Source organism: Cibotium barometz, chromosome 48 (genome assembly GCF_041138505.1).
Source record: "Cibotium barometz isolate CiBa-2024 chromosome 48, ASM4113850v1, whole genome shotgun sequence".
Taxonomy (NCBI): domain Eukaryota; kingdom Viridiplantae; phylum Streptophyta; class Polypodiopsida; order Cyatheales; family Cibotiaceae; genus Cibotium; species Cibotium barometz.
The window spans coordinates 19,778,117-19,850,205 of NC_141093.1; the positions used below are offsets into that span (position 1 = coordinate 19,778,117).

A 72,089-nucleotide genomic window follows, 5' to 3' on the forward strand; every position below is an offset into this window, starting at 1 on the left:
AATCATATTGATTAGGAGACTGAACATTATCTACAATCGTAAGGCTTACTTCTCATCATAATTGTGTCTAATATTAAACTTTTCATATTTCTTTGATTCTATCTATGTGAGAGGAGGAGGCAATCCTATATGAGGCTCTTGCAAGAGCCCTTAGGTAAGATAGTGCATAAAAGCTATTTTGCAAGAGCACTGATTAAAGAGAATGCATAAGAGCTCTTATGTGTCCTATGCAATCAAGGCCTTTTAAGAAAAGTTTCAAGGAATTACTTAGTGTCTGGCCAATTTTAGATAAGAGAGATGCTTTTGTTTTTTGTTTTTTTGCACATTGTTGGACTAAAAAAATAAAAAAAGTAACTATAGCTAGCCTTTTATGAATTAATGAAAATAAGAACTATAGATAATATATTAAAATGCAAAGGCTGACAATAAAACAAGGGAGTGATTAGACTATACGGTACCACCTTCTGTCGAAGAAATGGTAGTTTTTTCGTGGCAAAGGAAATTACCATAGAACCAGCCAACGTCCTTGCAAACCTTGCGAACAAGAAGCTCGCTGGACAGCGCATGCGTTGTAGAATATGGCAACCTTGATGCAACGAGCTTGACAGAAAGACAAGACAGAGGGTTGTGTGCGGATTGTGTGTTCGTGAATATGCTCAGCCCAGGCTTGAAGAGAGAAAAAGAGAGCGCGCCATAACCAAGGTACTGTTTGAAGCCACGCTAAAAGGAAGCTTCACATAAAGGGAAACCCAGCTAAAACCTTCGCTGTTTTTGCTGCCTTTTCCTCAGTTTTTAATTAAAACATGGCTATACCGCCCATACCAGTGGTTCTCTTCCTCCTGTCTTGCAGTCGCTGCAGCCAACTCCTATGCATGAATTGGATTGCTGAATTCAAGCATTTTTGTACAGTTTTTCTTCAGTTTTTGTGTCTTGGTTCTCAGTGAACATGGGTCTTGCACCCATACGAGTGGTTGTTCTGGGCACTTTTGCATTCTTGGTGTTCTGGGTTCTTGCAGTTTTCCCATCTTTCAAGCTTCTGCCTGTTGGGCGGACTGCCGGTGCCCTAGCAGGGGCTGTTCTCACCGTTGTGTTCAAGGTGGAATCTCCCACTGACGCATATAAGGCTGTGAATCTCTCCATTCTGTGCCTCCTATTTGCCACCATGGTTGTAAGTACCTATTTGGAGAAAGCTGACATGTTTAGTTACTTAGGCAATATTCTTTCATGGAAGAGCAGAGGTGGCAAGGACCTCCTATGTAGAGCTTGCATGCTCAGTGCCATAACCAGTGCCCTTTTCACCAATGATGCATGCTGCTTAGTTTTGACGAAGTTTGTTCTGAAGCTTTGCAGGCAGAAAAATCTGCCCCCCAAGCCTTTCCTCATTGCACTTGCAACCAGTGCCAACATCGGCTCTGTGGCGACCCCCATTGGAAACCCACAGAACCTCATCATTGCAGTCGAGAGCGGTATTTCTTTTGGAAGATTTCTCCTGGGCTTGCTGCCCTCCATGGTCTTGGGGGTCTTTGTGAACACCATTCTTTTGCTTTTGGTGTACTGGAAGCAGCTCTCCTCAGTGGAAAATCTGGGCCAGGCTGGACTGGCGACCTTGGGCAGTAGGGGAATCAAGAGAGAGCAGCTAACTGCTTCACCTTGGAGACCCATCCATCCCGGGTGTCTCCAAAGCTCACGAGAGATTTTCTATGGAAGTGCATCTGAAAAGCTCAATGGCCTTGGCTTTCCACCAGAAGAAGAAGCAAGCAAAGCCCCCAAAAAAGAACCAGAAGTGAAAATTATAGATGTTTCCGGGTTGAACTCATCACAAGTTTCTGATGCTGTAAACATAGAGACACTACCACATCTTGGTGAAGGAGACTACACCATAAGAGAGTCTCCGTCACTGCCCAAAGTCAGGTCAAAGTCACCAATCAGAGAACAGCAAATCAACTCATGGCCCCCATCAAGGATCCAGTCTCCTTGCTCTCTCTCAACAGCAAAAATGAATGGGAGTCAGAAGCGGAAGAAGAGGGTGTGGAAGTCTGCTGTGTACTTTGTGACAGCTGCAATGCTGGCAGCACTTCTTCATGGACTAGATTTGTCATGGACAGTACTCATAGCTGCTGTTACTTTGATGGCTCTCGACTTCCGTGACGCCGGACCCAACCTTGAGAAGGTACACACAGACTACCCATCCCAATTCCAGTGACCTGGGTTATTTATTCTAAAGTTCATTAAGGGTTAAGGGTAACAGGTTGCTTTAGTAGGATCAGACTGATCGATTGTCTCACTGTCTGGCATTGTGCTTGGTCTTCCTGATAAAGGAAATCTTGTCTAAATTACATCCCTTTAGGTGGTTGTGAAGTTGCATTGAAGGAGGTCACTAGAGAGCACATTTTAATGGTAGCATCTGCTGATATTTTGGGGTTCCTGGCTTATCTCTTTCCTGCTGTCGTCTATATTTGTGGGCTGAATGATCTTACACATTACACATTATGGCATGGTGCTTATCTCTCTGGCTCTCATCATCCCCGTCCTTCATTGTTCAGTTAAAGGACAGAAGGCCAAGGTGCCACAAGGAAAGCTAACAGATCCTAGCCAAAGAGGCAACCACACACATTTAGATATAGACACTTGTAAAACCTTATGGAACTCCTTACCAGTCTCACACCAAGTGGTGTTAGATACGAACTAAAATTCAAACCTAGATACCTTCGAGAGCAGTTTAGGGTCCCTAGCGCTCGGAGGATTAGGGTTAATGTGGGGTGGAAATTTTGTTAGGGTTAACTCAGTACTTTATGACATGGATGATGATTAGAGAAAAGAGTGTTTTGACAAGTATAGCTCTCCCCAGTACAAAGTAAGGGAAGCATTACCTCAGGGCCAAGGTCTGGTGGTATTCGCTTTGCTGAATCATCATTAAGCAAGCTATTGTTACTTGTTGGACCCAGGAATTAGTCACATAATCCCATAGCACTCCAACCCTAACAAAACCATGCAGTCTACAATAGTAGCCAGTTGTATCTTCCGTACAGGGCAGGAGCGGGCTGCGCAGTCCAGGCTGCACCTGAGTGCATGTAGTACTGCACAGGTGTGGGGCACACATTATTACACATGAGTGCGCTAGCAACTATAGATTGCGTGTGTAAGCAGACATAGAGTGCTTGTGTCAAGGCACATCGTCATGCCGTATGCATGGGTGTAGTGTCTGGTTGCATGTCTCTACAACAAGAGCGAGCATGGATGGGGTTACTAGATTCAAACCATGTGGAAGTTGGGGAAACGTGGGAATTCATGAGGATCAGTGGTGAGGAGTTAGCAAGGTGGAAAGGTACGTAGGGTATGGTACGAATAAGGTACACATATAGGTACGGGTTGAGATTTTGAGGTACGTTAAATACGTAAGGTACGCAAAAACATAAAAAATATACTATATAGTGTATATATACACAGAAAAATGAATGAAAAACTGCAAACTTTAAATTTGAAAAACAATCATTTTGGTAATTGTGTTATTGTTCAGAAATAATTGGTAAACAAAAGCATAAATAGGTCTTACGAAATGGAATCACTCAGTCGTTCAGTACCCATGACTCAAAATTCAAATGCCATGGGTTACATACTATAAGAAATCAATCAAAATTTAAAAGTTAAAGACAGTTTACTATCTAGAGAAGCCAAAAAATAATAGTTCTAGTCATCACTAGTGTCACTATCACTGCACATTGCAAAGAGCTCAATGATCAATCCACTTCATCACCACATGAGATGATGAAGAAGATGAAGATTCAAGATCTCCATCTGTCAACATGTTTCCTTCGCTATCATACTCTGGCTCTGCAATGGCGGTGACTGTAGGGGCTGGCACTGCATCATCATCTTCTCTCGATGATGCTAAGTTGTTAGTACCAAAAGTATGTGTGTATCGTGCAATAAAACACACACATAAGTTAAACAAGAAAGTGCATGCATCCTCACCTGCTTGGGTGAGACGGCTAAAATTTGCGACGGCGGCCGACCTAGGTTTTTTTTTTTTTCGACCCAAAATGTTTTTAAAAACTGCCAGGTACGGCCAATGAGGTGATAGCTCAAGTGGTGAGTGTCTTTGCCTAGGACCAAGAGGTCTTGGTTTCAAAACCCCCCTTTGTGCTTCCTCGGTAGCATCGCCTATGGGTGGATAAATAAGCACCTATGGGCGGCATCGCTTACGGGTGGATAAATAAACGCCTACGGCAGTGAAAAACTATGGAAGGATCTTGAGCCAAAGGCCAGTTGGGGGGGGGGGGGGAGTGGGGGGGATTGCTATGTACGGATCCGTACCATACGGTACAGTACCGTACCGTACACTAAAATGTACCTTACCATAAGGTACATACGTACGGATGCAACCTTGGGAGTTAGTTGTGCAAGTGTGTAGGTTTTATAAGCAGTTGTGGTGTGCCTATCATGTATTCACCAACCCGAGCAAGAGATAGCCTCTTCATTCAAAATAATGGAAATAGTTCTCACCCTAGAGAAATTTTCTTTTGCTTGATCATAGAGACGCACACACCTTACCTTTTAACTTCTTGTATGCTTTTGCACTTTGCTTTTGCCTGATTGAGCTTAAGTTGCTTGTGCATCGAACATGGTCAGAGACCCGATGATTGGATTGTTAATACAGAGCAAGAAGCTCTGAAAACCACCTAATGAAAGCACAAGAGAGCCAGCTTCCAGTAAAAGACATAGAAACAAAGAACAAGGAGATTGCTACAGATTGGATATCTCACTTGGAAGGATGAATTTCAACTCTTGGAAAAACGAAGAAGTGGGAAGTAAAAAAAACTGATTTTTTGACAGGTGCTAGTCCCATTGCTTTGGGAGAGGCTTATCTAATTTCGGAGGAGTTCTTAGTTCAAGGTGAAAATATTCTTCTACATGATGTTTTCACCCTTTCTCATCCATTGAAAAGAAAAGAGGAAGCAAATGGAGAGCCATCACCTAAATGACTTGTGGAGACAAAGTCAAAGACAAAGGTACAACGATGGATTCAGGACATGGCTTCTCCGACTTGTGGAGACAAAGTCGAAGACAAGGCGACAACAATGTATTCAGGACATGGCTTCTTCTAAGTATGGAATCCATCATTAGGAGAGAATCTTGACAGAGAGCACTGGAGTTAACCTCTACACATATTTCTGGGAGTATATGGGTTTGGAGCATCATCTCCAAGCAATTATGAGGAGAAGGCCTTAGAGTCCTACTGAAGATTGAAAGCAATGGAAAGGCAGCATTGAAAGCTCAAAGTAAGAGTGATAGTTTAGAGCCTTGACAAGTGTCATGTGCATCCGTTTATCCTAATGCTCATAGACATGTATATTCTCATTATCAAATATATATCTCTAGCCCAATCTGAAAATGACCATCCAAGAAGAGTGCACCCTTGGCCATAGAAGATGCCAAAGTCCAAAGTACCACGCAAGCACCGAAGAACCCTGAGAGCACACCGCCAATGTTGTTGACGGGGTTTGGATGTGAAAGAACTCAATAAGCTGACTGTGAAACAAATGTCCAATCGGGAGTAGGTCAACCATACCAAACAACCGACGAGAACCCGATACTGTCCCTGATCAATCCTTGGAGAAGTATCAAAAAGAGAAAGCTTCTCCCTAGTATCCATAGGAGAAGATACTGGTCTACCAGTTATCTGAAACCTATCAAGAATCTCCCGTGTGTACTTCTGCTGAGAGAAGAAAATACCTTGAGGGGTCTGCCAAATCTCAAAGCCAAGAAAATAATGCAGAAGGCCAAGATCCATCATCTCAAACTCTGTCTCCAAAGCATCCATGACTGAAAGGATCCTCCATAGACCACAATAAAAACAACTAACCCCCTCTCAAGGAGGATATAAAGGTTCGAATCTGCATGAGAACGACGTAGGCCAAGCTTCTAAAAGAACTCATCAATCCGCTGGTACCAAACAAAGCTTTCTTTAGTCGATACACCTAGTCCCATCTACTTGGAACCTCGAAGAGTGGCGGTTGATCAACAAACACTTTCTGTGTAAGCTCTCCATTTAGGAAAGCCGACTTGACGTCCATTTGGAATACGGGCCATCTGTGATGTCGTGGAAGAGAAAGAACGATTTGAATGGTAGTCATCCGAGCCGTCGGAGCGAAGGTCTCATCGAAGTCGACTCCAGAGCGCTGAGCATAGCCCTTGGCAACCAACCTCGCCTTGTGCTTGTCCAAGCTGTTATCAGCTCGTACTTCGTTTTGAAGATCCACTACACACCAATCACCTTACGCTGTTGTGGCCTAGGCACCAAAATCCAAGTGCCATTCCGTTCAATAGCATCCAGCTCTGCCTGCATAGCACGACGCCAAGGCTCATGTGAAAGAGCCTCGTCCACAGAAGTGGGATCAGAAGGACCATGAATAATCGAGGACATAAGAGCATAGTTAACAAACATGTTGCCCTCATGAATTTGTTTCCCTATAACTCTGGAAGTTTGCCTGAGAGAACCAGGCAGAGGAGCAGAAGGAAGCTCTTGTAACCCAGAATCACGAACTGTTTGAAAATACCATCCAGGCACCGGTCTGCTCGAGCTTGTTGGAGGAGGAGCAGAGTCATCTGATTGAGAATCTACTGTTGGAGGTGTAATAGAAGCAGGGGGAGGAGGCGGCGGCGGCGGAGGATTCAGGAAGAAGTAGCTCACCACCTCCCTCAGAAGATGCAGGAGTCTCGTCGAACACCACATCACGGCTCACAACTTTGCTAGCCTATTGATCATACAGACGATATGCCTTGGACGTAGAGCTATATCCGAGGAAAGTCATGCGTTGAGACTTCAAGTCCAACTTGGAGGGATGCTCCTTAGGCACATGTACGTACGCCGAACAACGAAATACCCACAAATGAACAATAGAGGGCTTCTCACCATGGAAAGCCTCATATGGAGTTTTATCTGGAAAAGCAGCAGTAGGAGACTTGTTCTGAATATAGACAACAGTAGAAGCCGCCTTAGCCCAAAAACGTCGAGGTAAAGAGAAGTGCTCAAGCATAGCACGGGCCATCTCCATGATAGTCCTATTCTTCCTCTCTGCAACTCCATTTTGTGATCGAGTATATGCTGTAGTAAGCTGTCTCCGAATGCCGTGATCCTTGCAATATTGCTGAAATTCCTGGGATGTGAACTCACCCCCTCTGTTAGTCGTGAGAATTTTGACCGAAGAACCAGTCTCTTTTTCCACCTCAACTCTCCAATCACAAAAGTGTTGAAAAGCCTCATCCTTGGACTTCAAAAAGAAAACCCAAGTAAATCTGGAGAAGTCATCCACTATCACGAGCATGTTGAACGCCTTACTCAAAGACGCGATACTCATAGGACCACATAAGTTTGCATGAACAAGAGCAAGTAATGTCGAGGATCTGTGTATCGCCTCCTTCGGAAAAGCGGCTTGGTGTTGCTTCCCTTGTAAACAAGAGGAACAAAAAGAAGTTGCAGCCTTGATGGTCGGTAAACCCTCATCCTTTGAAGCTTGCTGAAGAAGCTGATAGCTCAAATGGCCAAACCGAGTATGCCAAAGAGCTGAAGAAGAACGAGTAGAGAGCAAAGTGGTCAACTTGTACAAGCCACTATCCTGGACTCCTTGAGCTAAGATGCTACCAGTCTCCTTATCACGAATAGTAATATCGTGATGAGATAAGATCACGTTCGCATCCTGAACAGTAAGAGCACTCACTGACAAAAGGTTAAAAGGCAAATTTGGAATATATAGAATGTTAGAGAAGTACCTCTTGTCCTCGGAGGAGCGGAAGATGGGGATGGTGTTGCGTCCGTGAACTAGCATGGAAGAAGAATCACCCAAAGTGATATTGTCTATCGTGGTGGCAATAAAGTCCTTGAACCAATCCCTATGAGGTGTCATGTGAGCAATAGCACGGCTATCCACAATCCAAGACCGTGACTGAGAAGTCACAAGAGCCAGTACATGACGAGCACCAACTAATAAAAGAATATCATCATCCTTCTTGGTCTAGGACACCGTTGTAGAGGTAGAGTTCTTTGCTTCTTCATCACGCTTCTTCTTGTAACATTGGGGCTGTTTATGACCCTTCTTGCCACAGTAGTGACACTCCACGTCCTTGTTTTTAGAAAATTTAATTGTCTTTGTCTTTATCTTTGTCGTTGTCCTTGGAGTTCTTGTCAAAACCCCCTTTCCCTTTCTTCTGTCGATTCTTCCCTTTATCTCGAGCAGCCAAATCTCCATTAAAACCACTAGAGGTGCCAGTTCGCTCTTCAAAGAGAGACTCAATCTGCATAATGGAGGGGAGAACTTCCTCCCAAGTGACTGGAACACGACGAGGAGAAGAAACAAGAGACTGAAAGAAATCATCAAATCTCTTTGGAAGCTTGGAGAGAAGCCAAATAGTCATATCCTGTGTAGAGATATCCTTGCCACATACAGCAAGCTCGTCCCGGAGATCTTTCATCTTCGTGATGAAAGCAGATAAAGGTGGAGAGGTAGAAACTTAAAGATTCATAAGCTGCTTTTCCAAAGCCAATATCCGACCCGGAGACTTAATCTCATAAAGATCTGCAAATGCCTTCCAAACCTCATGTGCAGCATTTGCTGTACGCACATGAGAGAACAGAATCTTGACAATTCAACATGAGAAAGGAGAAAACACTACGATCATTCGCCTGCCAAACATCAATCTGTGCTTGAGTCACACCAATGGTAGAAAGGGTGGGAGGGGTGGCATTGGTAGCTGTAACAAGCCAGTCCCAGAGATCCACTCCATGCAAGGCAGATTTCACCTTTACCTTCCATAAAGTATAGTTGGAGTCATCCAACTTTGCAGACTCAAAGAACATATGAAGAGTAGTCGGGGCAGCCATCACTAAAACTCGGGATCAATCTCACAAGAAAAAACGCACACCTCAGAAGAGAGAAGTGTACACCACAGGTACCAAGGTTGCCACCAGAGCCAGAATCACCACTAGACCCCCTCTGCAATAGATAGTGTCCACTGGAGAAGAAAACGCAGCCAAACAGGGGGCTGCAGACCTGAAAATACAGGCCGACCAGTTCCACACTTCTGTAGAGAAAAACGCTGATGAGAATATACCTGTAGGCTGAAAGCGATGAAGCCTAGAAGAAGGTAGAGCAATCAGCAGAAATCGTCCAGAAAACGCATCAATCCAGAGGGCTGTGATTCTGAAAAAACGCAGAGGTGAAGGGGCTGTAGATAGGGCAAAAAACTGGGGCAGCAGAGAAAACTCTGAACCTAGAGCGATGGTACCATGAAAGAGTGCATAGAGCGGAAGCAAGATGAGCACTACAGTGTGCTGATCTGAGAAGTGCAAGAGAGAGAGAGAGAGAGAGAGAGAGAGAGAGAGAGAGAGATATGAAGCTAATAAGCTGAATATACTGCAATGAAAGAAATCCTGAGCAAGAGACATAATAGTCTCATAAGTGAAGGATACAAAAGGTGAGTGTGTCAACACACGAACTACACCTCAAGCAATGAATGAATGAAAAGGGGAGAGGCCAGCCCACCTATATATAGGTCATATGGGGCTGGCCGACTGGAGCAATAGACCTGGCTGACTGACAAAATAAGCTGGCCGACTGGAAAAGCATCACCCGACATGGGCAGAATATGGCTGACTGACAAAATAAGCTGGCCGACTGGAAAAGCATCACCCGACATGGGCAGAATATGGGGATGAATATGCTAACATGGCCGAGATGTCTCCCTCAGCTACGTCACGTGGAAAGGTAGCTCGATGGCGGTGGAGCATGTCTTGGTCTGGAGCTGATGAGGGGATTGTGGCCGACGTCTGGGGGGGGCCAGGGGCGTCGGGCACCCTGGAATGCGTAGGCCTGTTATGAGGTAACTCCTCCCGGGCGAGGTGGGTCTGGAGCAACTCGAGGTGGGTCCACAAGATCCACTGTATCGGTGTCCTCCACCTCCTGGGTCCAAAAGAAACTGGTGATGGTTGGTTGGCGAGGGAGGGGGCGGGGTGGCTGGGGCCGAAGCTCTTTCAAGAAGGTGTCCCTATGTATGCAGAGCTCAAGCAGGAAGAGTGGACCAAATTCCTAGGCAACGTTGGTCCGGGATGTCAGTGATCCTGGAGAGTGGACCAAATCCCTCTCGAAACAGACAATGAAACCTCTCGCGGATCTCATAGTATACTAGGCAGCGGCATATGTAATGCTCCTCCGTCTCAACCTCTGTGTGGCATAATCGGCAGATCCTCTCCTCTGTGGGTCTCCGCATGAGCTTCCCGGCTCTGAAGACACGCTCAACTCTACGTGTCTCAACTCTGAGGCGGTGGAATGAAACCCGTATCTGGCCAATCGCAATCCACATGGCATGGGACATGTGAACACTCTTGTAGTCCAACTGCTGGATGAATCCATCCTCAGTGAGTGTGAGGAAGTGATATCTGTAGAAGTGCATCTTCATTGGAAGCTTAGGAGGTGTGATCCATGTGCAATGTGTGTAGAGGCTGAGAAGATATAACCAGATAACCCAGTTGATATCCTCATGAGAGAGCCGGAGAAAAGGGGAGTCTTAACTGTACTGAAGGGGTGGTAGGTGGTCCATGCGGAGCCCATATACTGAGAACCAAGTGGAAACTAAGGCATACCATACTCCAGAGTGGCCCTACCATACTCCAGAGAGAGAGAGAGAGAGAGATAGAGAGAGAGATTGTTAAATTAACATCGTTGAGACCAAGAAGGTTTAATGTGTAATATGTATACAGTCTGCAATAGCAGATGCATGCTTGTATACAATCTGTAATAGGAGATGCATGGAGCATTTCTAAAGCTATTACACCAAAGAAATAGAAGAGAACTGGGTAGTTCATTGATGCCAAATTAGTTCTGTGAAGACCTGGTGGGATCTGGTCATGTCTGGTTTTGCTAGGGATGGGGGCTCACTTCCTGTCAAAGAAATCCAGTAAAAAGGCAGCTTAGAAGCTCACCTTTCAAGGTCCATGGAACCTGTCCACAATTCCTAATGAGGTAGTGGATTTGGTTCAACAAATTGTTGGTCTATAGGAGGATGTGGGCCCTCCTTGATGTCCTGAGACAAGTCCGCGGGTTTCTAGATGCAGCTGACTGGTTGGAGGTCATGATGATAATTCCCTGGGAGCAGAGTTCTCCTTTGGGAATGTTCTGCCTCCGCTGCCTCATCCATTTCTAGATGCAGCTGACTGGTTGGACGTCATGATGATAATTCCCTGGGAGCAGAGTTCTCTTTGGGAATGCTCTGTCTGGGTGTCATTGTGCCGCCGCCTCATCATCCATTTCTCTAGCTTGGCATGGCTAATTGAATAATGTGGGGCTACAAGTTTCCATCCTAGCTTGATCTATGACTTTAATGAAGCACATTGTTTTCTTTGAAACTCTAGTTAGTATCTGGGAATTTTTTCATACATTGTAAGTGTTGAATTAACAGACACCATTCATCATCATATGTCATTCGATATGTTTTTTTTTTTTTTTTTTGGTTTATGTCAAATGCATATTTGAAATTTTGAGATAAGAGGGGAAGCTCATGAATTGTTGCAGGTGTCATACCCACTTCTAGTATTCTTTGCGGGAATGTTTATTACCGTCGACGGCTTCAATACAACAGGCCTCCCTAGTACATTCTGGGAGAATGTGGAGCCGCATGCACGCATCAATAATATGAGTGGTGTAGTAGTTCTCACACTTGTTGTGATTGTTTTGTCGAATGTTGCCTCGAATGTGCCAACTGGTAAGTCATCAAAACATATAATTCGGAACACAAACCTTCTGTCTTTAACCGAACACTATACTTTTGCCTCCTTTTTCAGTCAGCCATAGGCCTGAGAGCCTAGTAACGTGGATACAAGCTTGGAGCGCTAGCCATAATAGACTAAAATATCTGCCATCCAACATTGAGTCTTGACCAAGGATGAGATGCATATCAAGATCTTCCAATGCCCTTCCATGATGTATACACAGCAACATGTGACCTAAAGAGGTCTGTTGACATCTGCTGATGAAGTGTAACCTTAACTTAGAATGACCGTTTTCATTTTTACTGAATATCAATTAACGAGTCAGTGTGCAATGATACTCAAAAGTTGTCAAAAAAAAATCTTCCTGAAAAAAATTATTTCCATCAGTAAAGCAATTGTACATCTGAGAAAAAATGGATAAAATCATGTCGCTAAAGTCTAGGTCTATAAAAAAGATTGAAACAAGGACACCCTCCCTCCGCTGGTAAGGCAAGTGTAAATCCAATGCTATGTCGTCCTCATATTGGGGAGCAGGGCTTGCTTAGGTAGCTACTCCCCATGTGATGAAATGTGGTCCTGAGTGGAGGCGCAAGATCCTCCTCCAAACCTGTTGTGCCCCAGGTCTAATTCCAAAGAATCTTGTGCTGCTTTACAGTAAGGACAGCTGATCATAGTCACATGGAATGTGGAACGGGAATGGGAACGGGAACGAGGCGACTTCGGAACGGGGAACGGGGACATTTTTACTCGGAACGAGAATGGGAACAACACGTCATCATGAGATAGAGTTTAGATAGAAATGAGACATTAATTATGTTGCAAACAAGTTACAAGATAGACAAATAGAGTAAAGAATGCAATAAATTTACAGCGTACAAACTGGGAAAAATTTCAAAGAGAACAATTTTCAAAAGTAGCAATAGCTAGCCATGTGCATAGATTTCTCATGAAGAAAACAAGGGTACAACTGAGGGCTTGGATGACTAAGGAAATGAATACAAAGAGCTATTAAGGCACTCTAAAAAGGAGAATGTCAAATAGAGCTTACAATATCATCCAAACTCTCATTCGTAGCTACATCATGAGCTAGTGAAGTTGGAAGCTCATCAGAATCTGAATCTGAATCTCCCTTCATGGATATGAAGCTCTCATTGTCAAGATTACCACTTGCAACTTGAGCCAAAAGGCGCAAGTTGGCTGCCACATACAACAAGTCATTTGTTCTAGTTGTTAACAGGCGGTTTCTCTTCTTTGAGGCAACATGGCTGAAGACACTCCATAGTTGCTCAATAGGAGAAGAACTTGCATTCTGACTAAGAATGTGGATGGCAAGACGTTGAAGATTTGGAGTTGTTGCTCCATAATCCTCCCACCAAAGAGGCCCTCCCACATGTGTCCTGTCCGCTTGTGCATATGCAGAACCAAACTTTCCAGCTTTGCTCCTATACAAGGAGAGCTAGCTTCTAATTGCTCTACGTACCACAGCATTTGGAACCAGTCTTGCCAAGAACAAGATCCCAACCTTCACAGTCTTCATTATCCCTCTCTTGCCCATTGCCCTAGAACTCTGGATCCACAATTCGGAGCATGTAGATGATAGGCTTGGTGTGGTGATGTCGACAACATGCTTCACTTCACCCCATGAGCTGTCATCCATGATATGGTTGTAGCATGCTCTTCCCTGTGCTGTGCGAGAGGTTGGCTAATTGTTCCACTCATCGCTCACCACCATTTGCTTGAGAACATTTTGCACCTCAGTCAACCTCTCCAACATGAGAAAATTGTAGGCGAAGCAGGTTTCAAAATATTTGAGCAGGTCCTTGTTTGGAGACCTTCTCCTGAACTCGGATAGAATGAGTTGGTGCTGCGTAATTAAGCTAACAATCTCTTTACCTTGTGCTATGCACGGAGAAACCCAAGGAAGGGCATCAATGTCCTTCAAGAGATTATTCAATCCATGTGCAATGCATGGAGTGAATGTGATGTGTGGATACCTTGTCAAAAGCTTTTTACCTGCTGCTCAATTTGAGTTCTCTCCATCGTCGATGACCTGGATGACGTCCGCAGCATCAACTTGCTCGATTGCTTCTTCCCACTCCTCCACAATGACATTTGAAGGTTTGTTTGTTGGAGAGGCATCATGGGAAGACAAAAAGAACGCATTGCCCCGAGAGTAGTCCATAATGCCATGGATAGAACGAGAACGAGAACAGCTATCGCTCCATCCATCACTGATGACAGAGACGCCATTCTTTTGCCAACCTTCTTTGACATTTTGCATGGCAAGATCAATGGCTTCTTTCTCTTTTAGCAGAAGGGTGGTCCTGAGCTGCTCCGAGGAGGGGAGAGTATAGGTAGGCCCAAACTCAGCAAATGAGGCGAACCATTGCTACATTGACTGCAATATGGTCATGGTAAAAAAACCTCGCAACAGCTGCATCCAATGTTTCTCTTTTGCATGGATCCCAAGAGGTAGCAAGAGTGCGTTGGGTGCCTCTTGGGGGTGGTTGATGCACAAAAGAGGAGCCAATCAATGCAGAGAAGTTCATGGGTTGAGAGGGATCAGAAGGAGCTATACAGAGTGAAGGGTTTATAGCCATAGACCTTGGAGGGGGAGCATGAAAAAGGATAACATTTTGCTTGGCTTCAAGCTCTCATTTTTTCTCGGTAGGGATGGCTCCACAAGGCTGTAGTTCTTGGCCAGCTTCATGAAGAAGATGTCCTCGTACCCGGTTGGTTCCTGCGAATTCGGTAATGTTGCAATAGCGACATTTCCATCTCGTAGCTCCCCCTCCAACACCCTGTTCAAGGACATCCACTTCATCCCACCATGACACCTTAGCTCTTTTGGTACCCTTGGGATGCATTATGAGAGAGCTCGGAGAGAATGGAAATTATATATATATATATATATATATATATATATATATATATATACATACCTAGAGATATGATATGATATATTAACGTCTCTAAGAGGCCATAGTGGCCTATGAGACCAAAACTGAGAGTACATCTGAAGTTGGTGTCTCATCAAAGAGAACAACTAAATGAGACTAAAAAGTACAATAAACTGATTGTCCTACAGTTATAAGAACAGAACTGTAAGACTCCAAGATGATATTGAGTAGAAAATACTGGAAAATGTATATCAGGTAGATCCATGTATGGTGATCAGTTAAGTGTTGCCCTCTCCTTAGATCAAGTATCTCCGCCATGGGGCTGTCTAGAATGGAGAGGTCGTAGAAGCGAGGTAGGCGCCTCCGATGCCGAGCAATAATGGCTCTGATCTGGCGATGCTGAGGATGCCGTGGTTGGGATCCTGGTGGGCATGGCCGACGAGCACGACATAAGATAACTGCTCTATCAGTGGTGACTCCCTGGGAGCGTGGTCGGTGCCGTGATGGCCCAATGGAGGAGGTGCCAGTTTCGTGCCCAAGGGCTCAAGGGGGCTAGACTCTAAACTCTAAACAGTAGAGTGAGTTAGTAGAGAGAGAGAGATTGCAAGATAGAAAATGTGGACATTCTATAACTTCATACTCATAGCTATAGGAATGAGCATTGAGAGAAGGCTTCAAATTCTAGACTTGCCTTATGCACTGCACAAGGCAAGGTTAAATAGAGAGAAAGAAGAAAGAAAGTTGTATTAACGTCTTCAAGAGGCCAAAATGACCTATGAGACCAAAAGGTTACATCATATCCATGAGAGAGAGAGAGAAGTCGTTATGCGAGGTGGCAAGATGTTTTTTTTTCTTTTTTCTTTTTTTTAATTAAAAAAAATCCTAGATGCAGACCTTCGCTTCTTTTTTTTGTGGTACAAGCCTTCACTTCTTCGACAAGTTGGCAACATGCTTCTAAGTTCTTCTCCACTTGCAAACGGTGGCTAGCAGCCAGCCACACATTCGACGCACGCCTCACGCTAGTCGTTGAGGGACTCTGTCATATTTGAAACGACTTCTGTCAACCAACTTGGAGAAGAACTTAGAAGCGCGTTGCCAACCTGTCGAAGTGAAGGCTTGCACCACAGAAAAAAGAAGCGAAGGCTTGCACCACAGAAAAAAGAAGCGAAGGCTTGCACCACAGAAAAAAGAAGCGAAGGCTTGCACTTGGGATTTTTTTTAATAAAAAAAAGAACAAAGAAAGAAAACATCTTGCCACCTTGCATAACTACTTCTCTCTCTCTCTCTCTCTCTCGATTTAACCTTGCCTTGTGCAGTGCATAAGGCAAGTCTAGAATTTGAAGCCTTCTCTCAAGGCTCATTCCTATAGCTATGAGTATGAAATTTCAGAATGTCCACATTTTCTATCTTGTAATCTCTCTCTCTCTCTACTAACTCACCCTACTGTTTAGAGTTTAGAGTCTAGACTTTCTCTCTCTCTCTCTCTCTCTCTCTCCATCAATCAAATTTCCATTCTCTCTTTGAGCTCTCTCTCATAATGCCTCCCAAGGGTACCAAAAGAGCTAAGAAGGTGAACTCTTGGTCATGGTGGGATGAAGTGGATGTCCTTAAAAAGGGTGTTGGAGGGGGAGCTAGGAGATGGAAATGTTGCTATTGCAACATTACCAAATTCGCGGGAGCCAACCGAGTACGAGGACATCTTCTTCATGAAGTTGGCCAAGAAATACAGCCTTGTGGAGCCATCCTTGCCGAGAAAAAAGGGGAGCTTGAAGCCACACAAAATGCTATCCTTTTTCATGCTCCCCCTCCAAGGTCTATGGCTGTAAACCCTTCACTCTTTACAGCTCCTTCCAATCCTTGTCAACCCATGTACTTCTTTGCATCGATTGGCTCTTCTTCCGTGCATCAACCACCCCCAAGAGGCACCCAATGCACTCTTGCTATCTCTTGGGATCCACGCAAAAGAGAAGCAGTGGATGCAGCTGTTGTGAGGTTTTTTTACCATGACCATATTGCATTCAATGTAGCAATGGTTTGTCTCATTGCTGAGTTTGGGCCTACCTATACTCTCCCCTCCTCGGAGCGGCTCAAGACCACCCTTCTGCCAAAGGAGAAAGAAGCCATTGATCTTGCCATGCAAAATGTCAAAGGTTGGCAAAAGAATGGTGTCTCTGTCATCAGTGATGGATGGAGCGATAGCCGTTCTCGTTCTACCCATGGCATTATGGCCTACTCTCGGGACAATGCGTTCTTTTTGTCTTCCCATGATGCCTCTCCAACAGCAAAATCTTTAGATGTCATTGTGGAGGAGTGAGCAGAAGCAATCGAGCAAGTTGGTACTGCGGACGTCATCCAAGTCATCGGCGATGGAGAGAACTCAAATCCAGCAGCAAGTGAAAAGCTTTTGACAAGGTACCCGCACATCACATTCACTCCATGCATTGCACATGGATTGGATAATCTCTTGAAGGACATTGATGCCCTTCCTTGGGTTTCTCCGTGCATAGCACAAGGTAAAAAGATTGTTAGCTTCATTACGTGGCACCAACTCATTCTATCCGAGTTCAGGAGAAGGTCTCCAAACAAGGACCTGATCAAATACTCTGAAACCTGCTTCGCCTATAATTTTCTCACGCTGGAGAGGTTGACCGAGGTGCAAAATGTTCAGCAGATGGTCGTGAGCGATGAGTGGAACAATTGGCCAGCCTCTTGCACAGCATAGGGAAGAGCATGCTACAACCATATCATGGATGACAACTCATGGGGTGAAGTGAAGCATGTTGTCGACATCACCAAGCCTATCATCCACATGCTCCGAATTGTGGATAACAAAAAACCATGCATTGGTAAGGTGTGCGAAGGCATCGACAAGATGGTGGAGCGCATCAAGGAGCTAGAAGTAGATGAACACAAGCGAGAGCAACTTTGAAAACTATGTCAGGATAGGTGGGATCAATGTCATTTAAATATGCATGCGGCTGCATTTGTGCTAGATCTAGAGTTCTAGGGAAATGGGCAAGAGAGGGATGATGAAGTCTCTGAAGGTTGGGATCTTGTTCTTGCGAGATTGGTTCCAGATGCTGTGGTACGTAGAGCAATTAGAAGCCAACTCTCCTTGTATAGGAGCAAAGCTGGAAAGTTCGGTTCTACAGATGCACAAGCGGACATGACACATGTGGGAGGGCCTCTTTGGTGGGAGGATTATGGAGCAGCAACTCCAGATCTTCAACGTCTTGCCATCTGCATTCTTAGTCAGAATGCAAGTTCCTCTCCTATTGAGCAACTATGGAGTGTCTTCAGCCATGTTCCTCAAAGAAGAGGAACCGCCTATTAACAACTAGAACAAATGATTTGGTGTCTGTGGCAGTCAACTTGCGCCTTTTGGCTCAAGCTGCAAGTGGTAATCTTGACAATGAGAGCTTCATATCCATGAAGAGAGATTCGGATTCAGATTCCGGTGAGCTTCCAACTTCACCAGCTCACGATGCAGCTACTACGAATGAGAGTTTGGATGATATTCTAAGCTCTATTTGACATTCTCCTTTTTAGAGTGTCTTAATAGCTCTTTGTATTCATTTCCTTAGTTATCAAAGCCCTCTATTGTATCCTTGTTTTCTTCATGAGAAATCTATGAACATGGCTAGCTACTGCTACTTTTAAAAATCGTTCTCTTTGAAGTTTTTCCCAGTTTGTACGCTGTAAATTTATTGCATTCTTTACTCTGTTTGTCTATCTTGTAAACCATAGTCCACCACTCTTACAAGGTTTTATGAATTAAAACCTTAGGAATACTATCCAACTAGCTCTTCTTGATAAACTGCTATTTTTAGTCCAAATACAAATTTTTTAGTTAAACCTTAGGCAAATAGGATTAATTAATCTATGACTAGGATTGTATTCTAATGGTTCTAAGCTAATTCTATGTCTACAAGACTTAATTAGGATTATTAAATTATTGATGATCCGTTTACTTGTTAATTATATTAATAATTTTTAGACCTCCATTCGCATCTAGTTTAGTCCCGAACCTTAGCTTCTTTTTATTTTAGTTTTTATGTCTATGCTTTTAGAAGAGCAGTGACCTTTTAATAGCACCAGAAAAAGATTAGAGTTAATATGGCATAGTTTGAGGTTTATTCTAAGAGGTTGTTCATGTGCAAATTGGCTATAATCTTGCGTTGCTCTTGACTGAATCATGTAAACTTAGGTTACAAAACATAGAATTGAGAGTTTCTCTAAAATTATGATGTGAGTTCTCGAATAGGGGAAGGATCTTGACCTTCATAATCAAGGAATATGACGTCGTGTTAAGCCCACGATGCCTCTTATTTGTGAGAATTATGAAGAGGACATTTTTATTCGAGAAATTTGACTCAATTCCTACTGTAAGGTCTATTCTAGTCCAGCTATGTTGGGAAAGCTGTTGGATTGCCGAGGGAAAGATGTTGGATTGCCGAGCGATAGGATATTGATGTATGGAGGTCCCAAGTGAGTTCGCTCTATCCTTAGTTTGGTCTTCTGCTGTGATTTCTCTTTTAGTAGGGGGGGTAGGGGTCTCACAAGGAGTTTTATAATTGCCCTAAAAGTGGATGTGAGTATCTAGTGGTTATGTGTGAAAACACAATCTGTGTTCAGTCTTATTAGATGAGGATTGGACAAGGGAGATCTTGTGGTTGGAATATTGTACTGGTTATGTGTGAAAGCACAATCTCTGATCGGTCTTAGATGAGGATTGGTCAAGCAAGATCTTGTAGTTGGAATATTGCATTGGAAGTACATGGCACTAGGACTTGTTTGTGCGTTACTTGGACTAGTGCCCGCCGACAACTAATGCAGGATGCCATTTGGTATGACAATTGAGTTGTGCTGTGGGTATGTGCTAGGGTTGTTATGGTAGAGACTTGTTGCACTTTAAAGACTGTCCTATTGGATTCAACTCTTGGATGAGAGTTGGTTGACAGTAAGCAATTTGTTCTTTATAGCAGGGTCTACAAGAGGAGTCTTCCGCTGGCCTAGGTAAGAGACAACATTCTTGAGTAGATGCTATGGACAGATGGTGCAAGCATGGCCACTTTGCCCAACACCAACGCATTATCATCACTGTTCAAGGGGGCAATGAGAGGGGAAGAAAGGGGTGGTAAGGAAAAGTGGGGTATCCTTCTTCCTTTCTTTCTTTTTGGTTAGGGCAAAGGTGGGGAAGGTGGAATGGCAATGGGTGGAGAAGCACCTGATGGGAATTGGTCGGGACCAAGGTAGTACAATTTGGCGCTAGAACCATTGACCAATGGTAAGGGCCGCCCGTCCAAGGAGTGAAGTTGGACGGCACCATGAGCAGGTTCTCCTTGATGCTGCTGAAGGGGCCTTCCCATGCTGGAACCAATTTCTTTACACGTTCAAGTAACGCGCTTGGTACACCAATACCAAATCACCCACATGAAACTAGGGTTTGCACAAGTGGTGGTCATGCCAAGCTTTGAGTCTGTTTTGCTTTGCTTCTAGGTTCTCCTTGATGCTGCTGAAGGGGCCTTCCCATGCTGGAACCAATTTCTTTGCATGTTCAAGTAATGCGCTTGGTACACCAAGACCAAATCACACACATGAAACTAGGGTTTGCACAAGTGGTGGTCATGCCAAGCTTTGAGTCTATTTTGCTTTGCTTCTAGGGCTTGGTTGGCCGTGCTCGGGTCTCCTCTAGCATGATAAGCGGAGGATGGTAGCCGAGTGGGATGCCTTAGGGTGAGCTGTACGGTGGATGCTTAAACGGAAAGATCCACTATTGAATTCAAAGGTTATAACCACTTCCAAAAGCCAACTAGAAAAGATTGTGTTGGGTTGTGGCCGTGGCAGACCAAGGATGCCAAGGAGGGCTTTTTGGGATACTCATGGCACATCTTCTTGAGAAGATGAAAAAGCACTTTATTCGCGCTTTTGGACTGACCATTTGCCCAAGGGTAGTAAGCACAAGATGTCCGATACAGCCAAATGTTGCAAAAATGTGTTCGTACAAGAACTAGGCCATGTGCAGTCCTGCATTTTCCAATTGGGAGGCTAGATCCTAGAACTCCAGCAAGGTGGTAACTGGGCCTACTCTCCCGAATCTTCTGCTGAGTGGTCTGGGGCAAGGCTTGCATCACCCACTAGCGAATCATGAATTCCCCCAGATATTTCAACAGTTGGGCCATCAACATGGTAGCCCGCATCACGAGATCTGCCATGCTCTCTCCAATGCCACCCTGTAAGATACGGAGAAAGGTGTCCCAAAAAGTGAGCCAATTAGCAAAATGACCTGTTTAAACACTTAAATATGCAGACCTTCCAGGGTGGATGGGAAGAGCACCACATAGGCATCTTGTCGGTTCAGCTGTCAATTCAGACCCCAGCTCCTGCACATGGCTAGGAAGCACCGCACGTGGTCATGGATATCTTCCATAGCAGAACCTTTGAAAGTGGGCAGCTTGACGTTGACCCATCCCAACACTATGGAGAGGGTTTCGGACCCAGAGGGTTGTCTTGACCTCTTGCATTGTTGAAGGCAAATGCACGCTTATGGTAGTGCTAGTGTGAACAGAACCTAACCAATGACATGGGAGCCACATATAATTTCATTTCCATAGAGCTTGCGGAACAATTGGGTATCAAACCCGAGGAGATGGGACCGGCCTACATGCGGAACAAGTGTTTCATGTGATGCAGTGGAAGTAACGCCTATCATTGGTAAGTTGAGGATTCATGTCCAAGGTTATGTGGACTATGAGGATTTCTACATTTCACTTTTGAAGCACTCGGATGTCATCTTGGGGATGCCGTGGTTCCACAGGAAGAGTGCTATTATCTAGATTCCCAAGAGGACCATTTCTTGTAAGCGTAAGAATAAGGATATCACTATTGTAGCAAAGAAGAAGGGAGATGACATCCCTATTGTATCCCATGTATATATTTCCAAAGCAATAAAGTCTTCCATCTTTGCGTACTGATCTTTGTAAAGGATAAGAGTGAAGATTTAGTGAAAGATTTGAACTCTCTTGAGAGGGATAGACTACAGTTTCTAGAGGGATACAAGGATTGCTTCATGGATGTTATTCTAGGAGAGTTGCCTCTTGAGCGACCAGAGGATCATGTGATAGAGTTGATTCAGGGGAGTTCACCCCCGAATTGGCATCCTTATTGTGTGAGTGCAGTACAACAAGAAGAGATTATGACACAAGTACATAACTTGCTACCAAAGGGGTTGACCTAGTGCTTCACCCTTTTGTTCTCCGGTGCTTATAGTGCAGAAGAAGGATGGCTCATTCGGCATTTTGTGGATTTCAGAGCCTTGAACAAGATTACAGTCAAGAATTGGTTTCCTATACTGAGGGTTGATGATATATTGGATCGGCTGGAAGGTGCAACATTCTTTAGTCGGATTGACTTGAAGATAGATTCGGATCCAACCACAAGATATTCACAAGATTGCTTTTTGTACCACTTTTGGATTGTAAGAGTATTTGGTGATGTCTTTTGGACTCACAAATGCTCCGGCTACCTTTAACCGCATGATGGATAGGATCTTTAGACCACATCGAAAGTATGCAGGCACTTTCTTTGATGACATCGTTGTGTTTTCCAAGACCGAAGAGGAACACAAAAAGCATTTAGCTAAGGTAATTCCAGGAGTTGCGGGAGCACAAGTTGTTCATCAATGGAAAGAGGAGTGAGTTTTTCTTACAAGAGATACGTTACCTTGGACATAGAGTGTCTAAGAAAGGAGTGCGGATGGACCCAGCAAAGCTTGAGGGCATCAAGAATTGGCCAGAATTGAAATCCGTACAAGAGGTGCGCAGTTTCTTGGGGTTATGCTCCTATTATAGGAGGTTCATTAGAAACTTTGCCATTGTTGTTGTGCTCCATTGCATGATCTAACCAAGAAGAAAGTAGTGTTCGGATGGGGTGAGCATCAGAGACAAGCCTTCAACCTATTGAAGTAGAAGCTTACTACTGGACCGATATTGGTCATTCCAAACCTAGTGAAATCTTTTGTGATGCAAGTGGAGATCGTATAGGGGCAGTTTTGCAACAAGAAGGGCATGTGGTTGCCTTTGAGAGCTGAAGGTTGCAACATGCCGAAAACACTTCTAGGTTTATGAGAAAGAACTTCTAGCCATGATTCGTGCCCTTACATCATGGAAGCATCATGGTGAAAATGGATCATCAAAGTTTTTAGGACATTTTCTAACCCAAACTAAGCTTGCTGAGAAGCATATGAGATGGGAAAACTTTGGTCCATATTTCATTTCCACATTATCCATACACTTGGAAAGAAGAATGTGGTTGTAAATGCTCTATCTAGGAGACCATGGATACATTCAGTGACCATTGCCTATCATAGAGAGTTGGATTCCATGAGAGAGCACTATGTGCATGATGAGGACTTGGGTGGGATTATGCGAAAGCTAGAGGATGGTTAGGCAGTTAATCACCATTCCTTGAAAGAGGGATATTTGATGATGGATACACGGTTATGTGTAACCAAGGATTTGAGCAAAAGTGAGTGAGAAGTCACATGCACCACCTTATGCAGGGCATAGAGGTATTTCTTCTACTACGCAAGCATTGAAATGGTACTTCTAGTGGTCTAGCATGAGAAAGGATATTGACAAGTATGTATCTGAGTGCTTGACTTGTCAAAAGGTCAAGTATAATTGTCAATCAAAAGACTCCAGGACTGTTTATGCCTCTACCAGTGCCTAGAGGCCATGGGAAAGTATAGCGATGGACTTCATTTTTGACTTGCCAAAGTCTTTGGGAATGATGCTTCTGTGGTGACCCGTGATTGGTTTTCCTAGGTCTATAGCCTCATAGTGCTTAGAGGAAGGGTTGGTGGAATCGTTTGGTACCTCCGTGATGTCCACCATGTAGGAAGTCAGACCTTACACTGCCTTGAGCCAATCAAGGAGTTCTGACACATCACCATGGGGAACAAGGCCTTCTTCTTTTGTAGGCCAAGAGGTGGGCGTCTGAGAGTTGGGAGATGGAATGGGGGCTACTGTGGCACCATGGATCCCTTGGTCCAGACCTTCCTCCAATTTAAGCTCATGTGGGCCATGCTCTTGAGGAATCCACAATCAGTCGGAACCCCAATTGTGCAGAACACCTGTACTCCGAAGCCATGGACGACCAATGAGTAATGAGTAGGCCCCTCTAACTTCAGGAAGCCAGATCACTACAAAATCCAGTAGGAATGGAATCCCCTGGATAACTACAGTGACACCTTCTACTAGGCTGATAGGGGTCACCTCCCGTTGGTCGGCCATCCGAACACAGAAGTTGGCTTGTCGCGTCACCTTGAGACCTACTGCATGGAGTGAATTCTGGCATGAGGTTTACCCCAGAGCCACCGTCAACAGTTGCCCCAAAAAGTGGGGTACCATGAATCTCCATAGAGAGGCGGGGCTCCGGTAGTATGTAAGGGAGGGACTGGTACGACTGATACCCATGCAACCAGCAACACCCGAGGGGAGTGGAAACCCACCATACTGCCCACCACTAGAATTGGTTGTCGTACCATTGAGTTGCTCTAGTAGTGTACTGAGACATTGTTGGACACTGGGAATAATCCAGAGAAGATCAAAGAGGTTCACTAACATTGTATTTTCCTTGAGTAGATCCTCCACGAAGAAAGGTGTAAGCTGTGGTTTTCTTTAGGCATGGCCTTTCTTTGTGATCGGTTGACCACTATGGCGGATGGTGGATCCTCATGAGTCGGTGTTGTGGGTGTGACGAACACACCAAGGGTGGGAGAGGGAGGTTGGCAAGTGGACGGAGGATGTCCTACAAAGACTAAGTGGGTGGTTGGGGCTGGGAATGTGAATTCAGAGGAAGTGGATGCCCTTTGCTTGTGCGGCAATCCCGGGTATAATGATCTTTGGATTCGAGACAATGCCTGCAGGGCGGAGCACCTTCAGGAAGGGGGCAGCGGCTTTGGTAATGACCATATTCCCCACATCTGTAGCGGAGGATGGGGTGATCGCGGGGTTGGGAAGGGTGAGTAGGACAGTTCATGGGGGTTGTTGCCATGGTGGCTGGTGCTAGAGGATTAGGGATGAGTGGTGGAAGGTAGGTCACCTAAGGAGTGGGTTGGCAATGAGGAGCTGTAGCAGCATGGAAGGTTTGTGGAACGGCAACGGTAACTGTAGCATGATGGGCAAGGTTGGGGGTTGTCGAGGCAGGGTGAGGAGTTTGTTCCTGATGAAGTTGACAGAACCCCTTGAGGAAGTAGCAATCTTTGTCTTTATGTCCTCCTTTTTCACAAAAGAAGAAGTACCTCCTTTTTGGGCATCCTTAGACGGTGTGTCCAAGTGAATGGCATATAGTACACCACAAGCCCTTCTTGACTTCTTGCTGAGTCTTCAATTCTTTAATCTCCCTTTTGAGTTGGAGCAGGGTACTTTCCTCGCTCGGAGTTTTTTGGCTCACTTTGAGTGCCTCTAGCTCTCGCTTCAGCTGAGCCACCGGGTCATCTAGTGGTGTCCCCGTTGGATGATGTATAGAGCCCACGTTGCGCTCAAACATGAGTCGTGCATTTTCAAGTTGAGAGGCCAGCTCCTGGAATTCCAACAATGTAGTTGGTGTGGGCCGACTTTCTCGAATCTTCTGTTGGGTGGACCTAGGCAAGGCCATTGTCACCCACTGACGTACCATGAAGTCACCAAGGTAAGTCGGTAAGCGGGCCACGAGCACTATGGTCCGTGTCATGAGTTCTGACACCCTCTCCCCTGGTAGCATTTGTAGCCTCCTGAGCTCCTGGAGAATGCGGTCCTCATAGTTATCAAGACGGAAGGTGTGGAGGAACGTGTTCCTCAGAGTGGTCGAGTCTCCAAAGTGGTTGGTTGGAAATTGACTGAACCACTCGTCTGTAGAGCCTTGGAGAGTGGATGGAAAGAGCACCAAGAAGGCATCCCCCTGCTCAAGGCCCCGGCTCTTGCAGATGGAGATGAACTGTCGGATGTGGTCATCCACATCCTCAGTGGATGATCCTTTGAAGGTTGAAAGCTTGACATTGGCTCGGCCCAGCACCGTGGAAAGGGGTTCTACGCCATGAGGATTGGTTGGACTAGAAGGGTTGGCTTGGCCTCCCACATTGTTACCGAGGGTGGGATTACCAAGGTTAGATGCCATAGGAAGAGGTGAAAGATGGTCCCTAGGTGGTACGTAATTTAATCTCTTTCGACTATAGCAGCGTATTGAGAGAGGACTTTTGGATGGGCTGACGGGACTACCACGGGAGCGTGTATTGGACATGCGAAGAGGACGCAGCACAGAGAGAAGGGTGAGCTAATAGGACTCCCAGTTTCGAGAGTCCCACCGAGCGTGCCAAATTTTAGTGTACCTGTAGTTGGTAGTTGGCTGCTGGGCACACTAAGTGGTGGCTCTTCTCTGGACAGTATGTCCGGAGTCCTTGATGCTCACAGTGTGATACAGTAGACACTATGGAGCGGAACGCAACACAAACAACAAGATTGCAAGACGAACAAGAACACTTGCACTACTCCAAGAACACTGTTACATGTCCTTGACTGTACCGTGCACACTCAGCAGAGGTCACAATGAAGAGGATGACACACATCTTAAGTTGATGACAAGTGATTGCAGAACATAGGCTACAAAGTGGTATGAAGGATGAGCATGAAGGATGTCCGATGATGGGTGAGGGATGAAGGATGAAGGATAAAGGATGTCCTCCAGGATGAGTCGAGGGACCATATAAGCAGTTCGGCGAGACGGGTTGAGTCGGTGGAGTAGGTGGCCATAGTTACCGCGGAACGGGAACGTTCCGGGAACGTCGGATGCTAGAACGGGAGCGGGAACGGGAACGGGAACGGGAGCGGATCGGGAACGTCGCGGAACGCCACGTCATATGACATGTCAGCATATGACACAAAAAAATGTAACTTTTTGTATACGGATAGCCAAATATGCTTCCTAATATTTGCTCCCCCAAGACATGAACATACATTTCTGCAAGCAAAACACACCCCTCCAATTTTTATTTTTATTTTTATTTTTATTTTTTATTTTTTTTTTGCGGAACGTTCCGACGTTCCGGGAACATGCCTTCGCCCGGAACGGCGTTCCGGCGTTCCAGGAAGGCGGAACGACGTTCCGTGGTAACTATGTAGGTGGCATCTCCTATCTTTGGTGGATGCTCTAAGGTGGCAGCCTTTGGTAGAATCTCCTATCTCTAGGAGATGCCGTTGGAGTGTCGGTCGGTGCCTTCAATGCCGGTGTACGCTCTTTGTGTCCGTTGGGGTGCGCCTCCGCTTCGGATGGTCCCGAATGCTCGACGCCTTCAGGTTGACTCATTGTGGCGGTGTGACAATGTTACATTGTTACAGTGTGGCGGTGTGACACTATCACATTGTTATGGTGGTTCATCCAGTGTGGGCACCCTTGGTGGCTACACAGCCGACAGATCAGTCTAATGATGAGGCAATTGTGGATGATGCAATGGATGAGGAAAGGGCAGCCATACAGGCATCCAAGCATATGTCAAAATGGCTGGTGCAAATATTGCGAGATAGCAACTTATCTACTCCTTTGCCCAACAGGACACGTGCAGGTTCTCATCATGCATCTCATCCTTTCGTGGATCATGCTCTCATTGCAAGTATATGCAATGAAGAGTAACTTGTTTCCTTTGAGAAAGCATAAGAGAATGATCATTGGATGCAAGCCATGCATGATGAGTACGACTAAATCCTCAAAAATGACACTTGGTATAGATTTGCCTTAAGGTAAAAAGACCATTGGTACGAAGTGGGTTTATAAGCTTAAGCGTAAAGCTGATGGTAGCGTTGACTGCTACAAGGCAAGGCTTGTTGCAAAGGGTTATGCTCAGGAGAAGGGCATAGATTATGACGAGACCTTTTTCCTGACGTCTCATATGACTACAATTTGGTGTATTATTGCATTAGCAATGCATCATGGATGGAATGTACATCAGTTGGATATCAAGACTACCGTCTTTACTGGTGATTTGCATGAGGAGGTTTACGTATCTGAGCCTCGTGGTTTTGTTCAGAAGGGACAAGAGTTTAAAGTATGCAAGTTAAGAAAAGCTTTATATGGCCTTAAGCAGGTTCCGAGAGCATGGTATGAGGAGAAGATAAATGCATACTTGTTTGCAAATGGTTTTTGTTACCACCTATGTAAAGAGGAGTAAGGATTGTTCATTAGTCTCGTTTTATACATTGATGACATGCTTCTCATAGGCCCTAATGAGGAGAAGATTTCAGTCTTCAAGGTTGAATTACATCATGTGTCATTTGAGATGACAGATTTGGGCTCATTGCATTATTATTTGGGCATACAGTTTATGTAGCAACGTGATGATGGTATTGTGATGTTGCAGTCAAAATACATACAAAGACTACTTACATGGTTTGGTCTTGAAGATTGTAAGCTTGTTGCTGCACCAGTAGAGACAAGTGCTAGGCTCAATCTCTAGGAAGCAGGTGAATCATTTGATGCATCACTTTACCAGTAAGTTGTGTTGGTTGCCTCATCTATTTATGTAATACGAGGCCAGGCAAACATTTAGTTTGTTGTCTCTTAATTGAGCAGGTTTATGGACAATCCTGGAAGTTAGCATTGGCAGACTGCCACGCGAGTATTCCGATATTTATTGGATTCTATGCTAAGGGGGGCGATATTCAGTTACATGCTTTCAGTGACTCTGATTGGGCTGGATGTTATAACACGCAAGTGTCCACTACTGGCTTTTGTCTTCATTTTGGTGATTCATATAGTAAGAAGTTGCTGACAGTGGTGGCCACATTGAGTTGTGATATTGAGTACTAGGCATCTTTTACAATGATTGTGGAGTGTGTATGGCTCAGATGCCTTTTGGCAAATCTTTTTGTTAGTAGTCTCCCACCTACATCTTCATTGACAGCCAAGGTGCATTGGCCGTTGCGAGAAACCCAGTATTCCATGCTCGCACAAAGCACATTGAGGTGCATTATCATTATGTCAGGGAGAGGCTCATTGCAAGAGAGATTAGCTTGGCTTATGTCTCGACACACGACAATGTGGAAGATGTTCACGAAGGCCGTCTCACAAGAGAAGTTCGAAGCTTTTTGTTGCAAAGCTTTGGGGTTACTATCATTTGGGGATTGAGCACATCCACATGATCCCTAGACATGTTCACATCATCACAAGAAGGGGGATTTGTAGCCATTTATATGCTATTGATGTGTAGATGTATGCTAATAATGGGCCAGGGCACTTTTTCCCTCCTTATTAGGAGGTTTTTTCCCGTGAGTGTGTGTACACACTCTTATGAGTGAGTGTTAAGTGATCTTATCATGTAAAAATTTTAGACATATGCAATCAGAATGTCCGTTGCTTTTATTGTGGTCACCTGTGCGGCCATGCCTTCTTCTCAAACTGCTCCTATGCCATCAGTAGAAACTCTAAAGGGAATCATTTACAACATGCAGGTCTGGACAAAGGAAAAGCAAAAGTTGGCTCGATAGGCTCTCATGCAACGAATGTGAAGGATAAAGAAAAACTTGACTCTGATTCATGGCAGACTTCAAAAAAAACAAAAACTCATAGACGGAGGCCTCTTGTCTCTCGTAACTAGACAGAGGGAGCTTCTACATCTACTTCGACTACCTCGGTGCCTGACATTTTGGGCAATATTACAGTAGGAATGATGTGGGCGGCAGTAGTGAGAGGTGATTCATTGTTCACACATGATGTAGAAAATTCGATGTACAAAAATATGGATGATGTTCAAACTGTCGAATGTTCTTTGCATGGTGACTTGGAGCAGTTAGGTTGCCATGCAAGTTGAGGCATAGCCGCTACATTACTTGCATTGTAAATACGTCTATACCAATTAAGTGCTTTACTTACAATATACAAGGCCTTTGTGATGTAAATAAATGGAGACCGTTTGGTCATATGTAAATACTATGCATCCCCATGTGGTTTGTTTGCAAGAACATAATCAGCACTGTTTTGCTGGAAGACAAGGACTCTTATTTGGATATCAAATCTTCTATGCAGGAACTTGAGCTTTTTCAGGCACCCTCGTAGTAGTTGAGCATGAATTACAACCTATATTAGCCTACAATGATCCAAATGGTCATTGGCTTGTGGTGCAATGTATGATTGAAGAAGAGTTGTATGAATTTGCAAGTGTTTATGCTTCACAAACTTCATCATACAGAGCTGAGATGTGGTGCTCCTTGCGTGCATACCCATGGATTTCAAATGCTTTCATCACTAGGGATTTCAATAATTCACCTGACTTTCATGATAACACCTCTTAATGCTCTCATATAATGTCATCTGAAAAGCAAGATTGATCATAATGCTATTTTGCATTACTGGGCACGTTTGGATAGATGGTACCTTCTAAATGCTGCTCAATATGATGCATACACATGTAAGATCATACATTGTGCCTCCCTGATCATTCGCTGGTATGGCTTGGTATGTACTTTGGCATGACTGACAATGATTGTCCCTTACCTCATAAAAGGCTACTTATGATTAATAACAACTATTTGTCGTATGCTCTTTTCACTGATTTGTAACATACAGCTGCACGTCCTCTACTCATGCACATGCAAGAGGATATAGATTTCGCTTGGTCCAGCTTTGTGCAGCGAATGCAAGTTGTGATACAAGACATGGCAGATGGTACATGGGAGAGAATAGAAGACAAATCGAACAAGCAAAAATTGCAATACAAGAGTACATTGAAATCAGCCATTCTTAGCTAGATAACGATGAATAGTAGTTGTTAACACAAGCTGAAATTTGTCTTTGCCATAATGATGAACGTAAGGTTAATAAATGGCAAACTAGGGTGAGACAGAAGCCATTACTTGATAAAGGCTGCTCGTCAAAATCTTTTTTCAAAGGCTTGCATGCTTCTAGTTAAAAACAACGCATTGCAAGTGTCGAAAGAACAGATGGTACTTGGACATGCAGAAAAACATAGCTTGCGGATGCTTGCCATGAATACTTCTCTCGCATTTGTACTACCCCTCTCTCTCCCACTTTCTGAGACTCTTGATGCGCAAGAACTTTTCTTGCAGTAGGTTATTCCTGTCGTTACACGCCAAGAGGCGCCCAAAAAACAGCTATGTGAAGCCATATGGGATTGGCGCCCTATCTCTCTAATGCCAGTCATATATAAATTGGTCACCAAGATGCTTGTTAATAGAATAAAAGGTGTCCTACATGCAGGTTTGCATCTTGTGCAGTATGGATTTGTCCCTCGAAGACAAATCAATACATTTTTGGTGGAGAACTTTCAGCCTCATGGTATCTTGGAAAATTTGTTTGGCAGGGTTGTCCGCTTAGTGCACTTTTGTATGCCATTGCGACTCACCCAATGCTCCTTTATATGGACAAATTGACACGAGATGGACAGCTATATGATCTCTCCATGGCTGATGGTACGCAATTTGTGGGGCAGGCATATATGCTAATGACTCTCTTTTTTCCCAAGAATATAAAGGCTGATGTGAGGACTCTCATGAAAGCTGTCCCTCTATGGTTTGGCTGCAGAATTACATGTAAATTTTCAAAAATCAAAGTTGCTTCCTTTGAAAGATTATGAGTGGCATTAGCTTTTATGGCCTTGTCAGATTCTCCCACCTAAAGAGATAGTTGAGCATTTGGTTATCCCATTGGTTGGAAGTTGTCCCTGAAAGATGAGACTCGATGGGTGATGGCCAAATTGCACTCTAAAATAGAATATTGGAAATTGTCTACATGGCCTCTACTACGATTGCGTATAGTATAGTCAATAATTATCGCGTATGTCCAGTTCTATCTTCCGCTCCTACCTTGGTCGACCGAACAGATTCATAATTTCATGTTCAAAGCAATGGAATGCTTATGGAAAACCAAAGCAGATAGAAAAGGGTTACGTTTGCTAAGGCAAGTGCATGTATGTTCACCTAAAATGCATGGGGGGCTCAATGTTCTTAATAATCATTATCATATACTGGCAAGGAAGGCCACTCTCCTACTTGCATTTATAGAGCAAGCCAAGCCATGGGCACGCATGTTGGGAGCTTTGTGCACTAACATGCAAACAAATGCATATTGACATTGGATCATCAATTATGATGATATAATCTTTGGGCATTTCCATGGTTGTACTCAAGGCTCTCTATAGTGGCATTTCCTGGTACAGCAGTGCAGCCAAGGCTTCTTGATTACTCTTACCACCTCCATGGATTGAAGATCATGCAAATTGTCTCTGGCATATGTCAAAATCTCTTGCTTGGTGGAAAGTTGCATTGAAATGAATTTGGAAGAGTAGATTTCCCCTCAAGCAACGATTGGTTCTATGGAGATGTCTGGTTGGGGTATTGCTAGTGGGATCTCTTTTGGTATGAAGGCGCATTGCCACTGCTTCTTGTAGGCGGTGCTCTCATCCTACAGAGAGTGCCTCACCTTCTGTGGTATTATTTGCACTCTCGGGATTTTCTTGATAATTTGTCCGGACATCTTCAGGCTCGTTTCCGGGGAGGCGTTTCGGTCAAATGTTTTGGCTTTTTGGTTGCCTTTCTCCCCCCCTACCAGACTATACAGACTTCCTTGACTGGACTAGATTCTGGGCATTGTGGACTATCTACCATGCTCGGAATCAGTTGCTCTTCTGTGGAGATTCTGTCTGGTTGTTTGCTTATTTCCGGAGAGCCCTTTTCCAATCCCTCCGAGATTCTCATGAAATCGTGGGACTTTCCTTCTAGAAGTGTTTTCCCACTGTTTCTGAACTGGCTGCCCCAATTTGGGATAGCTATGAATGTATATTTCTTTTTCTCAATGAGACAGTGGTTTCACTAAAAAAAGTAGGTGACCTTATCATGTCACTTCACTCATACTTCATTCATTCTCATCAATTTTCTTTGAGTGTTGTGTTTCTCTGCATCTCTTCTTACTTGCTGCATTCTTTGTGTGTGTTGCTACTTTTGTCTCCATTCCAATGGGAGGGTGCTATCTGCGAAGCTGCAATGATCATGTCCAGTCGTCTGACCCGACCTTGGCGTGGTGGATTGGGCGCTGTAGGAGGCCAGCGGGAGTTTTTTTTTTGGGGGGGTCCCAGGCAGAAGGCCCCATGTGGGTGACTTGACTCACAGATTCTCCTTATGACTCTCCACACCTGGATCCTGAGAAAAATGTGAGTAACGATTGTCAGTGAGAACTACTACCTCGGGGCCATGCCAAGATCTGTGCTAGGGGACTGCTGTTCATGTCATTTGGGGCAGCAGGTAGGTCGCCAAGGCCGACCGGTGGGCTGCCACCTTGGCTCCAATGTTGGCTACTAGCGAGCCTGTTGGGGGCAGGGGGGAGCATCTCGCGTGGCAGTGGTAGGACAAAGGCAGTCTCCTGACTGGTTGCTCCTAGCCCGAGGAGCTGTCCGGAGTGGAGTTGCGCAGGGCCAGCCCTCCACACCGTTGGAATGCCAGTGCGGGCAGGCCCTGCCCCATCTAACGGCATATGAAACATTGTTTGGGGTCCACCCACTGCTGAAATTGAGAAGAGCTTGGCAGCAGGTTGTGGTACGCTCTCGGAGCCGGAAAGCAAAATCCACCTGAATGTAGCCGTTCCCCAGGAACTGGATGTCAGAGATCCGCCCCTGCTCGCTGATCAAAGTTGCTTGCAGGAGGTCCCAAATGAGCCCTTGGTCAGTCGGGAGGGCTCAGGGAGGGTAGGAGACGAAAAGGAAGGCAGAAAAGGGGGTGCAGGAAAGGAAAGCGAGGAGGGGGGGCGCATGGAAAGTCCTCACAGGACCATGCCCTTGGTCAGTCGGGAGGGCTCAGGGAGGTGGAAGACGAAAAGGAAGGCAGAAAAGGGGGTGCAAGAAAAGAAAACCGGGGGGGGGGGGGGGGGTGCGTGGGGGGTGCATGTAAAGTCCTCACAGGACCATGCCCATGGATAATCCGACATAGCACCACTATGGAACAAGATAGAGAACATACCTGAGAAACCATGGTGAGGTTTCCTGAGACCTGAGCGTCAAACATCACGATGCCCGCAGTAAACTGTGGCTAGCAACTCACCACCCAACCATAGGTTCAGTACCTCGAACCACCCCAGCCAGTCACCGCCGATGACTCCAGCCTGGCATCCCATACCACCAGACCGTAGCCACCTGCGCCGACAGCTCCATGGCCATGAGATCTTGCACGTTCTAGAATAGCCGAGGCTACCGCGTGGCTCCTTGATCTCGTGTCTAATAAGTGACCATAGGTCCCTTATTTAGTAATAACCCCGCTATAAGTGGCTTGCTTTTATTTATAAAGCTTTCTTGCTTTATTTATAAGCTTTTAGCCATTATTAGCCCTAGGCTATTAATTAGAAGTTCTTAGCCAATCTAGACCTTGTCTTGCTAACGTCCTTGGCCTACTTGTGAACCCTCCAGGTCCCCACGCCCATGGCTAAGCCTTGACCCTAATTTTGGGTTAACCCTAATCCTAATCCTGGGTTAGTCCACGTGTTCTCCGCCCTAGCCTTGGGCCGGTCGGGATGTAACACCCCGGGATGGGGGGATGTTTTGCGAAGAAGAAAGGGGTGGACAGTGGACGGGGGAAGAGTGAAGGGGAGATGGAATGGCGGGGGGGCTGCACAAACGAGGAGATGGCAGAGGGGAGGGCTGTGCCAAGGTGGAAAGGTCAAGAAGGGGGGCAGAGGGGATGCGCGAAGAGGGGGTGGGGGGCTGTGCGAGGAAGGCTAGGGCAGGAGGGAGGCTACGCGCAGAGGGAAGGGAGGCCTGGGGGGCTGTGCACAGGCAGGGGCAGAGCAAGGTGGGAGGTGATAGAGAGGGATGGAACAGGGAGGGGGTGGGGCCCTGTGCGAGGAAGGCTAGGGAGGCTACGCGTAGAGGGAAGGGAGGCCTGGGGGGCTGCTCGCAGGGAGGGCAGAGCAAGGTGGGAGGCGATAGAGGGATGGAATTGGGGGTGGGGGGCTTCTCAGAGGTGCATGCAGGAGCTCCACCTCGATGTACCCTTTTGTTCTCTCCTTTGCACGTTATCTAAAAGTGTACCAGCATCCAAATGATTGAGCTGGGCCCATGTCACTCGCCTCCTTTAGAAGCTTCTATAAGCACACCTTGATTTAATTCAGCCCTGGACAACATGCATCTGAAGGTGGATATCTTTGAATGCTGGCATAGCTGCCACCAAAAGAAATGACTTAAAGAGGTCACCCCTTGCTTTCTTTCGTGAGGAATTTTAAAGCAATGACTTGACGAGTGTTCACCTCGTTGGTGCATAAGGTGCCTTTTTCTACTAAAGGCCACCAAAGCTCCAGGAATAGTTGTTGTGAAGCAGGCTGTGGTGGTAGTGCACTCGTCAAAAATTCATCAGGGCACATAACCACAATGAAGCATTTTGCAGGGCTGCAAGCTACTGGGTTGGCAGAGTGGGGGCATCTGCCCCCCTAGTGCTACCAGAGAGTCAAGGTATTCTAAGCTACATTCGCTTAAGCATTCACCATATCATAAACATTTGGGTGGATGGCTCACATGGGAAGGCTTTTTGGGCCCTCAAAGAGACATAGCTTCATTGTCTCGAAGGCTTTTTGTAGCTGTACACCAACATATGTGAAGTATATGAGTTCCAAACTGGGACTAATGTTGTTTTTTTCAATACACATACATAGGCTTGCACATGCATAATTATATTGCTTTGGAAATTCTAACACTCGATCTCTTGTTGTAGTGTTACTGATGGGATCACAAGTTGCACAATCTGCGGCCGCCAGTGGTGCGAGTGTGGCAAAAGCATGGCTAATCCTGGCATGGGCAAGCACCATTGCGGGAAATCTAACGTTAGTTGGATCTGCAGCAAATCTCATTGTTAGTGAGCAAGCTATGAAGGCTCAATTCCTTGGCTATGAGCTCACGTTCTTCTCACATTTAGTCTTTGGTTTTCCGTCAACTTTGATTGTGGCTGCCATTGGCCTTCCTCTCATCAGGGGGTGAAGCTTCCTCTCTGTATTTTTCTGGCATCTTTCTTGTATGTAAAGTATCTTAAGCGTTGATTGTACTAATGAAAAACACTAGAAGAACAAATTTAGTCTGCAACTTAGCAGAGACTTAAGATGTAATGACTGATATCCATGGAATTGGCCATGGCCACCCTCTCCTTCATCCTCATCCTCTTCCTTTCTCTTTCTCCAGTTTACCCTGATCAGATTCTCCCAGTAAACCTCCACTCATCATCAGATTGATCAGGGGGGTTGTAGTATTTCAAGCGAAGTAATTGTTGCATTTTGCACTAGATTCTCAAAATGTGTCCCTTGATTATACAAGGGGAGGGCACTCTGCATATTGGAGTTAACTCATGAATTCAACAAAATATTGTTTTTTTCTTTCTGAAATTACAAATCATTGCATACCATTGACGCAAAAGTGTCATACTAGAAAAATATCATATAAAGAGTGATAATAAGACTAAGAGATCTATTCTAGTATTTCCAAAGGCATAAGACTCTTGCCAATGAGGTAATAGCTCAAGTGGTAGAGATGTTTGTCTAGGACCAGCAGGTCTTGAGTTCAAAACCCCACATGGTGCTTCCTTGGCGGCGTCGCCTGCAGGCGGATAAAAAGTGTCTTTGAGTGAGCACCTGCAGGCGGTGAAAAAATGGTAAGGATCTTGGGCCTAAGGCTAGTCAGAGAAAAAAACAAGGCATAAGCATCTTTTTAATGGCTCGTGGTTACTTAAAAGTGATGTACTCATCATTGCAAACTATTGATCTGTGTAAGTGTTATACTACATTAAAAGAGTAATGATAATACTAAAGAGATCTAGTTTAGTATTGACACATGCATAAGCATCTTTTAAGCATTCGGATTGGGATTCATATACAAGCATTTGGCTAGTGGTCATGGTCTATTATATGGCTATGTTTAAGTCATCGACTCAAGTCCTCTAGATATGAAGATGAGGAATGCTCAAAATATATATTGTCTCTTGAATACGTGCTTTAATTTTATAATATATTCACTAGGTGTCTAAAAGATAGGAAGCTTGGTATTGTGACACTTTTTTATTGTTGAAATTATGCATGGTTACTAACTTGTTTAAGTATGAAAATCCCTCTTATAAATAGTTAAGATTAGTTAATGTTGTGAGACTAGATTCTTTAGATGTTTGCTAACCCATGTTATGTGAGGCTGTTTTTGCAGGACTATTCCACATCCTAAAGAGAGTTTGGCTACCTAATCTTAAAGATAGTTTGGCTACCTAATCTAAATAAATAAATATTTAAGTTCATATTTGATAAAATGACTCTCTAAAGCTACGTAACTATGTGACAAGTCATGAGTGTGGGTGTCTAAATCTAATGTAATTTGTGAGGTGGATGTGAAGCATCATACATGGTATGGTTATGCCTTGTACTTTTTTGAATGGGTGATTGAATATCCATAAAAGTTTGATTCTATGTAACCATTTGAATATTAATTTGGGGGTTCCAATAGAAGTCCTTAGGTAAAAGTCTAGATTAAATATCCTTTGGGGGTTAGTGTGCTCAAGTTTTAGTTTGATGCACATAGATAGAGTTGATTTTGGTGATTCCATACAAGCTAGTGAGGTAGCTAGATCTACCAAAAAACTCGAGAGAGTGCGTTTCCTCTTTATGGTGTAACATCAATTTTGATTCATGAGAGAAGTGGAATAGATGAAGGTTGAGTTCCCACTTAGCGGAAATGTATGTGATATGTACTCAAATATCATAGCTATGCAATGCTACATGAATAAGATAACATGTTGAAACTCTTGAAATAGATTGCAGGTTTTAATCAACTCGGAGGCAGGTATTAAGGAACCATCTTTTACTAATTTTCATGAACCATATATCTACCACTAGAACTAAGCATTTCAACTAGATCCTTTTTGGGTTTCTTTATCATAACCATATATGAGTGTACCCATGTGGTTTCACTAATCCAAACTAATCAAATACCAAAGGAATCTAGTACCAACGAACTAGATAGCATGATGACATGAGCTAGGGTGCTAATTTTGGTGAACCACATGCTAGCATTGGTGAATGAGACTGCCAATTTTAATGAACCAGTATGTTAGTACTTGTGAACAAGTTCAACTACAAGTTATCCATTTTTTTAAATTATCTTTCTATATTACATGTGTGCAATGGCTTAGTGTTTTGGTTCTAGGTTGGATTTGTGAGTTTAGTATTTATATTCATTATATTATTCAATTAGTATGTTACAAAAGTGAGAGAACTCATTGTGATCCATTCTAACTTTTAATTCTTCTATCGTTAGAGTACATCAATTCATTCTACCCTTTGGTTAGCCTACAAGTTTATGACTTTGCCACACTCAATGTCAAAAGAATATGTTAGAGGCTAATAAAGAATAGGTATATGGTGCGTATACATAGACCTTAAAGGAAAAAATCCATTTCAATGCATGTTGGTAGTATCATACATTTGCTTTAAGTGATACCTAAATAACCCTAATTCCTTAAATATGGGCTTATTATGTCAATCATGAACTTTTTTTACCTTTGCATAATCATTGCTTATGTATTATTCATGGTGTTGTATTATTCATGATTTCCAAGCTACGCTACATTTTGAGTACTTTTAACCTTCAATACATATATATAATAATTTGAATGTCTCAATATGTATCAAAGGCAAAAAAAAAGGCTATGTAAATAAAATTATATCCATGGTATCTCCTACATAATCTTAGTTTGATTATTCTCTCCCCTATAACTTCTTTCCTTTTGTACTTAATTACATAATAGCAACTTACCAAATGCATGGTTTAAGTGTGGCCTTGTAACTGTGGAATATATGAGACCCTTCATCAATCTTCTAATGCTTTGGATTGGGGTCACTAAGTTCTCAAGCTAAACTTCTTCAAAAGAGCCGTTGTGATAGGAAAGCAGAGTCTTTGGTTGTCCACACTTCTTCAAAAGAGAAGATGTGATACGAAGGTGGAGTATTTGGATCTCCACACTTCTATTCCCAAGATATAAAGAAAGAGACCCAATTACTTCATTTCAAACTCTAAGTGTAAAGCTCTTTTCACTTCAGTCACAAGAGTTTTTCATTACTCCCTCTGAGTTTCAAATCATCTAGAAATAGTAGAAGAAAGGTGATATCTTCACCATCATGCTTAAAATAATCAAAGAGTGTGATCCTCCTCACTCTTTGTGAATCCCATCTTCATCAAATGTGTATTTCTCTTTGAACACTAACTCCTTGAAGCTTTCCTAAGCCCTTAAAGTCTTGTTTTTAACTTGTAAACTCTTTTAAAACCCTCAACTTGTGACATGTATACTTGCTCATCTAGGAAGCCATTCAAGAAAGCCATTTCTTGACATCCATCGATACATGTTTCAAATTGTTTAGTGACCAAAAAGAGATTAATATTATAAAGGTTGTCATCTCTTCCATAGGAGCAAAAGTCTAAAGAGATCAATCAATATTCTAAAGGTTGTCAACTTCTCAATAGGAGAAAAAGTCACCTCATAATCTATGCTACATTTTTTGTCCATATCCTTTAGCCTATCAACTGGGATTTGGACCTATCAATGCTACCATCTGAGTGGTAATTCAGCTATGCACCCATTCGCAGCAGAGACCGTCTGGAACCTTAAACAGGCCCCGCAACCCAAGAATAGTCTATCCTCAATTTTTTTTCTAGCACTCACTAATGCAGTCACATAGCTTGCACAAGCATGCATCCTAATTGGAAGAGTGCCAGGTCTATCTCCTAACCATCTGGCCACATTTGGCCAACATCCAATGTCTAAACTAGGAATTGCTAGACGTCTGGCGGCCTGAGACGCCTGGGTGCTCATCACAAAACAACTACTCCTCATATAGGGTTCCTTCTTACAGAATAGAGCACTTCCATCATTGAAGCAATAATAACACGAGGGTGGAGCATTGAGAAAATTCTTTTCCAACACCCCTCCCCTTTATGCAAAGGTGAATTTCCTCTTCAGTCCAGCACCGAGTTGATGATGAAGATGGCGCTCCAGCAAATCTCACCTAATTATTTGTTTAAAAATAATTATAGAATACCATGCTTGAGGGGCTTGTTTCAGCCTATCCAATAATGTCTCCACGGTGTCTTTGCACTTTATTCTCTAAATTGGGTATCTCAAACCTGGGTGGCTATACCACAACTCCTCCTTGGGATGGGCATAGAAATGCTGACGCTTCACATTCATTTGTAATATCGACCACTTACCATGGTCGACCAAGGGTAGTACAGTGTGGTCAATCTAGCTATGTGGGCAAATGTCTCTTGAAAATCGAACCCTTCGGCCTATGCAGAACCCTTTGCCATGAGCCTTGCCTTGTATTTATCCAATGTACCATCACACTTGTACTTGGTCTTCCAAACCCACTTGGTGTCAATAACTTCTCATTTTGCAAGACGATCCATCAGATCCCAATCTCTGGTAGAGGTCAAGTACAAGGTTGTTTGCATGCTTAGCCTCTTGTGAGGCATTATGGCTCACATGAATCTTGGAAGATCTAGGAGTAATGCATGAGTAATCAATAATGTTGCATTATGACAATAAAACATATTAGCCATTACAAAGAATCCATTAGTACATGCTTGCTACACACCAAGCATATTGGAATTTAATATCGCTTTATGCATGAGATTATCATGTCCAAGGAGGTGCAAATGTTCTAGTTCCCCACATTAAATAATTGTGTTGATATTGTTGATATGTGCACACAAAGATTGCTACACCAAGCATATTGGAATTTTAATATCACTTTATGCATGAGCTTATCATGTCTAAGGAGGTGCAAATGTTCTAGCTCCCCACAATAAAGAATTGTGTTGATATTGTTGATAAGTTCACACCGAGGCCATTGGTAGGGACCAACAAGAGCAACATCAACAATGGATGAAGCATCAAGCCTCCCATGTAGTTCATCTAGGGTGCTCACTCTTTGTAAGGCCCATATTATGAGGAGAGATGAGTAGTTTGACACATAGGTCTGGTCTAGACACCAAACATTGACCTTGTTAGTGGCTAGATGGTATTGGTAGGTCTAGCACACTACTAGATAGGCTAAAGGAGGGTGTGGACCAATAGATAAAAATTGTGATGCATTGGGGTGTGTAGAAAGTGAGAACATCCCCCCCCCCATTTCTTCCCCTTAGCTAAAGAGCATGGCAAGTGGAGGATTTCAAAGTGCCTCAATCTAGACATATAAGACAACTTAGGGTGTAGTTACTCTCTAAGAGAGAAAAAATAAAGTTAGCATGTCAACGGATGTTTTAAACATCTAATTGCCCACTTTTCCCACTAGAAAAATGTGGACACTCTGGTAAACTTTAGCTTAACAAAGATAGTGCCTAAGGTGACTTAATAAAGATGGAGACAGCAATAAGACAAGAATGCCATTATCTTGTAACACATCCTTAGTGAAGAGACACAATTGAGCTCCTTGTTAGAGCTAACACCAAATAAGATTTAACAGTATCTCAAATCACACATTAAATTAAGTAATATTGATCAATATTTATTAAAAAAATCATCAATCTAAATAAAACATGGAGAGGCAAACATCATCAGTAGTATTAGAAGAGCATCATCAATCTAAAAAAGCATGGATAGATAAACTTCATCAGTATTAGAAAAATAAATATCAAACTTATAGAGTTACATATCTATCCATTCAAAATCTTAGATCTCTTATCATTAATCATGTCTACTTCCCAACTTGTCTGTATCACTATCACAAATTATTCTTCCTCATCATTGTTATGATAATTTTCATTGTTGTCTTCTTCCTATCTTAGCCACCACCCCATTAGTAGGATCATGCAACATCATATCAATGTCCATGCTGACACACTCTCTTCAACCTCCTTGTTCTCCAAGGTTGAGAGTAATTTGTGCACGCACACACACACGCACGTACACGCACACATTTCTCTACTCAAGATTTTAACATTATGTTCCTTTATGTGCTATGAATAAGTTCATTTTCACTCTTATTTCTTTCAACACCAGAGTTGAAAGCAAGTTGTGTAAGGATTTACATAATAAATCATTGATGCAGTCATTGATGTAGTACAACGTATTGCACACACTCTCTCTTCCTCATAAGCTTGGAGTTTAGATGATGTTATAAGATGTTTTCTTATCCTTCAAAATGTGGGATGCTAGGATTTACTATATATATAATGGTTATTAAATCCAGAGAGATATCTAAGCACCAACAAGAAAAAATTCTGAGATAAGAATCAAAACATGTTTGAACACCACAAATGATTGTAGAGAAAGTTTATGAATGATTAACCAAGGTTGATACAATTGATTAATTTTTAATCATCTTATTCCTTTTTTAATCTCAATTACAATGTGTACATATACATGAAAAATTCACTCTATTAAACTACACAATAGGGCAGCTTGCAAAGGTAATATTTCACCAAGAAAGAATCATCTTTCAATGCATATATGTACTGAAGTTTTAATCTATTAAATTGCACAATAATGCAAATGTAATATCTCACCAAGCAAGAATCATATTTCAAAGAGATTTTGTTGAATGACATGTCACACTATATGCTACAGCTTTATATAGTAAAGTTTCTCTAAATTTCTCATTGACTAGCCAAAACAAGCTAATCTTTAGATAGCTCCATGAAGGCTTGGATGATTACTAGTTGATTGCCATGTGACTAAAGGATTACTTAGAATTAATCCATAAATTGTTAAGCTCACTCTAACGTGTTGTGGAAAGTTACCAATCCGCCGAGCTCGAGCAATGCTCAAGAGCTCCACCATAGCTGCTCATCTCACCGCCCTCCTCCCGCCCTCCTCCCGCACTCGTTGTCACACCGAGGCAAGTTCTCTATCCAACGAGTGGTGCAACCTCTCTCACAAAGATCGTGTGGGATCTCTGCAAAAGACGATCGCGATGGTAGCCTAATCACTCAAGCAAGAGGGAAAGAAGAAGCAAGAAAGAAATGAGAGAATAAGTGATTAGCACTAATCACTACCCTAACCCTAAGCATACCACACATGCTAGATTAGAGTTTCAAGAGAGAGGGAGAGAGAGAACACTCCACTTCACTTCTATTGTACAAATGGGAGAATCCGTTAAGATAAATTGGCTTTTATAGTTCCAAGACTTTTCCCACTAGGCCACCCGAGAGTAAGTGACCCAAGGTGCCCAAAACATAATCACAAGGCTTTTTTCTATGGTTTGGCCAACTGACCAAGATTCTCTTGTTTTTCCTTCAAAGCTCAATACTTAGGAGCATCTTTAGGGAGTTTCCCTTATCAAATTATGGGATTTACAATATAGTGTGGGCGCCCATTACATAAGTGTGCGAACATAGTTGTCGTAGGAATGTGTTAAACCAATATGTGGTTAACATACTCACCTTCCTAAACTCGATCATGTCCTTGTGATCAATAAGAGGTTGTTGAGGCACGCTGGGAAGTATCGCACATGGGTTGTTCTGCTGTCTCTCTGGAAATGAGAGGGGGTGGGGGAGTTAGTAAGATGGAAAGAAGTTAGTGGAAAGAAGTTAGTGGAGTCTAGTGGGCTCATATGAGTTTACTTTCTTGTATGTGCCCAGTAGTACTCTTTATTTTGTTTTGTTTTTCTTTTTTGTCGCCTTTATGGTGGGAGATCTCTTTAGAGGAGTCTGAGTACAAGAATGAGTAGACTAACGGAATACTTAATGACCAATATCCAAGTGGTAGGTGGTATTATTAAGGAGGGGTTAGTAGAACAATGGTTTTAGTTTGAGTCTCTTTGCGGAGGTAGACATGATGTGTGTCCCAGTCATGGATCAGTCGTGTGTTTGTCGCATGAAGGGTCTGCCTAAAATGTTGTCATATGCGGTGTTACAAAAGTCCATGACTACAAATATGAGGTTGAAGTTCATGTCACAGACTTTTACCTTGAGGTCATGTGCTAGGCCAAGGGTTGTGCAGATTTCCCGTCCGCAAGCCAGCAATGTGGTTCGTTGGTCCCAGTTTTCCTAGCACGTTCTTGTGAGGATGCTTACACCAACACCTCCATCCAAGATTCCTCTGACCACATGTCCTTTTATAGGAAATGAGCAGGGCTGCGTTTGTGTCATCACCTTCAAAGTAGCGACCCAACGCATTTACTAGAATTGTTAGTGTGCCTTTGGGTTGTGGGTTGTGGTGATAAAGTAGTTCATGATGATGGGGCTCAAATTCATCTGAGGAATCTGAGTTATCTCTCTCCTCCACGGAAGCCTGGAGTTTTCGTTCCATCCAATACCTAAGGTCATTCCATAAATGTGGATTTCCTTTTAACAAATTTCCAATGGGCATTTGGATTTGGGAAGAAAGGAAGGCTGAGAGACCGGCAAGGTTGCGTTGATGAAGAGGTTCCGCAAGTGCGAGGCCTTGATCATAAGGTGGACCAACAATGGTATATGGAAATTCAATGTGGTCCTTATTTAATGGGGGGGGTGGAGGTCAAGATTTGGGTGCCATAGGAGGGTAAAATACCTCAGCAAATTTTGTGTGGGCACCTCGTGAGTCTCTGTCAGACTTTGTGTCACTATTTGCATCATCGAGTTGTTCGATGTGAACGTGGGATTTGGGCTTGGCCGCCTGTGGAATAGGCACTGGAGGATTAGGAGGCACAAGTGGGAAAGATCTTCGTTTTTTAACGTCATGTTGTCAAACGGTTCCTCGGCCTTGAGCATAAGCAGGGACTCCTGCCTTACCTGGTGCAAAAGTTCAAGTTCTTGACCCAGACATTGAGTAGGTATGGGGGGCGGCACACACTCAGGTACTGGGTCAAAGGTCATAAAAATGGGTGGTGGCTCAAATTGAGCCTGGTAGTTCTCTACCATGCTTGGGCCTCTTCCAGAAGTTGCTTCTCGAGGATGGGATTGGGATATGCGGCTAGCCGTCTTGCTGTTTAGTGAGTTTTTGGGGGGATGCATAGGGGAGTGGCATTTCGACACAATCATCGCTCCACGAGGAGGAGGATGCGGTCTTTGTTGAGCCACTGCGGATGCTAACCCGATCATCACATTAGCCAATGTGCTTAGAGCATTGTTTTCTTTTGGATGGGGCACATTTAGTAGCTAAGGTGTTGGGCTGCTTGGGTTTATTGTCCTTCTTGAGTTTGGCCTGTTAACCATGTGATGACATTCAATGGGACAATGGATATCTTCCCATGTGGAACGCTCAACACGTTTAGGAATGGCATGCCTTCGACTGTGGAGTGAGAAACTAATTGCAAAGGGCAATCCCTGAAGTAATGGTCGATTCCACAGTCGTGACATTGTGGTGTCACTGGCAGGCTTTTCTTTTGAGGGCATTCGGCCACTCTATGGGGTCCATGGCGGCAGAGGAAACACTGAAGGGGTGGTTTCCCTCGGGTGCACCTATAATGTGTGCACAATTGGTTTAGGGTCAAAGGGAGATGATGTGTTATGGGTGCCTCAGGGGTGGCAAGCGTATGGGCTCCAGGGGTTTAGCAATGGAGTTGGTTTGTATCTTTCCATGATCAATGGGGTTTGCATGGAGAGGCAACGGTTGGAATGGAAAGATGGGCACACAAGGGCGTGGGGGTACTATGTGTGGGAGTGGTTAGTTGGGGGTGGTGCCACCAGTAATGCATGGTGCCCGAAACGAAGAGGAGGGTAATGTTACAAATGAGCTTTGGGTTGGCATTAGCGCTGACCAATTGCGTGGAATAGCTTTCTCGCATGTCGTCATTGAGAAAGATTGCCCATTTGCAGGCTTGATCAAAGGTGAAGGAGTCCTTGTTGATGACCAACATGTGGTCATGAAATCTTGGATATTGTGCAAGCCCAAGAGGAAACGGTCCATTAAGTGCTTGTCACTCAAATTTTTCCTCTCTTCGCAACCGAATTGAGGTACTTAATATGTGCGATGTAATCACGTAAGGTTTCCTTTAGTTTTTGTTCCAATTGGAATAGTTTGAAAATCATGGATTGTGTAAGCCCAAGAGGAAACGGTCCATTAAGTGCTTGTCACTCAATTTTTTCCTCTCTTCGCAATGCGAATTGAGGTACTTAATATGGGCAATGCAATCAAATTGAGGTACTTAATATGTGCGATGTAATCGCACAAGGTTTCCTCTGGTTTTTGTTCCAATTGGAACAGTTTGATGATGGGGCTCCATTTGGGCCTATAGGGTGCAAACCCAAGAATGAAGGCCTCTCTCACTGCTTTGAAAGTGCTTTTGTGCCGAGGGTCCAAGGATTGGAACCATTGCATTGCCTTGCCTTCAAGGCTGAGTCCAAGGAGATGGACTTTTGTTGCATCCGTCAAAAATTTCAAATGCTTGATAGATTTGGTTAAAGACCTCTAGGTGGAATACAGGATCTCCAACTCTGTGGAATTTCGCATAAGTTTGAAATTTTTTGCCCATATGGATTGTGTATGTGATGTTTGTAGGTGCAATTGTTATTGTGCCACTCCCCATCCTAGAGCTTGTGCTAAGCTCGGAATGTCTAATTATTGTGGCTCAAGCAGAGGTGGTACATGGGTGGGTGGTGGGAATAGATTCGTTGTTAGAGGGGGAGATTCGTGGGTGTGCTCAGGACATCTATTCACGTCGAGGTGCATGTATGGAGGGGACCCACTAGATGAGAGCTCTTCATAAATTGTTTCGCTCTTACAGCCAAACGTGTTTGGCATGGCGACCACATATGAATGTGCAATGGTGGGCGAGGTGCCACCGAATGCAATGGAGGCACTGAGCTTCAACAGTGCGCGTGCAGGCCCAAAATAGGAGTTTTGGCTCTCTTTTGCCTTGCACGCATGAACGCACCCTTAAGATAAAAAAATGGTCTTTTGAAGTGTTTTGTGCATGTAAAAACGACCCTAGTGAGTTGGGGAGGTAGACCATAAACATCACTAAAGATTTGAAAATTAAAAAAAATTCGGGAAGGTCCGCCTACACCCGTGGCCTGAGGTGTGAATGGCTATGGCAAGTTTCTTTTTTTTTAATTCAATTTTTTTGGAATGTTCGCCCAAATGCTTATGACGGTCCATCCGCCCGTGGCCTTAGGTGCGAACGGCCGTGGTAAGTTTTTTTAAATTTTGTCCGGATTTTTTTTTTTGGAACCTCCTCCCAGACGCTTATGAGCATGCCTATGGCCTTAGGTGGGAACGATCGTGGCAAGTTTTTTTTAGATTTTTTTTTTCAAGAACGTCCGCTCGGACGCTTATGAGCGTCCACCCATGGCCTTAGGTGTGAATAACCATGGTAAGTTTTTTTTTTTTTTGAGAACGTCCACTCGGACACTTAAGAGCCTACACATGTGGCCTTAGGTGCGAATGACCGTGGCAAGTTTTTTTTTTTCAATTTTTTTTGGGACGCTTGTCCAAACGCTTACGAGCGTCTACCCATGGCCTTAGGTGCGAACGGTCGTGGCAAGTTTTTTTTGGGATTCGGTTGGATGCTTATGAGCATCCGCCCGTGGCCTTAGGTGTGAACGATCGTGGCAAGTTTTTTTTATATTGTTTTTTCGAGAACGTTCGCCCATACGCTTATGAGCGTCCTGCCTGTGGCCTTAGGTACAAACAAACATGGCAAGTTTTTTTTTCGGGAACGTCCACTTGAATGCTTATGAGTATCCGCCCGTGGCCTTAGGTGCGAATGGCCATGGCAAGTTTTTTTAAATTTATTTTTTTGAGTTTTTTTTTGGGAACGTCCACCCAGACGCTTATGAGCGTCCTCCAAAAGGCCTTAGATACGAACGGCCGTGGCAAGGTTTTTTAAAATTTTATTTTTCAAGAACATCCGCCCAGACGCTTGGGAGCATACGCCCATGGCCTTATGTGTGAATGGCCGTCATGTGGCAAGTTTTTTTTTTAAATTTGAATTTGAATTTGGAGGAAAGTGATTGTTGAGTGGGGGCCAACTAAAATCTAAAGGTTAAAGTTAGAGGTTAGCTCTAAATTAGTGGGTTTTAACTAATTTAGAGGCACTCTAACTTAACAAATGATTAATCCTTCTTAATCCCACTATTAATAACCTTTTAACCCTCTTCTTTGCTCTCTAATTACTCCCTAATGGTGAGGAGTTTAGGGATGAAAATTTTATAGGTGGATTAGCAATGTTTAGGCTAACCCAATGATGTGATCATCCCTAATTAATCTCTCTAATTAGGTCTCTAATTAACCCACTCAAAAGAGAGAAAATTAGGTAAATGAGACCTAATTAGTGCTAATTCTCACTAATTGTGAGCTAATGGGAGTGGACTAAGCATGGAATTAGATTAAGGCAAGTGTTTAGAACACTAATGCCACTCCAATTACTCTAATTGCAAGCAGTTAGGCTCAATTTCTTGTTTTTTTTTCTCTCTTTAAGTTCACTAATCACACTAACCAATAGATTAGTGAAAATTAAGAGATTATTTATGAGTTTTTTTTATTTTTTGGTGGATTAGGGTTCTATCTAACATTCCTAAGCTACCTATATACACTAATCAAATACAAAACATATTTAGAAGCAAAAAATAACCAAAAAACACTATGTTTAAGCAAAACCCTCTTCTTTGAGCTCTCTAATCACGCAAATCTCTAGTTTTTTTTACCTAAACACTTTTACTAATCCAACTCCCAACCATAAGCTACGCACGAAATCAAAATAGAAAAAATCAACAAAACAAATCCAACAACTAAAAACCAAATGCCATAGCTACTTACTTGGTACCGGCGGGCTATGGACACTCCGTCGGATTTGAATCAAAGAAGGCTTTGACAAGTAGTGGATTGGCGCTCCCTGGCAACGGCGCCAAAGATATTAAGCTCACTCTAACATGTCATGGGAAGTTGCTGATCCACAGAGCTCGAGCAATGCTCAAGAGCTCCATCGTAGCCACTCGTCATCGCCCTCCTCCCGCACTCGTTCACAGCGAGGCAGTTGCTCTATCCAATGGGTGGTGCAACCTCTCTTGCGAAGATCGTATGGGATCTCCGTGGAAGATGATCGTGATGATAGCCTAATCACTCAAGAAAGAGGGAAGCATGAGAGAACAAGTGATTAGCACTAATCACTGATCTCCATGGAAGATGATCGTGATGATAGCCTAATCACTCAAGAAAGAGGGAAGCATGAGAGAATAAGTGATTAGCACTAATCACTCCCAAACCCTAACCCTAAGCACACCACACATGCTAGATTAGAGTTGCAAGAGAGAGGGAGAGAGAGAACACTCTACTTCTATTGCATAAATGGAAGAATCCGTTACAAATAAGAGAATTTGACTTTTATAGTTCTAAGCCTTTTCCCACTAGGCCGCCTAGGAGTAAGTGACCCGAGGCACCCAAACATAGTTATAAGAATTTTCTCTATAGTTTAGCCAACTAACCAAGAGCCTCTTGTCTATCCTTCGAAGCTCAATACTTGGGAGCATGTTTAGGGTGTTTTCCTCATCAAATTATGGGATTTACAATATAGTGCAGGCGCCCATTACATAAGTGTACAGGCATAGTTGTCGTAAGAATATGGTTAACACAAATCATCGCTTATTTATTACCCATATAAAAAGGAAGGATTACATTATATTTCTACTAGTACACATCTTACACTTATTCACCTTGGATGATTGTAAAAAGAGAATCTTTTTTAAAGGTTAATTGATTCAAATGTTAATTATTATGTGATACAATATAACATGCTCATTTTCTACGTCTTATTGGATAATTCTTGATGTCTTTCTATAGGTTATATATTATTATATCAATAAAAATTGTTAATGTTACTCATCAATTCTATCAAAATAATTTGAGACCAGTAGGAGAGTTAACATGTTATCTATACTAATTCTCACATTTCAAAAAATCCCTTTACTGAAGGAGATGCTTAACCACTTTAACATCTCGTTGTATTATTGTAGCTCTATCTAAATACATGTAATGTGGCAAGACTGTCCAAAAATATGTAAATAATGGGCCATGGGCAAGGCTACTATAAATAGGGCCTTGTGTTCATTGTAGGAACCTTTTGTCATTTTTCATATCTTGGACATTATATGTAGCTTGGCTCCTTTCTTGGAGATGGCCTTCCATGGTCTAGGGCTCATGGATAGCTTGATAGACATCCTCATGTTGAGAGGATAAATCACTTAGACCTATGCACATATCTTCCTTTGCTACACATGTGTATATAGATTTACTCTACTTTCTTGATAATTCCATGAATTTCTCATGTTTCTTGAATCTTGGTTTTAATCCATTTCAATTGGTATCAAAGCTAATCACTACATTCCAATTGGTATCAGAGCTGATCACTCCATTCCAATAATATAGTGATGCCATTTCTTGATTGCATGAAGTATGGCCAACATTTCTTGCTCATAAACATGCAACCCCATCTCCTTCTCTCGGAAAGCTTTCTACTCTTAAATGCAATGACATCATGCTCTATATAGATTTACTCTACTTTCTTGATAATTCCATGAATTTCTCATGTTTCTTAAATCTTGGTTTTAATCCATTTCAATTGGTATCAAAGCTAATCACTACATTCCAATTGGTATCAGAGCTGATCACTCCATTATTCCAATAATATGGTGATGCCATTTCTTGATTGCATGAAGTATGGCCAACATTTCTTGCTCATAAACATGCAACCCCATCTCCTTCTCTCGGAAAGCTTTCTACTCCAAATGCAATTAGGTTTTGTCCCGGGTACCAAGGAAAAGAGTTCCAAGGCCCCCTAGCCGGAAGTTCATGCAAACATAAAACTAGTCACACCACTTACACACCCAATATGAAATTACCTTTTTCTTAGCATCAGCTAACTTTAAAACAATCCTTTAATGAAACCATTATGTCACTGATGACAATCCTCAAAGTCTCTGGTTGAATCCTTATTTCCAGTCATTCATTCATCGGTATACTTATGGCATCATTGGCAACCTGAATGCTCACCACCTGTTCACTCAGGGGCCTTTTCCATAGTTCCTAGCTCATAGTAACCGGCAATATATTTATATAATAGAATTGAATCTCCGTGGAAGATCAGCAAGATCAACCCACAGATCCATATAAAAGAGCCATGGACTCATCCGTTGAGGACCAGCAAGGTCAATCAACCAGATCCATGCCTGGTTTCAGAAAACAACTCTTACTCCTTGTTCCAATATCTTCCATGACGCACGTGTGGGTATCTTCGGCGACCCAGAGCCCGAGTACCGTATGGTCAGCACCCTCTAGAATCCTTCGCAGGTGACCTAGCGCTTCACTCATAGGCCGCTTCCTTGGTCCCTAATCCATCGTACCGGAAGCTCACCATTTAAATAGAACCGAGGCTAGTCAAGACCTCGGCCGACCTTGCTACGCGAGACGTCCTCCATTGACTCTCCGTCAGCAGTTGCAACTTTATCAGTTTTAGGTCTCCTTGACCTTAATCCACAAGACGGTCAAAATGCTTCCCCAGCATTCTTGACATAAAACATTCATTTACAAACAGTTCACAAAATACAGTTTCTATATCATCATCCATTCACTCATATCGACGACACATTATTTTCCATACACATTCACATTCATTATTCTACATACACATCCATGCATACATCCATTTTCACATCCTCATTCATACATCCACTTCCACATACATACATCCACATCCGTATCTACATCCATACATCCACATCCACATCTACATTCATATCCATACATCCACATCCACATCTACATTCACATTCATACATACACATCCACATCCACATCCACATTCACATTCATACATACATATTCGTATCTACATCCATACATCCATATTACATCCATTCTCGCCCTACACATTCCATATACATCTTATCATATCCTATCACATCTCATACACATCTTATCACATCTCATACACCTCTTATCACATCTAATCACTTCCCATACGCATCTTATCACATATTATCACATCTCATACACCTCTTATCACATCTTATCACTTGCCATACGCATCTTATCACATATTATCACATCTCATACACCTCTTATCACGTCTTATCACATTTCATATCTTTTTATAGAATACAAGAGAATTCTTATATTTGATATAAGATTTCTCTATATTTTTATCTATGCATAAATTCCATTTAAGGAGACTAACACTTTCGAATTAAAAATCAATCTTTTATGCATCTTCCTATGCATAGTTTTATTTTAAATAAAAATGACACTTTTGAATTAAAATTCAATCTTTTATGCATCTTCCTATGCATAAATTCAATTTGGATGAAAATTGACATTTTTGAATTAAAAATCCATCTTTTATGCATCTTCCTATGCATAAATTCAATTTGGATGAGAATAACGCTTTTGAATTGAAATCTTATTCTTTTATGCATCTTCCTATGCATAAATTCAATTTAGATGAGAATGACACTTTGAATTAAAAATCAAACTTTTATGCATCTTCTTATGCATAAATTCAATTTGGTAGGAATTACACTTTTAAAATAAAAGAATTTCTCTTATGCATCTAAGTTATGCATAAAATCCATTTATGATGAAAATCACACTTTTAGTATAAAAAGAATATCTTTTATGCATACCTCTATGCATGAAATCCAATATGATAAAAGTAACACTCTTACAATAAAATAATCAACTTTTATGCATACCATTTCTTTGCCTTCTACATCCTCCAAGCTCAAGGCATACTTCCTCGGTCTCCCTTTAGGCTTGGGTGCCATGGAAATTCACCGTTTTTAGCAAATTGGGTGTAACTTTGGGTAGGGACCTCGGAATAGAAAGATTTAATGCTTCACGGAAAGATTATGAGATACGCTATCCAAGTATGCAAGGACCCAATCAAGATGAAATGCCTAGATATGCTCTGTTTTAGGGTTCTCAGACCTATAGGCAAAAAATGAAAATTAGGCTATAGAATACTCATATCTCTTCAGATTTGGATAAAAATTGGCGTGTAGGCTTGTGATAATGAGTACTAGCTATGTCTAAGAGGGTTTGACCAAAGTCAAAGTATAGGTATGCTATGTTTTGACTTTTTGGTCAAGGTCAACTGCCTAGGTTTGACTACCCAAATGAAGTCGGAATGGAGAGGTTAAGGGCTTATTGTGTAGGTCTAAAGAAGTACTTTGAGCCTATATAGGCACCTAAACTTCAATCCTAATGTGCTCGACTCAATTGGAGTTTAGTGCTTCTGCAAAAAATCCAAAAGTGGCTCTATTTGGCTCAATTTGCACTCCCAGTTGCAAAGCATTGCCTCCTTCTCTCTCCAATGTATAATGTCCACCCAAACAAATCCAATGATAAAGTGTATGGTATCAATTTACCCTATGGATCAGAATTTTGAGAAAATTTTGCTATAACCTCCTTTGTTTTATGGAGGAAATCTCAATATTCAAACAAGTAAAATAACATTCTTACAATAGCTTTTGCAATTGTTAGCTCACTGAACGCATCAAGGCATCATTGATCCATATGGAAACATGTATTTGGCATCATTAATACTTGCAAAACCCATTGATTTGCTGCATTCCAATCTTTTTGCATGCATAAACTAGTGCCCACTTGATTTGATTAAGTAAGTTGATGAAGTGCTTTTACTTGTCGATCTCCCGGCCAAGCCTTCTCACCCTCTTACTAAGCTTTGAATTCCGATGGGAAGAGTTAAGGCTAGGTCTTCTCTCCTTGTACCTAATCCCCCTCATTTTGGCTTTTTCAACGACAAGGAGAGTTCATGTCTGGCTTTTTCAAAAGCACTCAACGACAAGGAGAGTTCATGCCACACTCCCTTTGGCCTCTCCACCAATGCCAAGGGTACTCTCTCAAAATGCTAGATTCTAGTGCCTATTTGAAATGAACTTGTACAATTGATTGAGAATCTAGCAATGTAAAGAGAGTAGAGTGTTTGAGGGCTTACAATTCAAAGCATGTACTCATGCCCATGTACATTACAACTATAGCATGTATTCATGCTTGCATTATGCTCCTTCTTCATCAAAATCCTTTGCTCTCCAAAGCATGCAATAGTCATCCAATCCAAACAGAAGCAAAAAAATGCCCTTACCAATACTATTATCTAGCTCAATCCAAATGTTGATCCCATTTACATGTATAGGGCAAAATTGATTGGAGAATTATGTGGGAATGATAGAGAACAAGTAAAGGCTCAAGGGAATGCAAGCTATATGTATGGAAGTGATGAGAATCCCATGATATACAAGAATCTTCCCAAAACCCTAAAAATTATGATCATTATTGCAAATCATTGATATGAGAGGGTAGAGAAGCAAAAAAATGCCCTTACCAAAGCATGACCAATGCAAGAGGCATCAAAAGCTACATACTCTTCTCTAGCTCAATCCAAATATTGATCTGATTTGCATGTATAGGGCAAAATTGATTGGATAATTATGTGGGAATGATAGAGAACAAGTAAAGGCTCAAGAGAATGCAAGCTATATGCATGGAAGTGATGAGAATCCCATGATATACAAGAATCTGCTCTAAACCTTGTTTCTTCCCAAAACCCTAAAAATTATGATCATTATTGCAAATCATTGATATGAGAGGGTAGAGGAGAGATAGGAGAGGAGGATTAACACCTTGGATCACAAAAGATTTGAGAGGAAACCCTCATTTTCAAGAAATCACCAAATCACTCAAAGAGGCAAAGAAACCCTAAATCAAGGTTGAAATCAAACATCAAGCACACGTATGGAAGAGGAAAGCATGGGAAAGTGGATTATGATGATAATTTTTGAATTAATTGGATAGAAACCCTGATTTCCCATGGATTCCAAAGTATGCAAAATAGGGAGAAACTGGAAGCATTAATGAAAACAAAAGCTTGCTTACACTTTGTAGATTCAGTAGCCTCATGGGCTAAAATGTGTGATTTACATGGCCAAGAGTAGGCTCTACTTAAAGCTCATAAGATGGCTAATGCAAAGGGAAAAGCAATGGTAGGGATTTTGGCACATACCAAGAGTTCCAAAGCCGTCAAGAATCAAAAAAAAGAGGGAAGGAAAGAGAAACGTTTTGATTTAAGAAACTAATCAAGATTAGCAACAAAAAGTTTATCCCCAATTTTGGTCCCAGTCCCAAATTTGATCCCGAAATTCAAAATTTGATCCAAAACCCATAAACACCCTTAGAACTTGATCATTTGAGGTAAAATTTTCCATATCCACCCTCTTCCCCATCAAAATCCAAGAAAATATAGAGAAAATAACATGCAGAAATCAAGAAAGTTATCAAAATCACATGTAAATTGCTATTTTCTTGTAAATTTCTTGCCCAAATGGATAAGAAAGCTCCCAAAAAATCAAAATCAAGGCTCTAATACCAATAAGAAAGCTTTGTTTTGGGATGCCATTGCCTATAAGAGCTTTAATGAGCTCAAAGCCTTGCTCACATCAGCTCCTATTCTTGTTTTCCTCGATTTCTCATCCCCAATTTCTCAAAGACATTTTATGTGAGAGTAGATATAAGTGGAAGAGAGATTGGGGTAGTTTTATATCAAGAGCATGGTGTCATTGCATTTGAGAGTAGAAAGCTTTCCAAGAAGAAGATAGGGTTGTATGTTTATGAGTAAGAAATGTTGTCCATACTTCATGCAATCAAGAAATGGCATCACTATCTTTATGGTGCACATTTCAAGGTGGGAAGTGATCATAGGGTGTTGAAATTTTTCCTTTCCCAACCCAATCTTTCTCCCAAACAAAAGAGATGGTTGGCTACTCTTCAAGGATATGATTTTGAGATATCCTACACCCTCGGGAAGGACAATGTGGTATTGTCAAGAATGTGGGCTTGCAGTATGACTTCAATTATGGAAGTATATAGTGAATGGATCAAAGGGATTCAAGAGGAATATCTTATCAATGAAGGTGCTGCCCATATTTACAGGAAATTATAGCAAGGAGATGATGGAGAGTTCCCTCATTACAAGCTTTGTAAATGGTCTCTTATGGTACAAGGATAAGGTGTACATGGTTCCTACCTCATCTTACATTCCCAAGGTGATATATGAGATGCATTCTTCACCACTTTTGGGCCATCTTGGTGTGCTTTAAAACTTTTGACAAAGTGAGCAAGAGCTTCTATTGGAAAGGCATGTGGAGAGATGTCAAGAAGTTTGTGTTTGAATTTATGTCTTGCCAAAAGAATAAGCATAGCCATCAACTTCCAAGTGGATTGCTTCATCCTTTGCCAATCCAAATGGGAAATGGACTCACATTTCTATGGACTTCATTATGGGTCTACCAAAGACAAAGCATGGATGGGATCAAATATTTGTGATAGTGGATAGACTCACAAAATCAGCCCATTTCATTACTTCAAAGATTACTTATGGGGCTTCTCACATTGCCAAGCAATTCATGGAACATGTATTCAAGATACATGGCTTGCCACACTCAACATAGTTTGTGATAGGGATACCAAGTTCATGGGTACTTTTTGGAGGACATTATATGAGAGCTTGGGAACCCAAATCACTCCATCTATAGCCTATCATCCTCAAATGGATGGGCAAACAGAGTGCACAAATAAATGTCTTAAAGTGTATTTGGGGCATTATTGTCACGATATGCAAACATCTTGGGATGAGTGGCCTTATCTTACTGAATTTTGTGTAACTTGAGTATAGGCATGTCACCTTTTGAGGCTCTCTATGGGTATCAAGTACATGTGCCATCTATTGCCTTTCATGAGGAAAAAATGGTGTCTTTGAGAAGTTTGTACAAAGGTCTGGCTATCTCAGCATAAAAAATAATGAAGCGTCAAAATACCCCACATGACCCATAAACCTTTGCACTCTTTTGTAGTTGGTAAGGCGGTGGTAGCTCCAAGATCAGTTTGACCTTGCTATCATCAGTGGATATACCATTCTTTGAGACTATGTGTCCTAATATCACACCATGCTTGACCCAGAACTGGAACTTCAAAGGGTTTAGTGATAAACGATATAATCGGCAACGTTTAAACACTTTCCTTGAGCAAGACAGATGATCTTCTTATCGAGAATGTGCACATAGATCATCAATGAATACCTCCAACCACAGCTCTTCTTCCTCTATAGGAGTCAAATCTTTAGTAATGTATATGGGCCGTGCTTTTCCCCCTGGTCTCGCAATATCAACCTCCTTGACTTCTTTCGAGCCATCGTATGATGTTGACAGCCCCTCCTCTTTTACCCTAGTAGCTGTCAGCTGGACCACTCTCCGATCATCCACCATATAGTTCTTGAAATGGTTGGGTATACTGAAAGCAAGTTTGGTTTGTCCTCATTGTCACTTTTGGATTTTGCCATGATCTTCTTGGCCTCACGCTCCGCCTCTGCTAAGGCCTTGTTGCATTTTTGATGCCCTGCTTTTGTAAGCTTGGATGCATCGATTTTTTGAAGGAGAATTTTCTCTTTGTGCCTCCCTTTCAATGATATTTTACTCAACTCCTCGCCCCAGTCCTTTGAGAATTCATCATGTACTTTTGTAGCCTCAAGGTATCTCAACCATTGGGCATCCGTAGGTCTGCTTTGTAGCATGGCATTTCGTCGGGCTAGATACTGTTTGTGTCTCCGCCATCATCTTAGGCGTTGAGCACTGGTACGGCTTCGTGCCACTATACCTTCTGTACTTGATGTCTCCCTTCCTGATTCCTCATCCAGTGTCTGCTAATTAACCATGTAGATAGAAGTCATGGGGACGGTTCCAGATTCCAAATACTAGGTTCCCCTGGGTTGTATTACATCAATGGTAGCCAACACATGCATCCAATTCTCACTGAAGTCTGGAGGAGGTAGTGACACATACATTCTTGTTTCCTCCTCATCCTTGGTTTCCCCCTCAGTCGGTTGGCATAATGGATGTGGTTCGCTCCGTTGTGATCGAATCATTACCAAACAATTGCCCTTCCATGGGGTGTGCTTTCCATGCTCTTAGATCAATCTTCTAGATTTGTGAATCCCTGCGTACATACACATGATCCAAGGCCCAATCATGCACCAATTTGGATTCCCTCATGAAAGGTCATCCTAATATTATGTCATATGTATCAGGCTAGCGTAGGAGTCCATGACCACAAATGTATGATGATAGTGAAATGTAAAAAGTCTGAATTTAACATTCTCCAAGAGCCCAATGGGTCTCGAAGATGTTCCATCAACCATTTTGACGATTAAATCTGCTTTTTTTAGATCAGGTTTCTCCCAATTTTTCCAGCAACGTTTGGTAATGATGCTAACCCCTGCCCCGCCATCCAGGATAGCCAATGCCTGGTATCCATTATGATGAATCAGGATGGTAGCATTCGTGTAGTCACTTTCATAGTAGCATCCCAGTTGGTTAACTGCTGGTATCTTAAAACGACTCAATTTTCCTTTGTATGCTTCAAGGTTCTTTCTGCCAGGGGTGGCAGAGTCTCCTCCATATTATCGGCTGGCCTTAAATCGCCCTCAACCCATTCTTTTACATATGTCCATAAGGTTGGTGAATTGTGTAACAGTTGCCCCAACGACATCTAGATAGGCGTGGATAATATAGCCACGAGGCTTCCTATATCCATGGGCTCTTTGTTTAGATGGTTCTTCCCATGTAGGTGTTTCGTATTCTTCCATGGGGAAGGAATGGATAGATCCCCCCAACTCATTTTCCTCAAACATTCTAGACATTGTGTTGGTCTGGGAGTCCTCTTCTATTCCTTCCGAAATCGGTTTTGGCATGTTCAATACCCTAGGTTCATCTCGTGGAGATGGTATTCCTTACTCGGTTGGTCCTTAGCTTTAAGTGTCATGAAGTTGTTGGTACTCTTCAACTAAGGCCTTGGCATCTTTGAGCTTTCTTATTTCTTCGTCGTGGCATTGGGATATTCACCAACCCCCTTAGGAGTTGCTGGTTGTTCTCCTTGCTTTCCCTGGTCTAATTCTCCAAGATTGATCCCTTGATCCCCCTCATCCTTTGATTGGGTGGATCCGGTATCAATTGTATTTTTTTCGGATCCGTTTTGGATTGTAACCTGTGTGTCCCCCTTTCCTTTCTTCACTCTTCTTCTGTGGCGGCCAGATCTGGAAATAGTCGCATCCACACGGTTTCTTCCCTTTTCTCCTAATTGAGCCCGAGCTCGCGTTAGGACATTGAGCAGTGTGATCTTCCTAGATTGTACACTAATGGTGGCGTGATTAATAGTAGAAGCAGAGCCACTTACTCGGTGTAGGGACAATACTTGATCAAGTGATAAATTCCACATTTAGTGCAGGTGAGCCACTGGCATGTCATTGGGCGTGGCGGCCACTTGTTGTGGTTGGTGTGTATGATTCATATTCTTGTTTGGGCATTTGGCTACTCGATGTGGCCCACCGCATCCATAGCATTGTAAAGGTCCTCTTCTCAGATTTGAGTTTATTTCCTTGCCCTTTCACTGTACCATAGTTTGAAACACAAGTACTGGCATGCTATTCTATAGGACATAGTATTTTGGCATAGCCTCAGTCAACATGTCCTCGTAGTATTCCTCGCTAAGTTCTATTTCCCGTACCATGTCAACATCTTCTGATGGCTCTTTAATCATTACTTGATTGATCTTCATATATGGTGGTCGTGGTGGTAGAACTGGTGGTGGCAAGGGCAAAGTGTCTTGTACTCGGAACATCCCCCTAGGTAAGTAGGAAGAGTTGGGTTGTCCAACAGTGGCAGTGATCTGCATAGGTGGTGCCGACAAAGCCAATGGGGTTCTATTTGCTACTGGTAGCTGTGCCACATTTTGAAACCTTGGATATCTACACATTGAAGTGTCATGATTTCCCAATTTTACACGGTGAGCACAATAAAGTAATGGCCTTTCCCTTAACTGTGGACATTTGGTGGTGATATGATTTAATCTGCACATAGAGCACCACATCAATTCCCTGCGGGGGTAAAGGTGGCTATGCCCATGCCCAAATGTATCTCTTACCTCCCTGACCTTTAATTTTTCTAATATGGCATTGTTGAGCTCATCCATAGTCATGTTTTCGACTTGCTTACTTCGAGCTCCAATTTCTTACGGGACTCGAGACACGCGAAGTTGTGGTTGCTGCAGATGTTTTAACATCTTTGGGTTGTGGCAATTCTAACATATTATCTTCATATTTGATTGCCAATTTGCAGCATGTATCAAGAGTAACTGGCCAAGCTAGTACCAGGTAATCATGCATTTTATGGACCCCTCTCCGGAAACAAGGCAACAATTGATCATCTGTCAACCTTTCCCGAAGTTTGCACCTTGAATTTAAGTGTTTCAGACGAGAGACATAGTCTCTCATCAACTCATCTTCCTTTTGTTTGATGTTATGTAATTGTGCCATAGGGCTCCATCTATCACCACTGGCGGGCAAAACTAGGCACAAAAATATTCTTTAACCTTATGAAGTTAACCTTACCCTCAGGCTTAAGGGTTCCGAACCACTGATGAGCTTTTCCCTCTAAGGTCAACGAGAAGGCATGTATCATGGTCACATCACTGACCATTGGTCCACAGGTTTCACATGTGGATTCACAAATCTCTACATGTTGGATACGATCCCCATCCCCAGAGAACTTTTGAACAAGTTTTGAAATGATATGGGGTTTCATCTAGGAAGGTCGAGGTTCTAGAGTAGAGCCTAGTCCGACCCATCTCTACTGCCATATTTAACAGGTCTGTCCTTGTGGCCATATTAAGGTCAGGGTTCTAGAGTAGAGCCTAGTTCCCTGACCATCCCCCGACCCATCTCTACTACCATATTTAACAGGTCTGTCCTTGTGGCCATATTAAGGTCCATGGCTGGATCGTTTCTAGGCCTCTGGGAAATTGCTCCCCCCCCTTCCTAGTCCTCGTCCCCTACCTATATTGGCTCTTCTAGGTACCTTGGGTTCATGGAATGGTCCAGTTGTGGTACCCTGGTGGGATTCCCCATTAGTCGCTTCTACCCGTCTTTGTGTAAATAAGAGCTCCATGTCTTGTAAGAATGTAGGGTTATTGATTATTAGCTCAATATCCTTTTTGGTATAGAGTTGGTCTTCTGCTTCTACAGCCATGTTAGCTAGGTTACCCTCTTCTTCTGTGGTTGTAAACCCTTCCTCACTTCTGAATTCGTTATTGATGGGTTCCAAGTTTGGAATTTCTCCCTCACTCTTCTACCTATAGCAATTTCAGGTTTTTTTCCTCGTGATTGGAGTGGGTTAACACTTCCTATCTCCTTTCTCTCAAATCTTGCCCTACGAGTATCAAGCTCTTGTTTTCTTAAGCGCTCAATTCTCGGAGTTGTCATTCTACCTCACTTCGTTGGAGGTCAAGTTCCACTTCCTCGGTAGTGGGAAAGAATATTTGACCCATCCTAGGTGCACTTTCCACACCTCATCTAATTCGAGGGCTGTCAGCATTTGACAGCCTAGAATTCAACGTTTGGAATGGCACTTCTTGTCTTGGACTGAGTCCAGCGCTAGTTGACGGACCCATGCCTGCAGATTGCGCTTCTTCATCATGACTGGTTTGGAGACCAAAAAATCCCCGAGCGATATCAATGATCCCACTGGACTTGGTTGGGGAGTGTGGTTTATCTTCTTCCCCAAACCCAACGTATCTGAGCCCTTCTTCCATGGATTCTTCACTACTAGTTTCAACGGTGGTCAGGTTTCTCAAAACACTCAAGTGTGTGCTTGCGGAATGTACTGATCCCACACTTCTTTGGTAGGAAGTTCCTGGGTGATTTGATGCACTATCCTCGGGCGTAAGATCATCTCCGATGAGTTTTCTATATCTTAAGTGCATGTATGTATGATCTGATAAGCTATTAATCAACCCAAATTGATTTAATTTTTGATTCTATCGCTCTATTCAAGAGGCATGAAATAGTAGAGAATGTTTCACGTCATGAAACTGCAGGAAATGGTTCACGTCATGAACGGTTTTCCTGCACTTTCATGTGCTCAAAAAAGTTTCCTCCTTAGGGCTAAATTCCTTCCTTTAGTCAAATTCCCTTTCCTTAGCCGACCCCTGCAGTCTTGGTATTGTCGATGCGTTGGTTTGGCCTACACGTGAATCTGCAAGATTTATTTCACGTCGTGAAAAATAATAAGTGTTTCATGCCGTGAACTACTTCAGAAATTACTGCACTTTCACGTGCTCAAAATTTTGGCGGATTGCACCGTGTCAGAGGTATCAGGATAAGGGTTTCTATTTTTGGAAGGTACTCCCGTGATTTTCGACAATAATCCCAACACTGATTACGTGAGCGATTTGCAGCACGAAACTGCAGAGAAATAGTTCACTGCGTGAACAACTTTCCTGCACTTTCACGTGGAATTTCCCGCGTCGATAGTCTGTGGTTTTGGGTGCATGATACTTATCCAAAAGATGAAAATTAGATTGTGCCACTCCTGAGAAGAATGAAATACAAGTTCCTGGCTCAATCAATGGTCCTTTATGTTGTTTATTTTTATGAAATTTTAAAAAAAATAAGAAAACAACACCCAACCTGCTCCTTCACGTTAGTGTCTTTAGTGATGCTAACTTCAAAATTATCAAAAGTAACCAATGAATCCTTTCCTAAACTACTCCACCACAACATTCACAGCATCAAAACCATATCTTTTTTTTCTACCACACATACCTTATCCCTTCATTTTCCACACAATGCACTACCAGAATGCAAAGGCAATAATGAATACTATGCAATGGGAGATGAAACTCAAAGAGGATGGAAGAAACAAAGGTGTTTCCCCGACAGCGGCGCCAAAAATGTTATGGGCTACCACACCTCCAAGAGGGAACTCTACACATTCACCTAATGGATGAGCAATACATCACAACCGTCGTGGGGTACTTACCAATGCTTCGATCTTGAGTCCCTTGAGGCCTCAAGATGAGCTCGCTTTTCAAGCTCCAAACTCCAAGCTCCACCTCCACACTATCATCGTGGAGTCACTCACACCATCACATAGACCAATCACACTCTCTCTCACTCTCTCATAAAAGCGTAAGTACACAAGCATGAAAAGAGGCACAATGCTAGAATGCTCTCACTCCTCGCTCTCTCTCAAGTCACAAGGGGAGATCTCTCAATAGCACAAAGGGGATTGTGTCCTTTTCATTATGAGAAAATGCCTTATATGCAATTGGCCCCCTTATTCACACTTGGGCACCCAAAACTTACTTACTAGGCCTTGGGGTGGCCAATATCTCATAATGTACAACCTTTATAGTGCCTTTGCATATGACACTTATTAATGTCCTCAATTGAGGATCATGTTGTTAATCCAAATGGGATTAACAGGGTGCACAAAGGAGAGAGGGAGAGAGGTCAGTGAGGGGGTGTGATCGAGAGAGGGTGGTCGGCTGCCTGCGAGGGAGAGAGGTTGGGGGGCGGTGAGGTGTGCGGAGGGGAGAGAGACGGAGAGAAGAGATAAGCAAGAGGGAGGGTCGCGAGTGAGAGGGAGAGGGGAGTGGTCGGTGAGGTGTGAGAGGGAGAGTGGTCGGTGAGGTGTGAGAGGGGAGTGGTCGGTGAGGTGTGAGAGGGAGATAAGGGCGGCTGGTTGGTGAGAGAGAGAAGAGATGAGGGGGAGGGGGGAGTGGGCCAGGGCGATAAGGGGGAGGGGGTGGCGCCGCTAGAAGCACAAGAGAGAGGGGGTTGAGTGGTCAGTGAGGGATAGAGATAAGGGGAGGGGTGAGAAGGACACAGGGAGAGAGACAGAGAGAGTAGTTTTTTTTTTGTGTTTGTTTTTTTTGTGTGTTTCTTGTTTTGTTTGTGGGGTGTGTGTTTTTTTCTTCTCGTTTTTTTTAGTTTTGTTTTTGTTTTTGTTTGTTGTTTTGTTTGTTTTGTTTTTTGAAACATGTAAGGAAAACAAATTTACTGCAAGGGGGTTTTTTTTTCTTTTTTCTTTGTTTTGTTTTTTCGTTTTGTGTTGTTTTTGTGTTTTTTAACATAAAAGAAAAAAAACTAAGAGGGGTTTTTTTTTGTTTGATTGATGAGAAGGGGATTTGGTCGGTGTGAGAGGGGGTGGGGAGCGAGAGTAAGGGGAGGTCAGTTGTGTGTGTGTGTGTGTGTGTGTGTGTGTGTGTGTGTGTGTATGTTAGAGAGAGAGAGAGAGAGAGAGAGAGAGAGAGAGAGAGATGAGGGGGGGCTGGTGAGGTTGGGAAGGGGGATTGGTCGGTTGAGTGGGAAAGCAAGACCTGACCTAAGAGGAAAAAAGGAAAAGAGAAAAAGAAAAATACCAGGACTAACAATAAAGTAAGAACAAAGATAATAAAATAAAATAAAAAATATGTAGAACCCTTGTTAATATACGACCCTTTGTTGGCCTATCACACCTAAGGAGGCCAATACTTCTTCACCTGAGATCCATTCACCAATGGGAGGGAGGCACCTTGGAGAGTTTCTAGTTGCACTACACCCATGGGCAAGTTCTCCACTACCCAAAAGGGACCTTATCAAGCATACACCAACTTTCGAGCCTTTTTTAAATATTTAGAATTGTAGACCAAAGCCAAATCATCTTCAGAAAATTGGGGAAGTGTCAAGTGTCAATCGTGCCATGCTTTGCGTTGAAGTTGCTCCACCTATGTGTCCCTTCAAGAGCGAGTTGGAGGATCTCTTCCGAGACTTCGAGTTGCTCGTGTCGAGTAGAGTATGCGGGGTGGGTGGGGGCCCTAGGCTGCCCCATTCTGGATGATCCTGCATTAAGTTCAATAGGTAATATGGCCTCTAGCCTGAAAGCGAGTTGAAACGGAGTGTGTGAGGTGGTGGCCTTGTAAGCTATGCGATAAGCCCACAATACTCCTAAGAGGCCTTGATCCCCAATTGGTGAAAGTGCTCCTTGGCTACCCATAACAGGGACTTGCATAAGACCTTGTTGGTGCTCTCCACTTGTCCGCCGTTAGCCCTAGGGTAGCACAAGACCTTCGATGGAAGATTTGATAACATGCCACCAAGGTATCTATGACTTCATTCACAAAATGTTTCCCTTTGTCCCACTGATGATTTCTATGGGGGCACCCAAATTTGGTGAAGATGCTCTCATACAGAAACTTGGACACTATGAGAGCGGTGTTGTCCCGAGGGGGAAATGGAGTGTGGATCCTCTCAGGGACATATACCCACCAAGGACTGGTCGACCTCATTGGCTAGACATGCAAGACCTATGCTCCACACCATCTATCATGCTCTCCCACCACCTCCTAGCACCTCAATATCCCCATAGGCCAGTCACTCCACCACACCCACACTGGCCACTCACTCACACCACACACACACACAAAGATAGAAAAAACACTACAAGAGTGTAACATTGTATATCAAAATGTGGAAAAGAATGAAACCCTTCATCATGTTGTGCAGAGGGAAGATCTTCCATCGGGAAAGGGATATGGTGCTCAAAGAGAATCTCGCCATGCCTTGGGAAAGGGAGAGGGGTGTTGCCTCCATGAGTACCTTTGGAGTTGGCCATGCACGTCGTAAGTGCATCTGGTAGTCAGAGGACCCGATGGGTCGGAGATGTCAGAGGGCACTGGTGGTTTTACGACAATCGGAGGTGATAGTGGGAAGAGTTGCTCTTTTGGTGGTTTTTGGAGGACCTTGCTTCCTATCCACAACAAGAACACAAAGAGAGGAACCATCGCCAAGCCCGATGCATCCAAGGAGTAGATCCATATCATGGAAGACATGATCAGAGAAGCCCTCCTCTTGACACCTCTAGTCGCAACACATCTCCACCACATTGATGAGATGCTTGTAGAAGATATGTTAAAAAAAATCTCCTACAATTCTAATGGGACAGAGTACAACAGCATGAAGGAAGAAGTGGATGAGAGATCATACCGTGCAATGTCCATGATTATGCAAATCAAGCCGGTGGACATGTACAACCGAATTCCCCTTCACAAGATAATCCGTGTGCATGAGGAGAAAGAAGATGATTGGGCTTGGTACCTGCATAAAGAGATGGAGCAGTACCTCAAATCCCACCAATCTAAGGTCTGCAACCCCTATCTCCTCACCAAAATTCTAAGCCATGCGTAATATTCCGATACCACAGGTGCCTTAAGAACAAGTTGTCCCACAAGCCCAGCAGGAGGTGATGCCAGATCCAACACACAGCTACAAGCAGAACTGCAATTACGGCAAACTATCCTAAAGGACACCAAAGAGCTAATGAAGGAAATGTCCAAAGGCGCCAAAGAAGAAAAGAAGCAAGACAAACCCAAACAAATGAAAGACAGCATTATAGAACCCTCCAGAAAGTAGTAACCAGACAACAGGTCTTAGAGGAAACCAAAACACTAGAAGAAGACATGTTTAAGGACATAGTAGAGTATAATGTAGCCCTTGGAAGGATATGAAGTTCCCATACAATAGGTGACAACCATGATTGATGCCAAATTAGGAGTAGAAACCATCAAATTCACCGAGCAGTTACCCTTGGGGATAGGGGAACCCAAAATAACATAATCTATACTCCAAACCTCCCCTTCCAGACCTGCCCCGCGGCCTTAGTATTAAAAACCCTCTCGCCTCTGCATGATACGATACTCCCAGATCTGCCCCTATCAACAAAAACAGGAGAGCAACCAAAAAAGGGAGAGCAAATAGAAAAGGAGGAGAAGCCACAGCCATAGGGAAAGTTCATTAAGGAAATCAAGGAAGCCACCTCAGCCAACTTAAGAGCCTAGTCTGGAGGAACAAGCGAAGGAAGTAGAAAAGCTGAAAAGGCAAGAAGAGAGTCATCCCAGCCCCAAAAAAAGAAGGCACATTGAGTTCAAAAACCTCCAAGGAGCAAGGTCATTCTTAGAGTAGCTAGACATGCCAAAAGATGCAAATACATTCCTAGAGGAAAGCTTGGAAGGGATGGACTAGCTGCTCCATCTCCAACTTCAGGAAATGGAAGGCTCCACCTCTACTAGTGCACATATATGGTCACAAGAACAGCAAGTGTGGTGATGCCACCTAATGGCATCTACTGCACAATAGACATGCAAAGCTATGGAAAAAAATCAGAGCCACCACCAGCCAAGTGCAAGCCCTGGAAGACCAACTCGTTGTAGCAAAAGCCACACATAAGGAAGCAATTGTTAGAAGTTTAAAGACTGTAGAGGATCAAGAAACAAAGCTGACACAGCATTGGAAGAGCATAATAAGCTATTGATCAAGACAATTATCACAGAAAGCACAAGGAGAATGAGACACTCACAGCACTCAGGTCAAACAAGTTACAGAACAACTCAAGAATGAAGTGGCACATAATAAAGAGAAAGAAGAGCAACACAAACAACAACTAAAGGAAGCCCATGCCACCTTCGGGTGACTCTTTGGGCCCCTCCTCAAACTCTTACCTTTTTTTTATCGATCGACACTAACACTCTCGCTACTTCAATATGAGATTAACCTAACAAAAGACCTTAGTTTAGGTGAGTTAACACTAAAATATCATAACGCAGAGAGGGATTTGCTTGACCCTACCATAGTAATGGGCATACTAAGAGGTAATGTGATGCTTGATAGCCCCCCGACCTTTTCTTTTTTCAACTACATCCCATGGTGCTCAACCTTTGCAGTTGGTGTTGAGTGTTGCAACAATCTGCCATCCTCATGAAAGGTCAAACTGATCTTGGATGCTGAGATAGCCAGAACTTTATACAAACTTCTCATTATCTTTGAGTGGATTGAGGAGTGTCAAGAAGCTTATGATCGTTTGAAGCAAGCCTTGGTGGCAAGCGCGCCTATTTTGTGACCCCCCAATTGGGATATCATATTTCACATACACATCGATGCATCAAATTTTTCTATTGGTTGCCCAACCTGGTGAGTTAAAATTGGACTATCCAGTTTGCTTTGCTAGTCGTCAGTTGAATGATGCAGAGGTGAACTCACGTCTGCACATTCACGTCATTGTATTTCACGCCTTTTTGTTTCACGCCACAGAGTTTCATGTCTACACTGTTTCACATGGTTTTGTTTTACGTCTTTCTGTTTCACGTCATGATGATTCACATCATAATGTTTCATGACATGCACATTGATGTCATTGTGTTTCACGTCTTTCTATTTCACACCACAAAGTTTCACGTCTGCACTGTTTCACATGGTTGTGTTTCACGTCTTGCTATATCACGTGATGATTCACGTCATGCACATTCACGACATTGTGTTTCACGTCTTTCTATTTCATGTCTGCACATTCACGTCATGATGTTTCACGACATGCACATTCACGTCATTGTGTTTCACATCTTTCTATTTCACGCCACAGAGTTTCACGTCTGCACATTCACGTCATTGTGTTTCACATCTTTCTGTTTCATGCCATAGAGTTTCACGTCTGCATATTCACGGGGATGGGTTTCACGTCATTTTCATGCCTAGTAACTAATCACTAGCATACCAACACACTAACATTCTTTTCATCCATATTAGACTAAATTACTAACCCATAAAAAAAAGTAACTACCCACCAGTCATTTGACTGATTGTATATGCTGAAACAGATATCGATCTCCGAATCCGAAGCCCACGAGCAACCATCCACCACACAAGAAAGTAGTGCTACAGGGTCCCCAACCAGCCACCCGAAAACAAGGATCAAGCAAGCTCAAGACAAATTTCTTGGGCCCTTATGCCCAACCATTCCAGGGCACCCTCGTCAAGAAAGAAATCATCACACCCCACGGGAAGGTGACTCTCCAATGCCACAACCCAGAATGTCTCCACTTGCTACTTGCTAGAAGATGGGGAAGTCAAGACAAAACTTGACAAAGTAGGCCTCGGCAGAATGGCAGAGGTACTGCCTCGTGTAGTTGACACAGGCCTCTGCGTCGAATACCTGAAGACATACGACAAGCAAACAAATAGAGGAAATATTACAAAGGCTGATGGCACCACATAACAGCTCCTCATCACAGAGGACTTAATCAGAGATGCCTTACAACTCCTCCCAGCTGCAGTGAAAGCCTCACAAGCACAACATTGATACGATGCCTATAAATGATATGCTCAAGAAAGATTCTTACAATTCAAATGGAGCAAAATATGACAATATCAGAGACGAAGCTACAGAGAAGGCATGCAGAGCGATGTCCCTCCTGATGTGCAAATAAAGCCTATAGACAGGTACAACAGAGTGGGTTTAAACAGGATTGCAAAAGCTTATGAGGATCAAAGATCAGCAATCCATACCTCCTCACACAGGTACTTAACCATGTAGCAAAGAGGCCTCTGAAAGAGCCTGAACCAGAAGAGCACATGCAGTTAGCACTCATACCCGACCAACTCAAAGAAGCTGGGCAAGTTAGAAGAGTGGCAAGCAGTATTAATGGAAACACAGGATCTCATCAAGAAAATAAAAAAGACTGCAAAAAAGAAAGCAAATAAAAGGATGAGAGGAATACTTGTTGATGTAGCAGCAAAATCACAACAACTGGAAGCGGCGGTGGCAACAAATATCCGCACATACCAAGAGGCCCTTCAAGAAAAGATACTTGGCCCTACTATGCAGGAACCACAACAATGGCTCACCCCTCCAGCAAGCCCCGCACAACTTATTTTTAAAGACCTCTCTCCTCTCAAGGATTCAAGCCTAGCGAATACACCAACAAAGGCAACTGAGAGGAACCAAGCTGCAGAGGGATGAGTAGTAGAAGAAACAACAATCATAGTACAAGAATGGGAGGCTCCCCCAGAGTCAAGTAAGAGACAATGAACGACACAACCTTCAAGTCCAATCAAAAGGAGAAAGTTGGAAGAGAAAGAGCGACTGCCCCAGCTAACCTCCTTCCAGGACATGGATTCTCAAACAATTCATCCAGGAAACCATGGAAGGCCTAGAAGTGCTCCTTCACGATCCACTCAAAGAACTTGAAGCTGAGTCTAGTACAAACTGGGAACAAGAGCAAAAGGTATGGCGTTGCCACCTATTAACAACACACATGTAGGAATGCTGCCCTCTGGAAGTAGCTGAAAGATGCAAATACACAAGTACAAAGCGTAAAGGCAACCCTTGAAGCAGCAAAGTCAACTCATAGGGAGGTTATCTTAAAGAGTTTAAAGGCTGCCACAGTAGAGAAACAAGAATAGAGGTATAATTCCTTGGAAAGTAATAACCTCGTCTTGAGCCAAACAATTGTACAGAAGATCAACGAAAATGCTGACTTAAACGCAAAGCTGGAGCAAACAAAAGATCAACTTCAAAAAGAGATCACCCACACATAGAACCTCACAACTCTGCAAAGGCTAATGAAGATGTACTTCACCAACAAATTGAGCAAGTAACCAACTCAAGGCAGAGCAAAAAAGAGTGCATAATCTGCAACAAGAAAGAGAACAAGCGAACAAAGCACATGCAAAAAAGATCAAGGCCCTCAACAAAACCATCAGTGCAAACCAGGCAGAGGCACAAACGAATGAATTGGAGCATCAAGAGGCCATATCACAGCTTATAGTGTAACTACAGGACACTCAACAATTGGCAGCACAAAGACTCAATCAAATTACTGAAGCACAACAAAGGGAAGCCACTGTCGCCCGGTGAGCACAAGAAGATGCAACAAGGAGATTTGAAGAGATGGATGTGGAAAGAATGATCCGGGAAACGACCATCTCCAACCACCTCAGCAATGCCGACTCTTGCCTGCATGATCTGGCATGTCAGCTTACGGCACAAGAAAGGAGTCAACGCTCGGAGCCAACATATGATCTAGGTATCCTCCTTGAGCATGCCTCGGAGTTGGGCCAACTGCCAGTAACTCCTCGGGCCCCTCCTCGCACTATTACTTTGTTTTTATCTACACTAACACTCTCATTACTTCAGTATGACCCAACAATCATCACGGGCATTTTGAGGGGCGACCTTATATTAACTAACCCTCAAGACATCTTCTTCTACCCCTTGAATCCTATAGTGCTAAACCTCCGTAGTTGGTGTCACGTGCTCCAAAATTCAGAAATCCTAGACAACGGTATCAAAAAACTCAACCTATTTGTCAGATAGCATACCAGAGATGCCAGCCAACTACGAGGTGGTTGCAAATACTTATCAATGGGTAATTAGTCATGGGTGGCTGGAAGTGTACAATACTCACCAACATTTGAATCTCTGTGAGTCTACATTATATCACCCTGTTGGCATCCTTAAGCTCTATACTAATATCTACAAGCATTTAGAAGCTATACTCTCACCAATGTAAGATATAATTTTGATGCCACTCACATAAACTACCCTGGTATTGATAATGAAGAAATTCCTCAAATACAAAACTTTTTTAAGGCCCATAAGCCTAGCCACCCACCCCCTAGCACTAGTCAAGGTCAAGAAGAAGGTCCCTCTTTAGTTTTAAAATCCACTTACCCTGTATATTCTAATATAGCCAGTAAGCTTCTCAATCCCTATCCTAGCGTGCCACCTACTAACTCCTCCTAAGCTAACTATATTTACTCTTCTTTCTCTCCTCTAGAGCTAGATTTTCCCACTAACACTCTTGCCCCCGAGGAGGTACTGGCACCTAACCCATCTCCACACGGCAATCTCAGGAGGTACACAATCTCACTCCACATGATAATATTGTCCCTTTCACTGAAAATAATGTCTTGGATTCTTTGACAGCTGTAAAGTATGAGTAATTTATTCAAAGCAAGCAATCCGCTTTTAAAGCCAAAACTCATGTTCAAAGTTCTCATGTAGATTGCTCCATTCGACCCTACCTACCCAGATCCTGCCAGAAGCATACTCTTCAATCACACCAACAAGGCAACATTATGTACCATACCCTCTCCGTGCCCTGTGTCACGACTTAGAAGAATTACTTCCTTTGGCTGTAGGTAGGAATGATGTGAATGGATGTAGGAATGATGTGAATGGATGTAGGATGATGTGAATGGATATGATATGATGTGAATGGATGTAAATGGATGTGATATGATGTGATTGGATATGGAATGATGTGAATGGATGTAGGACGATGTGAATGAATGGATGTGAATGGATGTGGAATGATGTGAATGGATGTAGGACTATGTGAATGGATGTGATTGGATATGGAATGATGTGAATGGATGTAGGACGATGTGAATGGATGTGGAATGATGCAATGTGAATTGATGTAGAAGAATGTGGAATAATAAAAAATGACATGGAATAATGGGAGTTTGTTGGAAACTGTATTTGTATATGAAATCTGTTTTTAAAGATTGTTTTATGTCAAGAATGCTGGGGAAGCATTTTGACTATCTTGTCGAATAAGGTCATGGGACCTAAGTGAAAAGGTTGCAACAGCTAGGCGAAGAGTCAATGAAGGACGTCTCGCGTGGCAAGGTCGGTCGAGGACTTGACCAGCTGTAGTTAGATTAAAATGGTGAGCGTCCGGTATACGGTGGATGAGGGACCAAGGAAGCCACCTATGAGTGAAGCGCTAGGTGACCTACGAAGGAGC

At 43.0% G+C, this 72,089-nt stretch overlaps 1 protein-coding gene across 3 annotated transcripts; it reads left to right on the forward strand.

Annotated features, from left to right (window-relative positions):
* Window positions 1–477: 477 nt before the first annotated feature.
* On the forward strand, window positions 478–36,026 carry LOC147610928 (silicon efflux transporter LSI2-like). 3 transcript variants are annotated; one of them, XM_086785588.1, is made up of 4 exons: window positions 478–702; window positions 851–2,170; window positions 11,565–11,754; window positions 35,397–36,026. In XM_086785588.1, exons 2-4 carry the CDS (start codon window positions 947–949, stop codon window positions 35,657–35,659), a joined length of 1,677 nt encoding a protein of 558 aa, XP_086641714.1. In that variant the 5' UTR covers window positions 478–702; window positions 851–946; the 3' UTR covers window positions 35,660–36,026. The 3 variants fall into 3 exon arrangements, 2 of the variants coding, with proteins under 2 accessions (XP_086641714.1, XP_086641715.1); XR_015263925.1 differs by lacking the exon at window positions 478–702 and adding an exon at window positions 11,834–12,003 and having other exon boundaries at window positions 711–2,170; window positions 35,397–35,532; XM_086785589.1 differs by lacking the exons at window positions 478–702; window positions 35,397–36,026 and adding an exon at window positions 29,142–32,033 and having other exon boundaries at window positions 711–2,170.
* Window positions 36,027–72,089: the final 36,063 nt, after the last annotated feature.

Bases quoted from the DNA above. Each gene is read 5' to 3' on its own strand.
- LOC147610928 (XM_086785588.1), top strand. From the start codon at position 947: ATGGGTCTTGCACCCATACGAGTGGTTGTTCTGGGCACTTTTGCATTC. The intron at 2,171-11,564 runs GTACACACAGAC...GAATTGTTGCAG, and splicing joins CCGGACCCAACCTTGAGAAG to GTGTCATACCCACTTCTAGT. The intron at 11,755-35,396 runs GTAAGTCATCAA...CTCTTGTTGTAG, and splicing joins TGCCTCGAATGTGCCAACTG to TGTTACTGATGGGATCACAA.